The sequence below is a fragment of the Euprymna scolopes genome, chromosome 8 (genome assembly GCF_053919585.1).
Source record: "Euprymna scolopes isolate OS-2025 chromosome 8, ASM5391958v1, whole genome shotgun sequence".
In the NCBI taxonomy this organism is placed as follows: domain Eukaryota; kingdom Metazoa; phylum Mollusca; class Cephalopoda; order Sepiida; family Sepiolidae; genus Euprymna; species Euprymna scolopes.
Genome location: NC_136489.1, coordinates 60,320,216 through 60,392,304, shown reverse-complemented (window position 1 = coordinate 60,392,304; position 72,089 = coordinate 60,320,216).

Here is a 72,089-nt window from a genome sequence, read left to right as displayed (position 1 = left end):
GGGGAAAACGTTTATATTCAACATGTTGTATGATTGCTTTACCTCCAACAGTTCTCTAACATCCGCCATTATATATATATATATATATATATATATATATATATATATATATATATATATATATATATATATATATATATATATACTGACATTACTGCAATGCTAATAATTACAGGTAAATATATTTAACCTGCATGTACATCTTAAACAGAACAATTTCTCTTACGTTTCTCCTGTATCCGAGCTTGCTGGGGTTTTTAAGGGTAAAGGCATTAATCATAGATGAAGCTTTTATGATACCTCATTATAAACTACTTGCAAGAGACAGATGTTTACGCGATATAATGGGTATCAGTAATATATTTTGAGGAAAATGTGTCATACTTTAAGATGACTGCAGACAAGTTTTGACAGTGGTGCCACATGAATCGCCTGCGTCTATCATAGCCACTTGTTTTAAAATATGCATATTTTGGCATTATTTCCTTCAATTACAGCTAAAACAGAACACCAGAACTATCATAAAAAGAGAGGTTCTGTAGAAGGTTAGTACACTTTGGTAATGTACAACAACTAGCAGTCTTCGTGACGTTCCTGTAGATGACATATATGCTCCTGCTTATTCGGTATGCAATGGTTCCCTTATTTCAGAAATATTTGACTGGAGCTCCCAAGAAATGAAAACTGGAATCATCATGACTCTAAAACTTCAGAATGTTAAACAGTAAATGAAGATATTATACATACACTTCCATGGATCATAAATACATATTTAAGTACAAATTACATTTCTAATGATGATAATAATAAACTTCAACAATAATCTGTAGAGTTTGTAAATTCATTAACTCCATACGGAATCCAGCCCCATTTACCTATGGGAAAATATGAGTAATAGTGATTCTACTACGCATTTTATCTCTAAAGCAAAAACTGTGTAATTAAACTAGCTAGAAAATAAAGGAATTGCATGAAAATAGCTTCATTGCTATTTTTTATTAATTAATCTAATAGAGAGTCAGCAGTGAGAACTAAAAGACCTAATTTAAAGTCAATTGAGGCAAATATTCCGTGCTAATTTCACCGGATACAGTTTATATTACGATTATCATAATTATTGATGATCAATAAAGCACAAGGCCAAAATTATATTAGGTTAATTTATATCTTCAACAACCTGCGTGTTATCATGCTCAACTGTATGTGACATTTTCAAGAACTCGATCTAAACACAATGTGCAATTTACAGTAATGCAACTGCATAGGGCTGATAAGCAGGGCACAAAACGTGGTATAACATATACTTAGATTATTGTTTATGGAAAAATAATGAACATCTTTGGGATCTAGAAATGAAGCGGATGAAAATATAATTTTGGAAAAAAAATCAATAACTTTTGCTTGTCTCATGTTACAATTAATAATTCGATGGGAAACCCCGTTTACAGATTTTTTCATTTTTGTTAACAATTCTATTGGCATAAATGTGATAGGTACAATTTTTTTTTTACATTAGAAAGATTATTTTAAAAATCTGGATGTAAATATACTTTATAAGACTTACAGAATCGCTTCGTACACAATGATGTGAATATTATAACGGATCAAAATATTTCTATGGAAAATCCCTTTAGACAAATATTTCTAGTTTACATTATAAAAATAAGTTGTGAAGAATTAATTGTAAACTCATTCAACTTATTAAAAAGGTTTGCGACATTCAAAATCTTTGTTTAATTACGTTCTAAAAAGAGAGAGAGATTCATCCTGCAATCTAACCCTGTTAAATCAACTAACCACGCGGTGTCGCAGAAATAGCTGGATTAGGACCCAGGCGCGGAGCAAACCCTCTCAGGGCTGATGGACCCAGTAGATTTTCCCAGATAATTCATCTATGAGAAGGAAAATAAACTAAACCTATGGGGATGGAGACCTCTCCAGTCTTTGATGACAACCTGCCTAGAGCTGGTGACTCAAACAAATTACCGTTCTGCAAACCTAAACTGCTTAAAGAGTAGAGAGGCTCTGTCTATCGTCCGACCTCCATACTCCTTCTTTGCCTATTAGTCAGGCACAGAGATGCTATTACAATGATTCGACAAAAACACTCAGTGGTAGATCTTGTTTCTTGTATAGGGCAACGAACGCCGTTTTCCCCACTCCCGACACATCCCACTCCTCAAGACTGTACACTTAGTCGTGATTGAGTACCATATATGCCTGTGCAATTAGATTGGATTGATCTTCTTCTGATGGGTTGAGGGTACTGGATAGACATTTGCTGCCTGATTTGTCCGACTGGTAGTACAGGTGTCGTAACTCTTTGGTAGCGCTTAGAGCGGCTGCTCCATCAACAGTTGTATAATATTGGGATGTTTGTAGTGCAATGTCGCGCATAGAAAGGGGCCCTGCACTCACCTCCGATGGGTTTTCCGTAGGTCACAGTCCTAGTTGAAGAAAGGTCAGCTGATGGTCTAATTGTGTTGCATGTCTGATACACGGCATAACCTCTTGTTCAGCTCCCCCTTACCTAAACTAGAAACTCTTAAAAACATGATGACAGTACAATCCAAACACCAACTTAAACTAGGTTTAGGGACAAACAACTCCAACTACCTCCTCCCTTGAGGCTTGCATTCATGAACATCCGTGGGCTTAGAACTAATTTAGCTGAATTTGAAGCATTTCTCCTAACAAATATCCCGGGTATCCTAGCACTAAGTGAGGCTAACCTAACAAACCTCCACCCCCTCTAATTACTTTTAGATGCCTGGCTATCTCCCACTCTGCCGTAAGGACTCTGACAGACATATGCATGGACTTAGGGTTTACATTCGTAACACCCTCCCCTTGACTAGGGAAACACACCTAGAGTCGGACGATCCAGCCTTTATGTGCTTTAAACTAAACACACAACATAAAATTAGTTACTTTTATTTTCTCTACCGGTCTCCATCGACCCAGGACTGCACCATAATAAACACAGTCTCTGACAGCATAGACACACAGCTTTCCCTCGACGCTAGCACAAAAGTACATGTCTTTGGTGACTTTAATGTCCATCACCAAAAACTTGGATTCTCTACTTACACAGATGCATCGGGAAGAACAACACACAGCATCGCTATCTCTCACTCCCTATGATAAATGGTTACGTTTCCAACCCGTTTTCATGACCAGCAAAAACAACACGCATCATTTCTAGATCTGATCTGACCAAAGTTCCCGAGGATGTTATAACAAATGCTGACAGCCCACTTGGGAAAATTTGATCATGCAGTGATAATGGTCGAAATCGCCCTCAACTCTAGACCCAAAACTGAAGATACAGTGTTCCAACCAACGAGATATTATAAAAATGCTGAGAGGGAAGCGCTCAGAGATCTTATCAGAGATGCCTCATGGGGAAATATTTGTTCTTTTCCTGCTGAACAATGCGCAAATGAGACCACTGTGTGGTTCAAAACTACAATATAAGTACATGTTCCCATGCAGAAAATTTATAGCAAACCCCACTGAACCCAATGGTTAACTTCTACTTGCGCAACTGCCATTGCTTAAAGGCAGCATGAATACCGCAGATTTAACCGACATAAGTCCAGTTCAAACAGACAGAAGTATATAGAAGCCAGAAGTAACGTTAAGAAAGAAATCGCGACAGCAAAGAGAGAATTTATTGAAACCACTAAAAAACGCATCGAAGGACAAAAATTAGGCACTCGTGACTTATGGGAAATCTACAACAGTGTAGTAAATAATGGGCAATAAACAATTCCCCCACTAAGCAACAATCACGAGGTTGTTTGCTCAGCAACCAAAAAGGCTAATATGCTTGCCAGTCGGTTTGCCTCAAACTCCCCACTGAACAAGTCAAACCACTCCCTTCTTTACCTTCCTTTGCGGACGGACGGACGCTAGATCATCTTAAAATCACTCCTGCTAAGGTGCATGCTATCATAAAAAAACCTTTACACTTCAAAAGCCCGAGGACTCTATCTCATCCCAGCTGCGCTATTGAAAAAAATTGCTCAGCAGAAGTAGCTCCAGTTCTCTCCAAACTCTAAAACAAATGTCTTAATGAATCATGCTTTCCGGGCTGTTGGAAATCGTTTTTTGTTGTACCAGTATTCAAGAATTCTGGCAAAAAGAACTGACCCATCAAATTATCCCCCCCATTAGCCTCCTCCCACTTTTCGCCAAAATATTTGAGACCATAATTAACCATACTCTAGTCCGTCACCTTACAGATGCTAAACTTCTGACTGACAAAGAATATGGATATAGACCAGCCCATTCCACAGCTGACATCCTAACCCAAATCTCTGAACGTATATACCATTTACTGGACAAAGCGGGGGAGGGCAGAGCGGTAGCTCTAGATATAGCTAAGGCTTTTGACAGGATATGGCATGAGGGTTTCCTCAGAAAAATTAAAGTATACGGTATCACTGGTAAAAAACTTAACATGATTAAATCCTTCTTAGATAAGAATAAAATCAAGGTTGTCCTCGATGGTCGTATATCTAAAGTATATGATATAAATGCGGGAGCGCCTCAAGGGGCTATCCTTGGACATCTATTGTTCCTAATATTCATTAATGAACTCTCCGACAAAATTGACTCTGAGATGGGTATATATACTGATGACACAACACTCTATAGGAGGCACGACAGGAAAACAAATGGACACATATCTAAAGAAATGGCAAAAACACAATAAAAGGATTTCACATCTGTAGTGGAATGGGGACATAAATGGATGGTCACATTCAATGCTGCCAAGACTAAACTGGTTTCCCTCAATAATTTAAGGAAACCTGCTCTGCCATCAATAGCAATGGTCAGTGACTCTTTATCTGAGAGTACATCTTACAAACTGCTTGGCCAAACGTTCACAGGAAACATGAGTTGGAACAATTACATTGAGAACATTGCCATTGTCGCTGCGAAGAAGGTAGACTCTCCCTACCGTACTAGAAATCTACTGACACCCGGAAGTATCATTTACTTCTATATGTATGGAGTATTGCTGTCACATTTGGGCTGGTGTATCTGCTACTAGTCTATCGATTCTAGACAAGGTTCAGAAAAGAGTCGCCAATCTTATAGGCCCTGAACTGTCATCTAACTTTTTTTTTACACACTGATGACCCACTTCTCAAGGCCCGGAAGCCACTCAGGATAAGGGTTATTGCAAGTGCATTACGTTAGTGTGGAGATTTGATGAAGTGTTTACTTAAGGGGGCGGTTCATTAGGAATTTGTTTACATTGGACTTGAAGACATCCAAGTTGCAGTCCGGAGCGAAGCAGGCAGACGGAACAGAGTTCCAGAGGCGAGCAGTTCCAGAAAGAAGCTTTGTTCATGGAATCCGCGTTTTGACTTAGGAACATATATAGAGTGGGGGAATTTTTTCACAGTGGATTCGGCTAGACGGGTGTTTTTCGTGAAAGATTAGCGAGGGGGGACCAGAGATTGGAGTTCAGACGAGCACCTTCCATGGAAATAACGATAAAACAAAGATAGGCTCGCAACGTCTCTTCTGTGGGAGAGAGGTTGCAGGGTAGAGAAAAGGGCATCCCCACTAAGACACGAAGTCTATTTTGTACTCTGGCAAGGCAGGATAGGCTGTTTTTAGCAACTCCTGCCCAGATATGGCAACAGTATTCCATCCTTGGACGTACTTGGCTTTTATATAGATAGATAAGTGCATCAGTAGTGAGATATCTTCTGGAGAGATAGAAGGATCCCACCATCTTTCCAGCGACCTTGGCAACAGACTTGATGTACGTGTTCCATTTCAGATAAGGAGTAAAGATCAAACACAGAAGCTTGTCAAAACTCGAGGGCTCATCCAGACCAGAGCCATCCATCATAATTGATGCCAGCTGGAGATCAGAGCGTTGATGATGTAAGGGTAGGAGTTTGGTTTTCGATGCATTAAAGGTAACCAGCCACATCTTCCCCCACTGAACCACGCGCTCGAGATCAGAGGAGAGAGAATCCGAGAGAACTTTGTCATTTACAGCCTTTGATGTGTTGCCGTAGATGGTCGTGTTATCAGCATAGATGTCAACGAATGATTTAAGTATGTGTTTAGGGAGGTCATTGATGTAGATCAGGAAGAGTGTTGGGTCCAGGATTGACCCCTGAGGGACTCCAGCATTTATATTGCAGGCCTCCGATTTTTGTCCATCTGCCACTACTCTTATGAGCCTATCGGAGAGAAATGGTTTAATGATTGTGAAAACATTTCCAGTTATACCGTAGCTGGAAATCTTGTGAAGTAGACCCTTATGGCATACCTTGTCAAAGACCTTTGATATGTCAAGAGAAATTGCCCTAGAAAGGAAGCCTTTGTCAAGAGATTCACTAATCCTGTGAGATATAACCGTCAGCACATCTGCGGTTGATCTTGCAGAGCGGAAACCATTTTGTGTGTCACTAAGATGGTTATTCCTGCTTAGGTGGTTGACTATTTCTCTATTTAATATGGATTCCAGCAACTTACTCATAACACACACGATACCTGTAGGTCTGTACTGAGAGGAAGATGACTTATCACCTGAATTCTTTAATACAGGACAAACTGATGAGGTCTTCCAGGGAGTCGGAAAGCACTTCTCCTTAAGGCAGCGCTTAAATAGTTTCGTAAGTATGGGAGCAAGTTCTGGTTGAAGCTTTTTTAACACTATAATTGGGATGCCATCAGGGTCAGTTGCTTTACTAGAATCTAGGTTCTTTATTAGCTTGGCGACCTCATGCACGGATATGTGTATGTTACCTAGCTTGTTCTCTGTTATAGGAGGAAATATGGGGAGTTGATGGCCTTCGTGGCATAGTTTAGAATTAGTTGCAAAGTTCTTGGCAAATAGTTTGGCCTTGTCTGACGCCGACGAGATGGCCTTTTGTCCATTGATAATGGTTGGGATAGAACGCACACTTCTGTTCAGGATCCTATTTATTATTTGCCAAAACTGGTGGGATCCAAGCCGCTTAGATTTAACAGACTGCGCATATAGCTCTCTTGCATTTTTTATTACTCTTTTACAGTGGTTGCTGGCAGTCCTGAAAGCAGCTTTAGTCTCAGTGCATCTATTACGTTGGTAGCTATGGAAAAAGTGATTTCTGTGCTCGATAGCAGCAGCACATTCTGGGGAGAACCATGGCTGGTTGTGAGGTTTTTGTTGTTTTTTTTAGATTGTATGAATTGGTCTATGCCTACAAGTAACCATTCGGTCGGATCTGATACTATAGAGGGCAGTTCCTTTTTAAACATGGAGTGCAGATATGAATGTACGGAAGCTATCCCAGTCAGCCATAGAGTATCGGTATACAGTACGCTGGAGGGGTACGTCTGGGGGATTCTTACATTTCGTTTTTATCTTAACTGATACGACGGAGTGGTCGGAGGATCCTAGAGGAGAATGAACGGAACATGAGCATAGCTCAGGGGAAGTTGAGAGAAAAAAGGTCTAAGAGGCTTGCATATTGGCCGGGTGTATCGGGCACACGGGTGGGTTCGCGAACAATCTGAGTGAGGTCATAACCAATGGTAAAATCATGACAAAACCTCCCCTCATCATCTGTCTTATTTGAATGGGTCAGACATTCCCCGTTATGGACGTTGAAGTCACCACAGATGTGGATGTTAGCCGAGGGATGTGAAGACAGCATGGTGTCTATTTTCTCAGATATGCTCTTAAAGATAGTAACTCCGCTGTTGTGGGGCTGTAGAGGGAAAATATAAATGCAGTAGTGTTAGCAAGTGCAACCCTGAAGCACATATAGGGTAAATTAGGATCTTCTCTAGAGATATCCCTGCCACACGGGTAGCCATCCTTAATGTAGGAACATATTCCATGCCAATGGCGATCTTGGGTGTCTGACTGGGCTCTATCAATGGACTTCCAAAAATCAATCAGAGGGCATTCTCTATAGACTTTCGTAAAAAATATATCGATAGTAAATCTCAATTTACCCAATGTGTTTGCAAAGTAATCAATACATGTGTCATTAATTAGATTATTCATCTTTAATGTGCACGGCTTATATTTCGATCAGGCAATATATATATATATATATATATATATATATATAATGTGGGTGTATATATATATATTTATATATATATGTGTGTGTGTGTGAGTGTGTATGAGTGTGTGTGAGCGTGAGTGTGTGACTTTATACAGTCATCGGTCGATAGGTGTTTTATTCATTTTAATACACATTGTTATCAAATACATTATTTATTATAAAAAGCGCGGCTGTCTGTTATTGTTTTTCTGTGTTTGTGTGTTTGTATGTGTTGCTAAAATTCAAAAAATAGATATGATCTTTTACATTAATGATGACAAAATCGATTGGGTTTACTAAGTATCATTCAATTCTAAATTATTTTAACATTTGTGCATTCCTGAACACCATTGAATGCACTAAATACAAAAATGTGCGATGTCATGTTATAGGTTTGATAGGTTTGAGGATTGGTTCATAATACCAGTTTAGAGGTTTTGTCTGTTGCATTTAAAATGGTTGAAATATTTAAAAATATATTTTACTATTCGCTTTGTATAACTTAGTTGGCCTTTTTTTATATGCGGTGTGTCAATAAAACATTTTCTGATTTCGAATATTTTAGGCGGTTGGCATACACAGACGGTTACGTAAATTCCATATATATATATATATATATATATATATATATATATATTTATATATATATATATATATATATATATATATATATATATTGTTTAAATGGTGACTGCGTTATACATTTTTTCCCGAATTCGTAGCAGTGATACGATATGCGTGTTTTTTCTTTCTAACTTATAAAAAGTATTGTACCGTAAAAATAATAAAATGTTAAGACGTCACTTAGCAAGTGTAGTAACCATGCTTTCTTAACTATTAACATTTACGCATGTCGGAATCTTACTTTTATTTGGAACTATCAATTCTGCTCGCGTTTGCTCGGACCCTATGTACTGTTTATAGCTTTATGTGCATATGTATATATTAAAAAGTGTGAATATGTACAGTAATGCCTTTCTATATAATATTTGTAGAGCCCGCAGAGGTGGAATTTTTTGAAAAACTATTACCCCATTTTTGACCATTTAACTTTTATTATTTTGGGCTCACATTATATTAACATGCTGGACCCATATACAAGTAACCCACATCTAAAATTCAAGTGTTTAGACTCAAAATTAGAGGAGGAGTTTATTAGAGTTTGTAAAGGTCAGCTTTCTAAATCCTGACCTCTTGCCAGCCAATTTTTTTCCCCAAAACTGATTACAAAGCTTGCTGTATGTCTGAATACCCTTTATGCAAAATTTCAAATGTTTAGATCGAAAATTAGCTTAATATTTTGCTAGAGACCGCAAACGTAAAATCTCTTGGACGCCAAATCTTCAGCAAAAAACGATTCAAAACTTTGCCCTATGTCTGATTACACTTTATGTAAAATGTCAATCGTTTAGACCAAAAATTGAGTAATTTAGTAGAGGCTGCAGAGATAACATTTTTAAAAATTTGCCCCTATTTATAACCTTTTAACATTTATTGTGCTGAGCTCAAATACAATTATAAAGTTAGATCCATATCCATGGACCGTATATCTAAAATTTTAAGTGTTTAGACTCAAACTTTGCGGAGTAGTTTGGTTGAGTTCCCAAAGTTGTTGAACTTTGACTTATAAACAGCCATTAAAAAGATTTTCCCAATTTCAATATTGTATATGGAAAATTTTGAGTATGTAGACCAAAAATTGTCAGAGGTGTTTGCCAGGAAAATGTACAGAGACAGACATACAGACAGACATTTTCACTTTTATATATATATATATATATATATATATATATATATATATATATATATATATATAGATTGGACGCAATATGTAGTAATGATTGAAAAATATTAAAAAAAGAAGACTCGTCACCCACCACCGAGAATCCAAACCAAACCGTTCAACTCGCGATTTAGTTTTGCCTCTGTCGTCAATAAATGGGCTATGAAGACATTTATAATTCAAGGCTAAATATTAAAACATGAACCAATAGTTACTATATTATGCATTCGCAATGCTATATTAGACGGTCACCATGCAAATTTCTTTTTTGTTTTTAATTTTTACACGTTTGCAAAATCCAAATATAAAGTTTCGCATGGGTTCAAATACCTTATATATGAAGTTTTCTGTCTGTGAACCGAACGCTCTATGAGGAGTTTGGTAGGCAAACTTTTTTATACAAAAGTATATACGTATATATAAATAAATATGGACACAGTTTTGTGTTTACTGTGGACGTTTTATGCAACTATTATGCAAGTATAAATCATGTTTATGCATAGACCGCATTGGATGGGCTCATTCAGTATGGATTTCGAAACTGGCTGACAAACTGAAAAGCAGCCACTTCATGACAATCTACCTGCCATATCTAATACCATCAGAGGAAGACTCCGACGATTTTCCGGTCATTGTCTGAGGAGCAAGCATGAATTGGGGAGTGATGTATTGCTAGGGACTCTACGACACGGACGCGCAAGCAGAAGACGAACTAGATCCAAGTACATCCAACAAATAGCACACGACGCCAACTGTGAACCTGAAAATCTGAGGCAACTGATGGAAGACAGGACACTCTGGAGAGGAGGAGTCACATTGGTCCGGGCAAGGAGCCCGTCATGATGATGATGATGATGATGATGATGATAAATTATGCAGAATATCTGCATGAATATAATTACACGTAATAGTTAACGAAAGATGACCATCCATAAGAAAACCGAATAAACTAGTAGGGAATTAATAAAAATAAATGTTTAAAAATATGCAAATAGGCTAGATCTTTTGCAAGTGAATGCAATTCCACGACCAATATATAAGAAAGTTGTATTTTTTTAAATAAATAGAAAAGAGATTTGCCTTTTTTGTTTTGTTCTTGGCCTCTGGGCTGGGATTAAAGTGTATTATCTCTCCGGCAGATAATCACCGGTCGCATGGGTGGTGTGATTGTTTATACCTAAATGTTCATAATAGGAAGTTTCCCTGGACCTGTGGATGTATATGTTGTTAGGTGGGTGTTTGTAAATATACAGTCGCATCTGTGCATCTATGCCGGTTCATGGAGGCATTAAAGATGTATATATGTGTATATGTGTTTATGTATATATTTGTACATAGGCGTATGTTGGTTGGTGCATGTGTACGGATGTGCTTTTCTGTGTGTTTATGAATATAGGTGCTTGCGGGTATACGCATATACATATGCGTGTGTGTGTATATACGTGTACGTGCATGCGTGATCGGTTCCATAACGCGATCCAATGCATCTCTTGGTCTGTCATCCACCACCACAGCGGAACTTATCACGCAAGGGCTTGACAGATATACGGAAGTGTAGCTCTCAGTCAAGACTCTGTGCTGGCCTCCAGGCGAACGCCACTGGAAACTGAACTTCAGGCTAACAGTGCAGGGATCTATGGGAAGCTCAACACAGAAAGAAAAAAAACAGAAATTGTGACGCTCTGTTAAAGCAGTTTGAGAAAGTTGATAGCACTCATTCAATGAGCTGCCGACTCGTCTTGGGTAAGCCTTGCCAGTCTGCCGCACCCCATTGGAGGAGAGGGCTGAAATGGCAACTGACAAAACTCACTTCATCCTTAAACTATCTTGTCAGCAAATTCCTTACGAACCATGAAACGAAAACAGAAAATGAACTCATACTGCGGGGCGTCGCCCAGGATAATAAGGCTTACAATATACACAACTCCAAGTTTGCATCGTGGAACATACGAACGATGCTTCACAGGTCTGATTCGCCAAGACCAGAAGGAAGAAGTGCGATTATATCCTTCGAATTAGAAAAAATATGACATCGATATTGCTGCCCTGAGTGAAGTCAGGTTCAAAGACAGCGGTTCCATTAGAGACTTCGGCTACACCATTTATAGGAGTGGCAAGGCCTCTAATGAGAGGAGCGCGTTCGGTGTCGGACTTACCATCAAAAACGAGCTAGTGACGGAACTAATAAAAGTGCCCCATACGATAAATGGCAGGCTGATGACACTCAGGCTACCTTTATCAGAAGACCTTTGGTGTACCCTGATAGCTATATATGCTCCGACTATGATAAACTCTCAGAAAACTATTGATATATTCTACCATCATTTAGACAATACACTTGATTATACTCATGGGAGATTTTAACGCCAATGTAGGGCAGAATGATATCACCTGGCGCAGAGCAATGGGAAGTATGGTTGCGGGAAAGTCAACTAAACTGGGGAGCTCCTCCTTGCACTTTGCACTGAGCATGAGCTTTCATCGCCAACACCTTCTTTAAACACAAGCCTGTTCACAGGAACTCCTGGATAAACCCTAGAAGTAAACAATAGCACCTCATTGACTTCGTCATCACTCGTCAACCTGACCTCCCAGTTATCCTGGACACGAGAGCAATGAGGGGAGCAAACTGCCTTACTAACCATATTATGATCCGGACACTAGCGAGATTCAAACTGAGACGCAAAATAAAGATAAAGAACCACCACCCCTAAGAAGCTGGATGTCAACGGCTTGAAACCTCAAAATTTTAGAGAAGAGCTGGTGAATGCTCTCAATGAGAGACTTGCTGAACCAACTGGAGATTTAAACTCAGATTGGCTGTCCTTCAAAGAAACTGTATATGAAACATCCAAATAGTTCGTCGGGCTGGCCGGGAAACGCCATGAGGACTGGTTCGATGTGAACTGCGAAGAAATCAAGCAACTCATCAACCAAATAAACGCTGCAAGATGTTCAATGTTGTTCAGGAACACTAGATCCATCAAAGCCAAGTACGCTAAGGAAAACAGAAAGTTCCCGAGCAGATGTAGGGAACTTAAGAACAGTTGGTGGGTGGCTAAGGCTGCTGAACTACAGATTGTTGCTGATGTCAATGACATGAAGAGTTTCTACGGGAGTTTGAAAGAAGCCTGGGGCCCAAATGTGAGCCATCCCGATAAAGTACTTGCAAGCAACAATTCCACTCTCCACACTGACAAATACAGGCTTCTACAACGATGGAGTAATCATTTCAAAACATTGCTAAACGAGACGCTAGATATTGACGAACGAGCAATAACCAACCTGGAACAGTTCCTGGCACAGCACTGGATGGGCGGATGTCCTAACTCAGATAAAATCTGCAAAGCAGTGCTGATGTTACAGGATGGCAAATCAGCTGTGTCTGACGGCATATACCCTGAAATCATCAAGCGAGGAGAAGAAAAAACGACGTAGCACTCTCTGCACAATCATACAGAGTGTCTGGACGACTGCAACTGTCCCTCAAGATTTGAAATGCGCACAGCTAGTGACTATATTCAAAGAGGGAGATCGCAGGCTGTGCAGTAACTACAGGGGCATATTACTGCTCTGAATCCCTGGGAAACTGTTCGCTCGTGTTCTCCTGAACAGGCTTACAGCGCACGCCAAAACCTTGCTACCTGAGGCACAATGTGGATTCCGTGCAAACAGAGGCACAGCGGATATGATCTTCTCGCTCAAACAGATCCAGGAAAAGTGTGTAGCGCATAATATGTAGCTGGACATGATCTTTGTGAATTTTACGAAAGCTTTCGACACGGTGGATCGAAGCACTCTTTAGGAAGTCTTGCTGAAGCTTGGCTTTCATGCACAATTTACCACCCTTGTCAGAGCCCTTCATTCAGGCATGAAAGCCACAGTTAAGCTGAAGGGCGAGCTCTCCGATCCGTTCGACGTGCAGAATTGTGTCAGACAGGGATGCGTCCTCGCCGCAACCCTCTTCCCACTCTACCTGTCAGTTGTGCTTCGGCCTGCCTTTAGAAATTGTGATAAGGGTGTTTTTATACGATATATATATATATATATATATATATATATATATATATATATATATATATATATATATATATATATACGGGAGCAGACCTTTTCAATGCCAAAGCATAAAAATCCGCAAATAGAACAACAAAGATTCTTGTACGGGAGTTCATGTTTGCTGATGAGACCGCATTTGTAGCGCGTAGTCTCGAAGATGCTCAGGACATAATAACTCGCTTCTTCGGATTGAAGATTAACATTAAGAAAACCGAAATGATGTACCAACAATCCCCTGGATCACTAACAACAAGCCAGACAATTAAGATTCAAGACCAGGAGCTTTACAATGTCAGCAAATTCTAATACCTAGGGATCACGGGCATGAACAACAACAAAATGGACGAGGAGAGTTCTACAGGAATGGATAACGCCTCCATATCCTATGGAAAACTACACACGGAAGGTCTGGCAAAATAAATACCTAACTTTCAGAACTAAATGTCTGTACCTTGGTACTTAACGAACCAGACGTAACTTAGCATTTGCTCGGCTTTGTCCGGCGCATGACGTCGGCAGCCGGATAAAACCACGCGTTGCCCATAAAATAAAAACAACGCTACGAAATAACTGTAAAATGAAAGTGTAATGTAAAAACATCCAAAAATAAATAAAAAGCAAAAAAACTACCGTTCAATCATATTTTTTTATAAAAAGCAATAACTTGTTTTAATGAAACGTTTTTTTTTTTAATATTTATGTAAAAAATAAAGTTTAAAAAATCGTAAGAAAAAGAATCGAGACAAAACGTTTTTTTTCAACCCGGGATTTTTTTTTTTTTTTTTTTTGCCAGGAACAAGAATTTTTTTTTTTTAACCAGAATCCCCACGATTTTTTTTTTCTTTTTTTTTACGTATTTTCTCAGGATGTATTTCTTCAGACTTTTGGAGGGACTAAAACGACAAAGTGGACGGAGATAAGATAGCGAATGTGATAAGAAGCTTCTTACCAACCGCGTAGCGTTCGGCAATGAGGGTTAATATGGAGTCAGACGGCTGCCTACCAAACTTTTGTCTCCACATTACCTCTAAAAGATATGTGTCCAAAAGCTCCCGGTTGCTTCCGCATTCTCGTTCATTGCGCTGCTTTGCTTCTTTCCACGCTCTACGTGATTTGTCGTTACAAAATTTAGGCTGTGGTGGTGGTTCACCGTTAATGGTGATATCCCTCTCCCCCCTCACATTGCTGTAAGCCCTCCAACAGTCTGATACGACCGTGATCCCCGGCAGAATGTATTTTCTTATTAGTGGAAGGAGGGTTTCGGCATTCCTTTTTTGGTGCGTTAACCAAAAACCTTATTTTTCGGCGGGGTCGGCGTATCCACCGAAGACCTAAACCTGTATTAGACGTCTGCCGACGTTGGGTTTCCGGCGGTTGAAGAAGACAGACACGTCGATTTCGACCGTATAGCCTGGGCCTCCGATCTGTCGGGGATTCCTGAGAAAGTCATCCAGGCATATATCTCGCTGGAAATTCTTCCAGTCCAAAATTGTGTGGCGTGACCGGAACACAGATCCACGCTGGAGATTCATAATCGCCACCATCTCGAATGCCCATATCGAAATTCTCGTCGAGTTGAAACTAAGCGCGCTGTGTTTTGATTAGCTATGCCCATGTTTCGTCAGACAGCAGCAAAACCCGAGCTGTTGACGTCATGCGCCGGACAAAGCCGAGCAAATGCTGAGTTACGCCTGGTTCATTAAATGCGCAAGTACCCATTATTAGACTGTGCTCTTAACAAAAATTTTCTTGGAATGCTCACATCTCATTAAACATCCTACTGTACATTTTATATGTCGTACCTTTGAAGTTGTGCGGTAATAAATCTTATCACATGTACGTGCCATATTAAGCGATATAAGCTGTAAGCTTTACTCAAAACCGGCGTTTCCTTGGTTTATCAAAGGAGTTTAAGTATCGATTATCGAAGGACTTCTGATACAAACACCATATAAGAACACTGTCCAACACACTGCACATAAGATAAAGTTTTGATCACTTTCTTTAACTAAAAAATAATGACTCAGCAATTTAGGATTTCATAGGGAACGAACATACACACACGGATAAATGTCAAATTACATTATAGTATCAATCGACTATATTGAAGTTCTGATGAGAAAAAATCTACTATTGTTTTTTTTTTATGTGCATGACATTTCTAAGTGCTTTTTAACTGTGTTAGCTATATAATTTACTCGTTGAATGATTTTTTTAATATGTTTTAAAACTGTCATTGTCAGTCTAAGATGAAACATACTCTAATATATGTATGTAAAAGTATAAACGTATCAATAACTAAAGTTTAACTCAATTTAATACGTTTTACTGATATTCATCTATGAAATGGTAAATAGATAATTACAACTTTTGATTGTTTAATGTATGTTTTAAAGATTGGATGTTCAGTGCGAGCAACTTAATATAGCGAAAATCACTTATGCATATATAGTATTAATGTAGGATGCACAAAATTAAAAGTTGCATTGCCGCAGTTTTTTTTCTGATTTTCTCAACGTCACACATTGTATCATGGAACACAGCAGGGCACCGTTTCTTACGTATTAAACGGTTTTTTTTTTAATTTTTCTTGTTCAGTATAGAACTTTTTTTTAAAAATAACAGTCTATAAAGTATATTTGGAAAATGAATGAATTTTATTTTATTATTTAGTCATTTCCTATCATGAACCTTTCACTCTTTTTATAATTTAAGATTACTAATGCAATGTGTATTGAGAAAACCAACGCAAATCTTTCTTTCAGACCCTTCCGGAATCGGAGTTTCACTATAAAGACTGTGTGCTTAGTAATTTTTTAAGCCTACGATAAATTCACCAGCGTTGTTACTGCAACGTGGCTTATTTAGGAGAAGAATACAATATATATTTTTAAAAAATATTACAGAACACACACATTCACGCATTTATATATATATTTGTATAAATCACTAATAGTGTTGGTTTAATAAATATCTCTTTGAAACAAATATTACAAACCGTTGGACAATGCGATATTTAAACACGGCATATTTATGTATCTGTCTCACAGCTGTTTGTGTTTGCATAATGTATTAGAAGATCCATTAGTGCTATGGCTTGCAATAAGCCACAAAACCGAACAACGGAATAGAGTTTAAACAATGGATTACTGGAACAAGAACGTAAAAGTTTACAACTGAAAAGAGTAGTAAACGTCACCGAACAGGCGCGGGTCGCTCTGGTGTTTAATCCACACCTGGGATCAAAAGGTCTATGGTTTATATAATGGATAGAACAGACTAATTGGAGGGTGATTCCCCCACAACAACACCTCCCAAGCTGATTTTCGCGGTTGTAAAAATCAGTATTTCTTCCTTTTAGGGCAAACCACCAAGGAGTCTGCGCGCTTCCTCTTTCTGTCAGAGTGTCTCGGTTCTGACATCCGTTTTGGAGGGTCTATGTCAAAACCGCCATACACAGTTTCAATATCCTCACTGCAATCCTGCGGTGATTCTTCTTGATCCTCGTAAAAGCATTTCCTGATTTGGTTCAGGTGCTCTTATGCTTGAACTTTTGTCCCTGAATGATGTATGTAACATGGCCGATGGCTCGTAAGATCGTGCCCAGTTCCCAAAAAGAAACGTTATTTCGAAAATGTTTAAATACACGTAATCTCCACTGTTAAATCGTTTCGTTAGCATTATGGAGGTTTTGTTGTGTACTATGTATTTGGGTAGCAGTTTATCAAATACGGATTTTATTTTCCGTCCTAGCATAATTTTTGCTGGGGATCTCGCATCTGGTTTGTTCGGATTTCATGTGATTCTGTAAACCTGTAGAAATTGCTGTACGGCCTTTGCTGTCGGTGTACCGGACACCTTTTAATGCCCTTTTAAGCGTATCGATGAAGCGTTCGGCCTGGTCGTTACTTCTGGCGTGGTATCGAGGTGTCGTAATATGCGTGACTTGATACGTCTCGCAGAATTCTCTTAAATCTGTCGAGGTGAACTGTGTAGCGGTGTCGCTAATCAAACATCATACAGCCCTAAACCGAGCAAACAATTCCAAAGAAAAAAATTGTCGTTGTTGTCGTGGTCATTTTTTTTGCACCTCTGACCAGTTAGAGTAAGAGTCAACTACTAACAGGTAGTAAAAATCCCCGACAGGTCCCGCATAATCGATGTGGATCCTCGACCATGATTGTTCAGCCTTAGGCCAAGGCTTATATATTATCGGTGGTGCTTTTCCAGCCAAAGCACAGCCTGTGCATCTGTTCACAATGTCGGCAATATCTTGGTGCATAGCTGGCCAATAAACAAAACTTCTCATTAGCCTTTTCATTCTGTATATTCCTGGATGGACAATGTGAAAATCCCTGCGAATTCTTATTTGAGAGGTTTGGGGGATGACAACCCTTTCACCGTATAACAGTATTTCGTCGCAACCAGAAAAATGTCTGAACTGGTGTCACCCAGTGCTAATTTCTGCTTCGTGGTTGGAATGAAATTGTCATTTTAAGATTCTGACTTAATTTCCTTAAGGGTGACCGGCAGTTCGCGGATAATATTATTTATCATGGTGTTTACATCACTATTAATACGTAGTGCCGCGATTACTGACTTTTAAGAGGTTCCATTTTGGTAGGAATCAATGTCGATAGACCGGCTGCATGGGCTAGTTGTTTTGAGGGGAGAAATTGAATTGTAAAATTATAGTTCAGCAGAATAGTCCCCCATCTTAATAGTCCGTTCGCAGTGAATGTTGGAAGTCCTATTTTGATCCAAAAATTGATAATAACGGCTTATGGTCGGTTTGTAGAAAAATGTTTTTCGTACAAGAATCGGTGGAATTTTGAAACTACAAATATAATTCCTAGGCCCTCTTTCTCGATATGAGAATGATGCTTATCAGCTGGCAAGAGTGTCCGTGATGCGAAAGCAATAGGCTGTTTCGAGCCATCCGGCAGGCCCCGACGCCATATTGACTAGCGTCGCTAGCTACAAATATGTTCAACTGCGGGTTGAAATGCGCAGGGAATAGTTTCGAAGTCGGGATTCTCTTTATTTCTTGAAATGATATCTGCCAATCTTCTGTCCACTCCCAAGTCTTATCCTTTTCCAGCAATTCATTAAGTTGTGCGCAATTTGTGCATATTTGGGATGAACCCCTCGTAATAATTTGCCAAACTTAAAAAACTCTGTAATTGAGTTATGCTTACTGGATGCGGCATTTCTTTAATAGCGGCCGCCCTAGCTGGGCCTGGGCGTCTGCCATCTTTATTGATTAGTTGACCAAGGTATTTTATTGTTTGTTAAAATATCTCACAGTTATATGCTTTGATATTAAATCCATAATCTTGTATTCGACTTAATACTTGTCTGATATGTGTTTCATGTTCCTCCCTGCTTTTGCTCGCTATGATAATGTCATCAAGATATGCGATTGCGGTGTCCAAGCTGGACAACATAGTATCCATTACTTGCTGAAATATTGCGGGTGCCACCTTGATACCAAACGCGAGTCTTTCGTATCTGTACAAACCCCGATGAGTGTTAATACAGAGAAGGTCAACGGTTTTTTCGTTTACCGGATTCTGTAATTAAGCGTCGCTTAGGTCGATCTTAGAAAAAAACTTGCAGCCATGTAATTTCGTGAACACATCTTCTGGATATTGAATATCTTCTAAGGACCCGTTGAGTCCGGTTGCGAAGTCGGCGCCAACGCAGATTTCCCCGGACCTTTTCTTTACGTAAACTGCCAGAACAGCTCACTCACTATATTCAATTTTAGCCAGTACACCGATGCTTTCTAATATGTCTAGTTCCTGATTAATTATGTTCAGGGAAGCGAACGAGACATGACGTTTCTTTTTAAATACGGGCTGTGTGCCAGGTTTCAACTTAAAATCTGCGGCCATGTTTTGTACATCTCCCCAGGCGAGGAGTAAATACGTTTTTTAATTCTTTTTTAAAACAAGTTATAAGTTTCTCCGTGTCTGCTGGGCGGATATCTATTTTCTTGCAGAATATGAATATAGAAAAATCCCAGAGACGAAACTCCTCCATGCTGTAAGAACCGAACAGGTTTTTATTATCTTTTAACAAATACAATCTTAGTTTTATTGTTCTCCCCCGTAAAGTGCCGTTTGTAATTAATTCACCATCAAAATGAATTGTTGTACCATCAACATCCGTTAGTTTTTAACACGTGTTTAGAGTTATTATTGAACATCTGATCCACTGGCTAATTGGAATGTAATAGCCTTGCCGAAAATGTTTACCGTTATATTAATAACCTTGCCGAAAATGTTAAGCATTACATATAAGCATAGATTTTCATCTCCGGCGTCCTTAGTTCTGGTTTGGCTTACACGGATTCTATTCTGAGTTTTTCTACAGTGCGAACTTTTATGACCGATCTTATTGCTTAAATGGCATATTTTCGTTAAAAATGGACAATCCCTTGCCCAATGTATTCCACCACATCTGTAACAAGCGCTCGGTGCTTTTAGTTTTTTGGAGTTTTGGTGGTCAGTGCCATTTCGACGGTGTTTTTCTAAGTTCCTTTTTATATTCGCGATGCCTTCTTCGATATTTCTTGCATCTTTTTTTATAATTTCTATTTTTTGACAATCCTCAGTCAATTTTTGAATACTTAAGTTTAGTTCATTTTCTAATTTTATAAGGACTCTGCGCCTGATTTCCGCATCTTTTTCCGAGGATAACCCTTGCGCAAACATAAGACATTTAAAATAGTCAGCAGTTTGTTCAGACAACTTAAAGTCATCACAGTGTTTTTTCATTACAGCTGCGTAGGTGGCAAAATCGCCATTATCGTCTTTTACCACATTCAAGCATCTCCAAAAAAGAGACGTTTCCGGCGAGAAAAGTTCTGTTAACAAATTTATCGTCTCATTGAATGATAAATCTGCTGTTTTCCGAATCAAGATGTAATCCAAGAACTTATCATGCTCAGTCGTTTCTAATTTTTGTATTAGAAGTCTGGTTTTCTTTTGATTAGACCAGTTTCCGAAATCAATATTAAAAAAAGAATCTTAATGACGCCGAAAATGCGCTGCGAATGATTATTCCTCCTCCTCATATTTAAAACTGTCTATCGCGGCCCATATTGTATTCTGAGAAAATGCTGAATTGCTTTTCGCATTCGCATTATTTTTAACAATTTCTGCAATTTACTCCTCTGTTTGTAATCGACGTTCGGATTACTGTTTTTTAACTTCCTTTTGCTGTTCCTTGGTTCGTATTTGACATTCCGCAAACTGTTTTTGCAATTCCTTTTTCTGTTCCTCGAATCGCATTTGACGTTCAGTCCAGTGTTTTTTGGATTGTGACTGACGCTTATCGGCATCGAAATGGAACTTGGTCAAATGTATCAACGCTACTTTCAATTCGTCCATTTTGCTTTGTCAGCATTAGCAATTTCAAAACGTTCGCTGAATTTTACAAAACCGTTTTATTGTTTCTTATTTCTTCCTCCAGACAATAAAACGAACAGAAAAAAACATAAATATATAAAAAGGTGCATTGTCTAAAGAAAAAAATCAAGTATATATTTTTCTCCAGATAAAAAAAAATAACGGCCGATTTTAGCAGCGAAAACCACAAGTGGTGGCTTCTTTTTCCAAAGTATAAACATGTACCTGTCTAAGTCGATACGAAACTTTTTTCTTTTTGCAAAATTACCGCGCTATCTTTGAAAGTCGTGACGAACATTTTTTTTTCTTTTCAACCCTTTTTTTCCGTAATGATCTGCGTTTTTTTTAGTCACCGTGAAACTTTTAGTTGCAAGTTCTATGTTAGACACTTCCTTAGGCGTGATAACATTTGAGTCCGACGTCGTTACTATTTTTAGAATACTATTTCAATGCGAATATATTTTTTTAATGTCGTTACTGGTTTCGATTTTAGAATGCTCCTTGATTGCAATGCCGCCAGTGTTTAGTTTTTTGAAAACTTTTTTTTAAGGTGAGTACGTTCTCCTAATCCAATGGCGCCATTGTTACGGCTTTTAAGAAGCCACAAAGAAAACAGAACAACTAAATAAAGTTTAAACAATATATTACTGGAACAACAACGTAAAAAATGCTACAACTGAAAAGAGCAGTAAACGTCACCGAGCAGGCGAGGGTCGCTCTGGAGTTTAATCCAGATCTTGGATCAAAAGGTCTATGGTTTGTATAATTGATAGAACAGTCCATTTGGAGGTTGATTCCCCCACAACAATTAGTTATATTAAAATATACATATTTAATATTTCAAAATATTAACGAGCTAGCACAATACATTTGATTACCGAATACAAATGCAGAATTAAAATGAATATGATAAGATTTTAGATTGTTGATGGCCGGAATATCATGATTAATGCAGATAGAGATGGAATCTAAAATATTAAAAATAAATTAATATCAGTGTGTTAACTTATATTATAGATATAAAAAGGAGGTAGTAGTACACTTACTGATCCGCGATATTTTTTAAATCGTATGTCCAAGTTTAATTAAAGTTTTATGAAATATGTTTTTATTCAGTTGTATGGTTTAAGTATAGAATAGGTACAAAACACCATCCCCTCTCCAAGTTGAGAATAGCTTTTTAACATAATAACTTTATTATTTGAGCACGGACCAATAAGGGCACTAGTACGATAAAGGAATAAAAAAGCAAGCAGTTAATATACCAAAATAAACAAATGGCGACCAGACAGAAAGTAATAAAGACTAGATGCTGAATTCGTGAGGACAGGACGAATACTTTAACATCGCAAGTGTCAATGAGTGAGTCGTGAAAACAAATATACTTGTTTACCAAAAATGTAAGACAAGTAAGCGACAAGAAAGACGACAAAATAACAGATAAATAAGGGGACAAAGATGACGACAAGAAAATGTTTTAGTAGTAGAGGTCAAGAGAAAAAAAGAACTGTCGTAGTATTATTAAAAGTGAAAGAATAAAAATGAAGATTAGAAAAAAAAAGTAAAGTTGTAGAGAATATTGTATTCTGAGAAAAGATTTCCAACAAAATTATAAGGCAAATAGACAAATTAAAAAGGAAAATAGTTGAGAATATGTAGAATGCAAAAATAAAAATGAGAAAATGTACAAGTATATTTGAATGATAATCAGTTTTATCAACAGCGTCAGCGACACTATGGCCATGCCAATTATTATCACAATTACCAAACAAACGCCAGAGGCTATTCAACTCGACATCGACGAACCCCCACAATGATTAATCAGAAATTGCACGATCCATCGAGAATGTGTCTTTATTAAGAATCGCCTATGGGTTATTTAAACGAAGATAAAGTGTTCTCTTCCAGTTTGACGTCAAAGTAATTCATATTGTTTTAAATAATAATTTGCAATTGTTATCAATGTACAATCATAAATATTCCTTGAAAAATTCTTAAATCATAATTAAGAATCGGTTTCTCTAGAAATAGCATATATTGTGTTAAAATGCAATAAAACCTTTTAAGATATATTAAATAATTCTGAAGCTTAGGTTAATCGAACATTATTCTATTACTAAGTGTACTTACGACTAGTATTTTCACTAAATATTGTATTCAAACTTCGATATCACAGCAATATTTTTACTCCGACGAATTGTTTAGAATTTCTATTAATATTTACTGTTTAATCATCGTTAACGTTAATGTTACGCTCATGGCGTGTTCGTTATATTTCAAACTCACTCAGACCCCCACATCCTCTGGTACCGTCGCAAAGGAGCAAACAAATGACAATAATTATATCTGATTTGGCTGTGTTCCTGCTTTACCAAAAGTCATATGTTATTGTTGCTTTCCAAACAATGTATGCCTTCAGTTCATTTCTATTGTCCATTTTATTTTCTTGGAGATTAATAAAATGCTGCCGTCTTGACACCAGCTTAATGCCTAATATCGCCACTACAAGGCAGCATCTCTATCTCAATCAGGGGCGTTTCCTTTCTCCCTCAGCCTTGTGATGGCTATTACAACCCATTTCTCGCTTTAGATTTACCAATGCATCTTTAATTCTTTCCGACCACATAATATCTTTTTTAATATTCTTTTGACGCAAGCAGCAAACACGAGCTAATTAGCATATGCCTTCAAAAGCTTCTCATGCTATTATTTTACTCGCCAGCTATACTACGGCCACTGTTGTTATTTTCAAACGCCTTCCCACGATCTTTTTTACACATCTATTTTTCATACATAAAATTATCTAAATAATTTTATATTAAAGAAATATATTTTTTAAATCAGAAGTAAAGATACTTTCTTTAAGACATAGTTATATAATTATGGGGTTTAATTAATGGTTAACTCTTGGGAGAGAAGTAATTTTGCGCAACCTCCAAGATAAAAATGTTTAAGTCCTAACGATTCATTTAACAGTCATCATTCTATTCGGTGTGCTTTGTAAAAAATGGCGTTTATAAGAGGAAATAAACAATGAAAGGGTATGTAAATATTATATTATCTGAATATTTTTCTCGGGACATCATAATAGTTTATATTAGATATATATGTAACTATTGTGCCCAATGTGTCACAAACGTTGATATATTAGAGGAAGTTTTAATTAAATATATTTAATAAATATAATACGAATGTCCATGCACTTTATTTGATAATTTGCTACACATTCATAATAAGAACATACGCACAATTCTACTATTTTACTTATATTTACAATTACATCATTAAAACATTGTCGGTGATATGACAGTTGCTAAAGCTTAGCAGATAGTACTAAGATTGAGGGTTCTTATGTGGATTCTGTGCGGCATAAATATACTTAGGATGATATTTTAGCAAATTCCAAACTCGATAGACAAATAACGTCTTATTTTTATGAATATAACAATACATTGATCATATTTTTAGTGCAGAAGACGCAATATTCAAGTATCTCCGCAGCTGTCTTTAAATTACCTTCTACATATTTGGTCTGATGCATTTTTTTCTTAAAAATATATTTTAGATAAGGAAAAATGACAAACACTCCGGAACCAATAAATATGCCGAACTCATCGGCTGTTTTAAATAGATAACAAATATGGTTGATATAAATATTGGTAAATTTTACCATCAATTTACCACTCAATATCACTACAAACTTGACGTTATTTTTATAAGAATTTATACATTGTTCTGGATATGGGTGTGTGTTTTTATGCTAGCATATGGTAAACCGAACCTAGTGTTATCAGCAATTATACCTATCTCAGAAAGAACTGCTATCTGAACGTCGTTTAACATCACATCTTTATTAACACCCACATTTTATCCTGCAATTTCGATTTAACTTCTTCAATAACAAAGTGCATTTCACACACAAATTCCCTTTGATATAATAGTCGATCAATATGTAAACATGTACAGTTATTCCTCCAGAAAAAAAATCCACACTTGACATTTTTTTTCAAAAATTGCACTTTAAAATTAATTGAATGTAACAGTTTGATTAACATATATCCCTCATTTGATTTGTCCTTTATTCCCCTATAATCTTACGTAATTATATTTGACTTTTAATTGAAATATCCTAGTGTTCACTTCACTAAAATATAGCCTCACATCGAGTAGATAAAAAGAACCCCCAAAGCTTGAAACTAGCTTAAATATCCACCTTTTAGCATTCTTAATAGTAAAATATCAAGCTATTAGCATCTCTGGCCGTAATTGTTGTGTTTCTTAGGTTATACAACAATTTAGTTCATATACCTAAAGTCTCGCTTAGTGTTCATCAGCAGATCATTACTCCCTATATTTCTGTTTTATTCAATCAAGAAATCGGATGAAATTGAAATGTGATGGTAAAACGGTACAATGACTGTGCACAAGCACAACATCACAAGTAATGTTGGTAATGCCTGTTAATCATGTTATCCAAGACTTACTTCTTACAGAGAAGACAATGCTATGAAGACCCGAAGCCTCAAAAACTGATTTGGACCTCCCCCAATACTAAAAACAGTGTAATATTGTCAAAAGTACCCTCTTTTTACGATGGAAAACAGATTGAATAAATTGTATTTACCCACCCTATGCCAAAACGCGAACTAATGATTACTGTGAAGAACGAAAAGTAGCGCCTGGATCGCCAGGTGCAATGAAGATCCTGTTATTCATATTGGTTTAAAGTGATATTTAGTGACGAACGCAGCTAGGCAATGATGGTATTCAGTAGGTCCGTCGAAGGAAGGGCGGAGAATTTATTCCTAGGTTCATAGTTTCATCGCTTCAAGAGGTTGCAGGTAAATTTTGATGCGGGGTGTTATTAGTGCCAATCACCCAGGGGGTATGTGTTGACTTAGCATTTTCTACTCTTCTGCGGGCAAAAATTTGGATGATAATCTAATCTCCATGCAGCATAATGCTCACATTCACACAGCTGGCAACGTTAAGAGGTCCTTTGAAGAGTATGATAGTATGATTTGGATTTGCCTGCACAATCTCCAGACCAGAATCATATCGCAAACTAATGGCATTGCATCAAGTAAAAGCTATCCAATTATACAATTTTAAATCCGGTAGAATTTAGACAAAAAAATAAAGAGAAGTGGTTGCCCTTTTACCGGAGTATTGCTACAGACTAATTCAAGGTTAAAAATTTGCAGGATGTAAAACTTCAGAAGACCTATGCTATTAAATAGTAACTATTTCGATTGTATTCGTGCTGTATTTATGTTCGTGTAATGTTCTAAAGTTATTGAAGACTAGGATTATTCAGTTAAGAGTAAAATATGGGCAGGTATAATTATGGAGAAATAAAGGACGACTCAAATGAGGTCTATTTTGTTTTAACATTTACATTTAATTAAGCTTAAATTGTCGGTTTTTTTTTTAAAAATGACAAGTGCGGACTTTCCTTTTAGCTGCACTATATATGGGCGTACGTTTGATATTTAAAGTCTGACATTTATTTTATTACAATACACATGAATTGAATGTAAATACTCTCATTACTTTTCAAACAATGGAAACATATAGATGCATTTCCCAGATGTCTCAAACTAAAAGTATTACTTTTAAAAATATATTTACAGACATGTGTTGCGGTTTGTATTTATTCGTTTTTGTTTGAAGATGCATATACATTTTTATGAGTGTACTTATAAGTATATTTGTAAAGAAATCAAGATAACGATAGACTAATATATATATATACAGAGAGAGAGAGACAGACATACAGACAGAGAGAAACACAGAGAGAAACAGAGAGAGTGTATGTGTATGTGTGTGTGTGTAAAAAATCCTATAGGAGTGTGGGAAAATATCAGTAGAAGCTGAAGGACATCTCTCTTGCGAATATATTAGCAGCAGTATCCAGAGAAGCAAATATGCAAATTAGAAAGTGTACACGGACTCGCGTCAGAATGGAATAAGTAAAAATAATCCAAGTGAGAAGCAAATTCCGCGACAGAGGAAATGGGCGCGTAAAATCTAAATCGCGAAATGGCGGCTAAATCCAGATTGAGCTCGGAGAAGAAAAGTGGCCACCATGCAAGATGTTGCCCGTGATGGCGGCAAGAGACATTATCGAGAAAACGGTATTTTGGTAATCACAAGGCAGGTTAAATGAACTGTTAAAAAAACAAAATCACAAACAGCGATTGTTAGGAAAGTAACTGCAATAAACGACTTGTGCTAAAACAGAACAAAGGCCGTTTCTTCCTTAACGTTGGTCGTAGACGGTGCGGAGGTCTGATAAATGTTTAAAATGTTACGAACACCGTTCGAGCGAGACGTACACGTAACACACACACATACGCACACACATACACACTAATATATATATATATATATATATATATATATATATATATATATATATATATATATAAGGATTTGTCTGGTTTTATCTATTTTTGTTTGAACTGCACTTTTATTTAAGAGTTTCAGTTTTTAGGTTGAAAAATGTTGAACAAAACGAGTGTGTATAATACCAAACCTGCAATACAAATAGACCATTAACTGACTAGTTATACCGATGAGGTATTTTCGAAAAAGGGGCATAGCAAATAGGCCCACGTTAACTTGCCATAGGCGAAAGAGCACTACAACGATTCCGATATTATACAGTTGATGATAGGGCTATCGATGTATGCGTCGCAAAGGAGTAAGTGTTGTATGTAGTATCCGTTGAGACACATTAGCAAGAAAAATTGTCCATGCAGATGGTTAAAAGTTCCATTCCTCAGCAAAAAGGAGAAAAAGAAAAATTGAAATATAGGGTTCCCCCTCGCTTAAAGTGAAAAAGATCCTGTGACTAGAACGCATGAAGTCTGTATATTAGATTTCAAGGAAAATGTATGTATTGCATGTACTGGGAGTGCACGAACCAGCCTCCCAACGTTAATGTGCACAGAGCACTACCGATATAGAATTTTGTTTTAGCAATGAAAACATTATGGGATATCAAATGCTTTTTAATGCGAGATATTAAAGTTAAGCGGCGTGTGGAATAACGCGAAGCGATGCACACTAGTTATCGAAAAAAAAACGAATAGCAATTATAATCAGGGAAATTTCTATCCTCCAGACTCCAGAGTACATCACATACTTTTGTCAGTGAGTGATCAATAGGGGTGGTCCCTGTGAGAACTCCTCGTGATTGGATGAAATAATAATAATAATAATAATAATAATAATAACCTCATTAAGTTGCAATAATGTATAGAAAGAATAGGTTAAGAATGCAAATATATAGAAATTTCACGGAATAAGTAATATTATGGAACTATCCGTGGGAAAACAGTCGCTGATGCTAGTAGCGACGTCTATCTAGCATATAAAACATACATTTATTAGTTCTACTCTGATATTTAATATTGTTGGCTTTTCAATTTTCATTATTCGTTTTATTTCATGAAAATCGAAATTGATAACGAACTACGTTGCTTAAGGCATAAAATGGAAAACATTGTATTGTGTTACTAACTGGAACAAAACTGTGTCTTATTTACACTGAATATCTGCCGAGCAAAACATGCCATAGGCTGTACAGAGTCTAAGTGTTTGAGATTGAGAATCCTCGCACGGTAATCGCTCACTCCCTCTCTCTTTCTCTCTCTCTCTTTCTCTTTTTCTTTGGATACCTGATATAGACGGCTATGAGAGAACTGTATACGTTTATTGAGTAGCAAACCTTTTTAATGTCTCGTAACTTCCTTGATTTAAAAGTCGCCATGCCTTTGAGATTGAACATGGAATTTTACGCGATATTAGAATAAAACTAACGTTATTAATAGAATAAACGCTAAAAACTATGATAATAATAATAATAATAATAAAAAACTATTGTAAGACTCGTTCTGTTTAAAGTAGGCCCATATAGAATCGTGCTGTATCATTCAGGAAACTGATTAAGGTATAATATTATAAATAGCTTGTCCGTTTTGAAAATTAGTTTTCTTATGAGATGGACATAAAAGAAAAGCAGTCATCTTTGCCATAGCTGTGAGTAAATGATTGCTTGCTATATATATATATATATATATATATATATATATATATATATATATATACATATATATATATATATATATATATATATATATATATATATATATTCACAGTGTGGTATAAATATTGAAGTATGGGATAAGGGCATCTAAAATCCGATGAGTGTCTTCATTAAAATTATTACTAAAACATCAATATGTGCTGATTTTTTGTTATTACACCTCCGATTAAAATATTATTTCTGGTTTTAGCTAGTTGTGGGAGATCATCATACGTTTAATAATATGTAATGTCATTGATGAATTGTGAATTTAAAACTGTACACGATGTTAATCAAGCCCTCTGTCGTCAGACATGTAAGTATTAATTAAATGATTAATTGCATTCTCAATACCGCTTGCACTGATAATCAAGGCTTAAACATATGGGAAACATTCATCTAGAAGAACATGTTACTAAACATGGGATCTGATACCTGACGAGTCACTGAAGAAAAGCCCTATAAAATAATGGCGTCTATGCGAAAATTTCTAAGATTCCGGATTTCGGCTGAAATATATGCGAGATTAAAACGATAATACATAAGAAAAGCGGGGGTTCCTTCTGCAAAAAAAAAATATATATATATTAGCAATTACTGCAAAAGTAGTCAATAAAATTAAAATGATACAATGTTTATATTATCATTTAAAAAAATTATCAGCTGTTGAATTTTGTTTTTCATACTAAGCAAAATTATGTGCATTGTGGTGGTTTGCCCTCTGTAAAGAAATCTACTAATCTCTCCGCGCATTTCTTGGGGAGGGGGATCAGTTCTGTAAGTTTATCACAGTATACAGCATTTGTAAAAGCAAATATTGCGATATTTTAGGTTGGTTAAAAAACAATATCGTTTTCTCACATATGTTAATTTTATATATGATTAGCCTGAGAGACCGGCGTTGCCCAGGTGTTTGGGGATGTTTGTTGAGCGAAAAAAGTGGTAATAGGTAGACAGGCTCGAACCCGTACATGAAAGGAAGAAAAGAACTTGAAAAAAGTGCAGTCTTTGCCGTTGCGTTCATTGCCAAACCGGAAGTAGAGAAAGTTTTAATTAATGCTAGTCAACCGGAAGAGCAGATTACTTCCGAAAATATAGACGAAAAAAGCGACCACTTCTTGCAGAAAATTCCCAGTTGATGGTGAAGCAATTAATGTTTTTAGCCAATTTTTTCGATATTAGTCGGCCGAACGGTAGATCTTCTAAAGGATTTCGACTTTGACAAAATCCGTCGCCTCTTCGGAAGTTTTAGGCAGGCATACAAACATACATATTTACATACATACGTACATGCATACATTTAAAAACACAGGTGAGATTTATATTATAGATTTCTGAATAAAGTCATATATATGTATATATATATATATATATATATATATATATATATATATATATATATAGTCATGTTATATATCATTTTGAAGCGTGTTCTTGGCTCTATCGAATGCTGTTATTCGTTACCGTTTGTAATTTCTTTATTCATTTTTACAGGCTTTTCGACAGCTTGGACAAAATCCAAATCTACACGATTTTCTTTTTTCAGTTAAAACTAGGCTGACAAGCTGTTGAGGCAGCTCATAATATCAATAATGCGGTCTGCCCAGGAACAAATAATTAACGTGTGGTTCAACGGTCGTTCAAGAAATTTCGCAATTGTGAGGAGAACCTCCAAAATGAAAACGTTGACGGCTGTCCGATTGTGGTTGATAACGAAAATTTTAAAGCTCCAATTGAAGCCGCTGGTAGCAAAACCACACGAGACGTTGCTGTTGAACTCGAGACCAGCCACTCAACAGTCGTTCCTCGTTCAAAGCAAATAAGTAAGTAAAAAAGTTGAATAAATGTGTCCCGCATGAATTGAACCATAATTGAAAAAATCGGTGTATAGAGGCTACGCAACCAAAACGACCAATTCCTTCAGCGCATTTTGACGTGTTATAAGCGGATCTATGACAACCGGCAACGTTCGGAACAATGGCTGGATACAGGAGAATCTCCACAACACTTCCCTACATTGAAATCGCACCAAAACCTTTATGGAGAATGTTACGCAGTCTGCGGCCGGTCGCATCAATCACATTCGTTTAAATCCTTGCAAAACGATAGTAGCGGAGAAGTCCTGCCGACACTTTGACGAAATGCAGCAGAAGCTCCCATGTATCAGTCCAAGATTAATCAATATGAAGAGGCAATTCTTCCTCATGACTCACTCGCCCGCATGTTGCTAAACTGACTGCAGAAGCTGTACGAACTGAACTACGAGACTTTGTTTCATCTGCCATATTCACTGGATATCTCGAACACTGATTCTAACTTTTTCAATCACTTCGACAACTTCCTGTGCAAAAAATCCTTCAAAATCCGTGTTGATGTCGAATTGCCCTTTAATTATTTTATCACTTCCTAAAATCATGATTTCTATTCAAACGGGATAAAGAAACTTGATCCTCGTTGGCAAAAATTCGTCGGTTCATATGATTTTTTATAAGGGAAAATTGTTTGATGTGATGACAATCGTGTATTGAATTTGTCAGAATTCTTCGATGTGAAGTAGAGTATTGAAATGAGCAAAAATCTCGGTGGTCTTCTCTTCTGTTTCAATTTTTAAAGCCACTCTTGGAAGCATATTCAGTCGTTTTCACACCATCCTGTTTTTCTCAATAACGACATGGGGCATTCTCTGAATAGATTCATAAAATATTTTAATATATTCCCTTGTAACATTATAGGCAACACGCATTTACGCTAAGACCTCTTCGTTGGAACCAGTTCTGTAATAGTTGTATGCTAAGTGGAACCGATTAGCGCTAAGTGTATCAATCGATATTAACGTCTAGCTCCTCTAGAATGGGGAGATAATTGTGGTGCATAATTCTTTTTTTTACATGGTAGTCTGCACTTATGAAGGCCCGGAAGCCTCTCGGGGATAAGGGTTATTGCGTGTACAGTAATCAATGTGATAGTATCGTAGGAATCGTAAGTATTAGAGATTTGATAAAGTGTCTTACTTAAGGGTGCGGTTACTCAGGAATTTATTTATGTTGAACTTGAAGACATCCAAGTTGTAGTCAGGTTGGAAACAGGAAAACGGAGCAGAGTTCCACAGGCGTGCACTTCTAAGAAAGAAGCGTTGTTCATGGAGTCTACGTTTTGATTTAGGCACAGATAAAGAGTGGGGAAAAATTTTGGCAGTGGTTTCAGCTAGATAGTTGTTTACCTTGAAAGATTGGCGAGCTGAACCAGAGATTAAAGTTCAGACGATCACTTCCAGGGAAATAAAGATACAACAAAAACAGGCTCGAAACGTCTCTTCTGTTGGAGAGAGGTAGCAAGGAAACGAAAGGGGCATCCCCCACTAGGTCACGACGTTTATTTTGTATTCTGTCAAGGCAAGATAGGCTATTTTAGCAGCTCATGCAGCAGTACTCCATCCTTGGGCGTACCTGGTTTTTATATAGATAGAGAATTGCAGCAGAAGTGAGATATCTTCTGGAGTTGTAGAAGGATCTTATTCATCAGGTTATTCTCTATAGTATGTTTCTTTTTACTCTGTTAGTTCGTAGGTTACGCATTGAAAAAGCATATCCGATTTATGCACGTCAAACTACTTCAAAAAGCCGCTAGTCGCGAAATTTGGTTTTAAAAAGGCATATGTGTGATTCCTTGATTATAATATGAGATTGACTGCTCTTTGATAAAGTCTCGTTTTCTATCATCATAATAATAATAGTATATGATATTTTCGTAATGTTGTGAGCAAGGACTCCTATTCATTTCGACGTGTTGCAGTTTTTTACAGGTAAGAATTTTACAAAACGTTACGTATAAAACGAGGTACATCCCCCTGTAATAGGGTAAAAATGAAGAGTATTTTTTGGCTAAGTCTGTTTAACTAAATAGGTAAATTAACGTTTGTACTTTAAAATGTGAGTTTCTTTTTTATTTGTATTGAATTTTATGTCACAATATAACTTTCGGAATATTTACTAGAACGTTTTATTTATCTCATATGATTTAATGTTCTTTTTTACATGTATTAAGTATTTTTAAAATACAACTGACACTATTCTAATAAATTATTAATACACTTACATGTTCTCATAGTCGTGGCGTATGATTGGTGTTATAGTGCAAAATAATCTAATTATTTAAGCTATTCAGAAAAAAATAAGTTTTCTCAAGACATATTTATTAATCAAATATATTTCTCATTCCGCGGAATAACCACGGGCTCTTATAGCTTTGAGCATTATATAATCGCTATGATTTTAATGGAATCAGAATATTTCTTAAAGGAACTAAACAGTAGAATGTTCAATTTATTTTTATAGTTGTAGAATAATTATTGTAAGTCTTTAGCGTCTAGTACGCACTCTTGTTTAAATAGTGTGTTTTTTTTATTACATTTTCACCCCAAGCAAGGCACATTGCCACTTTGGTGTAGGGGGATACTATCAGAGGAAACATATACTGGGGTACTATGTAGGGATTTGGGCAGCAAGATGTTGGTTCACGTTGCACTTGAACTTATGCATGTCAGTACAGTTGGGGATGCAGTGACCTAGAATGGAATTCCAAAGTCTAGCAGTTCTGGGGAAGAAACTACTAGAGTAGAAAGATCTTTTACATCTAGGGATCTCTACAGTGTGGGGGTGGAATTTTGCAGCCTATCGGGTCTGTCGAGGGTGTTCACGTCGTGGGGGCACAAGTGCTTGCAGTTCATCAGAGCATTCACCATTAAATACTTGTAGAACAGGCAGAGGGATGCAACGTTTCGTCGATGGGACAGAGGCTGAAGCTTAGATGCCAGTTTAGGGCATATCAGATTTGCGACTCTCTTTTGAACCCTGTCAAGGAGCGAGAGTAGTATCAGATGCACCAGCCCAAATAAGACAGCAATACTCCTACATGGGCGAATGGTGGCCTTATAGAGGTACAGAATACTTTCAGGTGTTAGTAGTTTTTTAGCACGGTAAAGAGAGCCCACCTTCCTCGCAGCGACCCTGGCAATGCCCTCGATGTAATTGTTCCAACTCATGTTTCCTGCGAACGTTAGGCCAAGGAGCTTGAAAGACGTACTCTCAGATAAAGATTCGTTGGCCATTGCTATAGGTGGTAGAGAAGGTTTCTTGTAATTATTGAATGAAACCAGTTTAGTCTTGGCAGCATTGAATGTGACCATCCATTTTTGTCCCCATTCCACTACTGATTGGAGGTCATCCTCTAGTGTTTCTGCCATTTCTTTAGATATATATATATTCATTTGTTTTCCTGTCGTGCCTGCTATAAAGTGTGGTGTAATCAGCATATACGTATATTCATCTCAGAGGCAATTTTGTCGGTGAGGTCATTTATGAATATCAGAAACAGTAGAGGGGCAAGGATAAATCCCTGGGGCACTCCCGCATTTATATCATATTGTATAGATGTACGACCATCGAGGACAACCTCGATTTTTCTCTTATCTAAGAAGGATTTAATTATGTTAAGTATTCTACTAGTGATACCGTATGATCTAATCTTCCTGAGGAGACCCTCATGACGTACCCTGTCCAAAGCCTTAGATATATCTAGAGCTACCGCTCTGCCCTCTCCCGTTTGTCCAGTGAATGGTATATGCGTTCAGAGATTACAGTGAGGATGTCTGCTATGGAACGGGCTTGTCTAAATCCATATTGTTGGTCGGTCACAAGTTTAGCATCTGTAAGGTGCTGGACTAGAGCATGGTTAATTATGGTCTCAAATATTTTGGCAAAAAGTGGGAGGAGGGTAATAGGGCGATAATTTAATAGGTCAGTTCTTTCGCCAGAAGTCTTGAATACTGGTACCACAGTAAAGTTATAAAGCATTGCTCATCCCAATAAAAAGTTACATCCTTTCAAGAGATCGCTTACGAATTTTGTATCTAGGTGAGCTCCGTCACGCATCATTTCGTCATAAAGGTTTTCGTAAAGCGTCATGGGGTTTTAACGGCAGTATTTTTTATTTATAGAGTTGGGCAGTGATAAAAAGCTACCTTCCACCTTATAGTGAACAATCTACTTTTGGAGGTCGACAACATTTCTCTGTTATGGTGCTTAAAGAAATAATGTTGTTGCAGATAATAAAAAAATTGACTTTAATAATCGATAATTTGATCTGCAAGTGTTTACATCTTTATCTGTTTGATTTTCGCGTATTCCCCGATGCAATATACATGTTCTCTTTATGAAATTTGCACGGAAACTCTAATTTTCGTCTTCTCGACCCAAGGCAAAATGGTTGGTTTCTAATGATAATATAGGGAATAAAAAAATGTCAGCGAGTTGATTCATTTAAAAATCGATTCTAACAACAAACAATACGAGAGGCCCATACGGAAACTAGCAAATTTAATATAAATAGGTTAAGCATAGCAATTATCATTAGTATTAGCATGTTGTATTGTTATGCTATAATCTCAAAGACACATAGCAGAATATACTGGTCATATATCATGGAGAATTGATGCTCATGAAATTAACTAAGAACGCGTTTCAAGTTGCTTCGTCAAAGAAGGAATTTTAAAATTGTTTATGATACTGTTGATTGCTAAACTGCAAAATGATGAATTGAGTTTTTAAATCATATGTAATTTGACAATTCCTCATTATTTCGTTTAACAGTATTACACGTAAATTCCCGGTTATCGTTATTGTAATTTAGTACTACAATTGAAATATTTTACTGGTGTTACGTTGAGGATGGCGGAAATGATATTCATAATTTACGATTACGGATAAAAGTTCACTGTGTTAAACGGTTGTTTTTAAGGTTCCGAGAAATGCTGCCTAAATATCTTTACCAGACTAAAAATAAAAGATGATGATATTTTCGTCACACACGTTTTTTTTACAAAGGTGCCACCGCTTATCAAGGTCTGGAGGCAACTCTAAGATAAAGATCACTGAGTTTAGGGCGGTCGTAGACAAGGGGTTATCGTTGGTGGTGTCGTTGGGTAGAATTTGAATAAGTTAGTGAGATATCAGAAGATCTCTATTATTCGCTCTGTTGAGTTCAGTTTCAAAGCATGTGAGGGAACACATTTTCACAGAAGGGAATTTTTAGAAATGCAAGTTGGTCCATAGAATCTGCGTTCAGGTTTAGGTAAGGATGAAAAGAAGGTGAAATTGTTGCTATTAATTGTAGATAGGCGGGTGAAAGTTTGCATATACAGATTTGATACACATTTCTGTATTTTTCGGAATTGTTCCAAATGAGTTATAGTATATTTCTTGCGTTTAACTTCTTCAACCCATTAGTATTAGTAGCTCTATGGTAGTAATCATAGTCGTAGAATTGTAGTAATGTTACAAAACGTCTATTACTCGTTCAGTTTTTGAAATATGTATTAATATTTTGAACTTATATGTTGTAATTATTACTTCTTATTCATTCGAGATATTTACTTTAGTAGTAACCAATAATCGCCCACTGTCTAATACAAGCGGTTTTTTTTCGAAGAGTTAATGACAAAAAGATAATAGTGGAATTATTCTTAAGAATAATCATTCTAAATAACAATAATACTAACAACAACAGTGACATCAAGTACAATTAGGAAAAAAAACGCAACAAAAAGACATGAAATTAAAGAGAGAACAAATGTATAAGTACAACCAAGACATGTATAAGGATAGTAAAATTATATGACACACACAGACAAGTAAGGGAATACTATTATATATGTGCTAAATATTATTATTATTATTATTATTATTATTATTATTATTATTATTATTATTACAATATGTACTAAAATGAGAAGTAGTCTCACCGTTAAAGTAAATTAAGGGCCTAAAATAATTTACGTCTAAACAAATATGAAAATACTTATTATCCAATTATTTTATTTGTTTTACATTTAACTTGAAGGAATCGCAAATAATCCCCAAACTAACATATAATAACTAATTCAATAATTAATTTTCTTCAACCTAACAGTTTCAATATGGACGTTTTACCTATATACTAACTAACACTGGTTTTAAATTCATAAACATAATGATTTTAGGTACTTTAATTAATCAATCATTTACACTGTTGAATTATCGATCAATATTCAAAGCACAAAATATATTCGTTTCAATAGTATTTTAAGTTTTAAGAAGTGCACTATGTGTCAAATTATTAACGAGATAACATTTTTTACCAGTTGCAGAAAATTACAAGCAGTTTCGTATAAAAAACTTCAGATGTATTGGCAATGCTGAGCTGCCACGTACTGTGGAATTTTCGTAATGTTCCGCACAATGTAAACAACTTGCAATCGTAATTGCTGAATCCACGGTATTTGAAATGTGCCAAACTGTTAACAAAGAAGTTTGGTTCATCAATGAAATCGGTCGTAAATGTGGTTTAGGTAATTCTGAAAAAAAGAGTATTATTACAGAACAGGTAGTAAAAGTTTAAACTACTCCCGAAATATCTAAAATGATAGCAAGGCCCCATCAGACCTTGAAGAACTTTGTCAAGGACCCTACAAAGTTATGTAAGCGAGCTGATAAAGGTAAATCCAGATGTTTGTTCCGCTGTTGTCTACTCTGAATTACACGTGAGGTTTTTTAGAACCCTTGGCAGACAAGTCGAGAAGACTTTGATCAAGCCGGATTGAAGAATTTCTCAAAAAGCACTCGATGTCGCCTAATGAAAGAACTGACAAAGTATGTTAAACCTCCATTAAGGCAACATCGCATACAAAAACGATTGAAATGGATAGGGACAACATGAAAACGATTTTTCCAAGTTTTGTAATCGAATGCAGTGCGTGTGACTCTTAATGGCCCAGATGTATGGAACAAGGGATGAGTCGTAGATGGCCGACATCGTCATCCGCGTTTAAGCGCCAACAAGGTGGTAGTGGAACAAAGACTTGGACTGGGATTATCGGAAGTATTTAGTTGACCCATGGAGAGTCCGAGAAGGCGTAAAATGACGTCAAATGCTTACATAGCTTTTCTTAAGGAGCGCTTTCAACCATGGCTGAAGAAGCAAAAGTTGACTTCAGAGGAACCATTATTTTTATGCGGGATACTGCTACCTCGCATGCAGCAAACAGAAACAAGGAGTATTTTCAATAACTGGGGTTCTCTTGGATACGGAAGAAAGGGGTACTTGCAAATTCACCAGATTTAAACCCAATTGAGAACCTTTGGAGTATCATGAAGCAACGCCTCTATGCAAATATATGCCAATTTAAGAGCAAAGATGAGTTCCCGGATATTCTCCAAGAGGTATCACGAGGAATAACTGTGGACGAAATAACAAATTAGACTAATCCTGTGGACCAACGTCTTTTACAAGTCATTCATAAAAAAAGATCGCATATCCCCTACTAATTATATAAACATAGGAATTGCTATGTGATTACGGTTTTCTAAGCATTTGTTCTAGTTTATTTAATGTTTGAAAATTATTTTAAACAATACGTTATAGGTATATTGTGTTTTTCCCAACCTCGTTAATAACTTGAATCACTGAAATGAATAGGTCTTCATATCTTCTTACATAGTTTCGATAATACTGATTTAAATACTTTCTTTAAATATTTTGTGACTGGAGTAGCGCAATAGTAGTGTAAGCAGTTTCTCAACGTTTCGATAGATTTTTATTCACTCGTTCTGTACATATTTAAAAAAAATGTAAACTCGTTAATATTTTTATATGAAATGTGAGTATATATATATATATATGTATATATATATATATGAGTAAAATAAAGTACAAACGATGGTTGACGTTATGCTACAGAGAAGAAAAAAAACGCATTTCTAACTACGTTGTATTTCCCCTATATGTATGGGGACAGTTATTAAAAAGCATTCTTCCAAAAAACTCACACCCAACGCCGGCATATACGCTATCCCTTGTAATAACTGCCACTAGACATATATAGTAGAAACACAACCTTATTTGGGGATAGGCATGACTGAACATAAAGAACGGCAACCTCTTAAGTGAACTTTTTCTTTCACTGTGCTGAACATGGTAACTTGTTTAATTTGCACATGCAAAAATCATAGAATTCTTTGTAGATAGAGGTAAATGAAGACTCCTAGAATCAGCACTCATTTCAAATACTAGCACCATCACGCAGAGAAAATGATGCTAAAATTAAGACCTTACTATAGGAAATATAATAATCAAAGGACAAAATATGAATGCAGATCCTGGGTAGTTAATTTATATATCCTATCCGTTTCTCTTTATATAATATCAACAAAATAAATAAGGTATTAAATAACAAATAAATATAAATAAAAATACATTTCAAAAATATGTTCAGTAAATATGCATTTACATATGTATATAAATGACGTTTTGAATATATATATATATATATATATATATATATATACATATATATATATATATATAGACTAATCAAACCTTTCTACACGTGCATTTATGAATTCCCTCCGGAGTGCGAACGAACTTAAAGTTTTTTTCAATCACATGTGATCTGCAGCCTATTTCTTCAGCACTTTTCCAACGAAACCCTGAGGATTCCTCCGGAAATAGGGACGAAACGCAAATTACTATTTATTAATTTTCGGTATTTGCTTCTCGGTAGCATATATATTAGGGTAGGTCGATTTTGGTATTATGACTAGGTCTATGCAGAGAAAGTTGTTAAATAGCATTAAGAATAACAACTTCTTTTCTAAAACTCCATCGTTTTTTGCTAAAATGAATTTAAATATTGAAAAACTCAATAAGCTGCTTCTATGTCGCAGGGTGCCCGTGTTAAATCAAAGAATAAGCATGTCATAGTCATGCCGGTGTTGAAGAAAACATATGAAGGGAGTATAAACAATACGTTTTTTCTTTTGTTTGTAATATCTATTTTTTTTTAGAAAACTAATTGAGTGTCGATATGAAAAGATACCCTGCAAAATATTTCATTTGAAATGAATTAAACAACTAATAAACCGGGGCTTTATTTTATCCGGTTAATATTTCTGTCTACACTGCCAAGTAATCGGCTTCATTTTCGTGTTCACACGTGTGTTTACTTTGTTAATCAGAGCTTAACTCAAATATAGAAATTATTACATTTTGCATTTTATATCTTAGCAAACCTTTATTTCTTTTTTGATATTTACCAATTTTTCCAAATTTTAAATTTAATTCATAATTTCCTTTGTTTCATTTCTTACCATATCATAAAATATGTATTTTGCAGATATTTTTCTAACCATGAGTCGGAAACGAACTATTTCTACACAATTTGTGGACACACCTTTTCCATTACATAAAACAGTATCCCTACTTTCCGTCAGATTATTCAATATGGTTATTACATGGAGAATTCTCGTCCAAAGTTAAATAAATTTGCCCTTTCAAAATTAATGGCAAATGATGTTAAAGATATTTGGAAGGCAGTAAATTCCAGTTGCCCCTATTAACTGAAAAATGAATTGTACACCAATTGCAGGACACATGCTTTAAAAAAAAACTAAGCAAATAAATAGAAACGTGTTATCCGCATATGCCAAAAGTCTTCTGGTCAATTACAAATTGACAAATTATTTGATATTTCATCTTGTTCGTGTGACCTGCCAATTGCAAGTTGCCATGCCAAAAATATTAAATGCAAAAAATAAAATTGTCAGTCAAAGTATATTGTTTGTACCTGTCCTATAAAAAAAGGTTAGTTTTTTCTATTTTTTTAAATTTCTCTTGTTTGTTTGAAAAAATCTTTTTAATGAAAATCATAGACATCTTAAATTAAATGAATTTCCATACTTGTATTTTATGTAAACGAGTGCGAAAAGAAATTACAATTTTTTTACGTGAAATAGAATTTATTTCTAAGATTAGCGTAGATTAGAATAAACGTTTGTCGAATTTTCTAATTCAGGTTCCTGTGGAGGAGAGAGTATTTGAAGGACCAAAAAAATAAAATAGGACTCGAAGGCAATTTTCAATTGAGACCTGTTGATAAAGCTGCAGTCGCAAAATCTAAAAAGTTAACTGTGTTAGGAAAAAAGCAAATTTATTCACCCCCCGCCTATTGCTTCAACATACCATGACCAGAATATCATTCTGACATCAGAAAATAGTGATGGAACAGATGAAAGTTTTGAACCAGAGGAAGAATGTAAGAATATTTACAGCCTGATAAAAATTCCTCGTTATGCCATTGAACTCATCAGAGGTGATGTCTCATCAAACCTAGGTGCAAGTCTTGCAAATGCTTTCCTTTGGATCTGCAGGCTGCAAGCCTTCTAAAATCAAATATTGATTTAAGGAATTTTTTTTTCTTGATGAGTCCAAAATTGACAGAGAAAAAGAAAAATCAAAAAAAAATGCCTATCAAAAACATAATCAAAAAATTAGAAATCTTGTCTGCATTGGTGATGATGGGAAAAACGACAAAGACACTTTATGTTACATTGAAACTGTCGATGAAAAAGGAAACAAAAATCGAAGAAAAGCTAAAGGACAAGAGCATCACTTTTCATTTACGAAGGAGATGGGATGTGGAAGTAAAGGGGTGTATCTAAGACATAGAGTGATTCCTACTGTTAAAGCAACTAGTGCTGTTCTGACAGATGAAGTTCACAAACTTCTAGAAGAGTATGAGAGTGTCAATACTTTAAAGGCTGTCCTTTTAGACACCACAAGCACCAATACTTGTTTCCTCACTAGAAAACAAGCTTTATAGAAAAATACACACTATTGGTTGGTCTCTACACCAGAATGAGCTTCCTTTTAGGGCATTATTTCAATTCCTTGATGGAAGTGCACGAAGCCCAACATCATTTACGGGTCAACTCGGAAAATTATGTGCCAACAATTTCCATCATTTACCCCAAGTTGACATTTTACCAGTGAGGGCAGTTATTCTGAACAAACAGAAAATGATCCCACTGGTGATCAAAGACTATTTTAGAGTATGCTGTTGGTATTTCAATGGGAAAAGTAGACCCTCAGTATACAGTATGAAGGATCTGACCTTTAAATCAGGCACAATGGCTTACTCTGGTAATCCGATTAATGTGTTTGTTGACCTGTAAAATTTATCCATCTGAATTGACCAGAAAAATGCACCAGCTGATTAGTTTTATTGTAGATGTTTATACAGTTAGCTGGTTTGAAATCAAACTGGATAATAAAGTTCATAACCACCAAATGTATATGTTTAAAATGATTGGGCAAATAAAAAAGCAGCCTCCATAAATTCAGGAAATTGCTTTAAGTAATCTTCAGTTTAATGCGTTTGCCCTTTTGCAAGAGAATATTCTGTTCTCTTTGTTAAAATCAGATGAAATTGAAGTGAGAGAAGGAGCTATAAGAAGAAGTTTTACCATTAGGTAAGAAAACATTCATATAAAACTGATCCAATTGTTTATTTCGATTTATACATTCATTTTCAATTATTAAATTAAAAATAATAATTAAAATAAAAGGGTGTTCATTTGTTCAAGTTAATAACATTATTTGACTTCTCTTTTCTTTTTCAGTAGTGGGGACCAGTGAGAAAGCGTTTAAAAATATCAACAATAAATTTTGACGCTTTACATTTATCAAAGGAGAGGTTCAGAGCCAGCACTAACTGAAGAATTATCATATCATGAACTTTAGTAATTATTGATGAGCGGCAGAAAGCCAGAGTTACCTGATTTGCCTGCACATTCACAAAGTGTGGAAAGTGCTGAAAAATTTACATCAGAAGCCTGCCAGTCAGTCTATGGACTTGACGCAAGACATAAACATATTATTGCTAAGAGTTTATGCAATGAAATGAGGCCATTTTTTGCTTCAAAAGGATCCTATAGGGAGAATTTTTATATTATGGTAAAAAATAGCTTTTTTACTTGCCAATTGTTTTGGGTTTTTTATACAAGACTATATAACTGCCTAGAGATAGGCAAATACTTTCTTTTAGGTTTTATTAAGACTTTTTTTCCAAACAGAATAAAAACTTCTTTTTTTTATTGATAGTAAAAAGAATTGAACTTTGCAGTTATAAAACAATGTAAAATGCAGCATTTCTAGAATTTTGTAATTGCAGCCACCTCAGTATGGGGAGGGCAATTATAATTTTGCTTAATATTTAGCATATCAGTCATTATATCGTTTATTTAAATATATAAACCAACTTGATTTGATTGAAACTGCAAAATACTAAATAATTTCTCACAAATCTTTTACAGATAAGGATTTTTCCGTGTCTCAAAGTAGACGATCTTTAAAATCAAATTAACATCCGATGCCTGATGTGAGAAACCTAGTGTTTTTTTATATTTGTACTCCCCATATTTTTGTGCAACTTTCTCTGCTTCAACCTTTTACATTTTCCAAAAAAAGTTGAAAATCAAGCTACCCTAATATATATATATATATATATATATATATATATATATATATATATATATATATATATATATATATATATATACGTGTGTGGGTGTGTGTTGTGTATGTGTAAATGTTCCAGCGATAAAAGTGTTTAATGGGGAATTACATTCAAATAAATATATGTAATAGGTTTAAGAGCCACACAACGCAAAGATTTGAATAAACAAATGTGTATTTGTTTCAATCAATACAGTTACACGTAATTTACATGTATCAGGATTTTTTCTTTCCTCGCATGGTGTTATCAGTAAACGAAATAAAATGATTAAGTATACGTGTGCTGTTGTTCAACAGGTAAACATTCGTTAATTTAAGTCCTTGTATTGTGTTGTCAAACGTATAAGATATATATGTATCTAAATGTAATTTACCATTTAAGAATAGCTTTCAACCCAGAAACACTTGAATATTTCACGTCGCCCGTGCCTAGTGCATCATAGACTTTACTAATAATAGCTGTTCTGCAACAAACGCTTGATACTTTCTACTTTTACACAGTTTGTAAGTTCATTCTGCGACAGAAGCAAAAAAAAATATTATAAAGGCAAGTTAGATCAAAATATATTGTTTTACACAAATAGTTTAAATATTTGCGTTTCCATTACTGCCTGACAACACGTTATTGCACGTGTGCATTGCAAGTAATCCACTCATAACGTGTAGTAATATACGCATTTGTGTCATATTTTATACTTTATGTCACATAGATTCAACATTTTAAAACAGTAACAGGATAAATAGTACTTAATTTTCGAAAATGACTTTGATACTTTTGTCTTGAACCCCTAACAAAATATGAATAAACGCATGGAGCGTCGAGCATTATAGCCTGTAACTGGCAAGTAGAAATAACGGGGTGAATTTAAAACACAGTCGATTTTTCAATTGTCTATTAACATCAAATCACTATGTCGAAGACAGATGCTGTCGGACAAATAGACTAATGGCATACGTGTTTTTATCCCGACGCATAAAATATTCGTTTCTTTGCAGACCTGTGTGTTAAAACACGTATATGTTTAATGTGAGGTTTCACACAATTTATAAACGAATGGCAAGACATGAATCCGAGACATTAATTAAATTATGTCTGACAAGATTCTTAATCGTGATTAATGAATCATTGATTTTTTGTCATTTATTAAATGTTCATGTATTATGTATTTCCCGTATTGGTAAAAAGATATGAACGAAATATGAATCCCGTTTATATATCACTGAATTTAATCTTACAATATCAATTAGTAACGTATCCACTTGAGACGGCTCCGTTATAAATTCATTAAGTCTGTAAAATCACTTTCATTCAGCCAATTGTCATTTCATTTATTGTACTAAATCGGAATAATACACGAATAAATTATATATATATATATATATATATATATATATATATATATATATATATATATATATATACTAGCTGTACCTGCCACGCGTTGCTGTGGCTCAAATCGGCGCAATGGAAAAAGTTCCCAAATGAGAAAAAGCATGTTTCTAATAGGTTTAAATTTCCATTTTGCATAGGTATACAGTTTTTGTTGTTCCATTTTCTTAGCTGATATAGAGATTTTCCGGTTTGGTGACTCTTGAATATGTAACATAAATTGTCCATGTGAAAAAACAGTTAGTGTGTAACTGTAAGGCCCACAATTGTAAAGAGTGTTCCCTGTGCTTTGTTGATGGTTATTGCAAATGACAATAAAATTGGAAAGTGCAATTTGCTAAAGTGTAATGATGTATCCGGTGGAATCATAGGAATGCATGTAATGAAGATATATTCATCTGTGAAAGGTCCTGTTAAGATTGCTGTTTCTATGATATTGTTTTTTTTTTTTACTGCAAGCTATGTGCCATTGCAAAGCTTGGATTGGTTTATATTTGACAACATGATAATTAGTACACCTAATTTCAGTTACAATACATGTGGTGGCATCCCTGGCAAATATAACTGTTGGATAATTAACCACTTTATCTGCTTTCACAACAGTGTCGATGGATTTGTATTTGACTACCTCACTTGGAATTTTACATTTAATTATAGCGTTAAGTTCATGGGCATCTTTGTATTGACCTTCAAGAATAGCTCATTCACTCAGTCAAATGGAATTCTTATATTTTGAATATCTGCAAAAACCTTTTAAACTAACTATTCTTTTGATGAAATAAAATCACAGACATTACAGAAGTTAAAAGTCAAAGAATTTTGCCCTTAACTCTGAACCACTGGCACTTTTTCGTACCCAATTTCCCACAAGTGATGCAAAAGTTTTTGTGCGGATCGAACAGTCTGCAACTGTGCGTGCATATTTTGAGTTAAGTTTAATGTCTTCACATTGAACAAAAAAGTAGAGTATTTGAGGCAAGCATTTATTTCATCTGCTGGTGTTGATTGAAGAATAACAGGTAACATTTGTCTGAAATCTCCTGCAAGCAATATTACTGCATTCCTAAATGGTCTGACATTGCCACGCAAATCTTGCAAGGATCGACCAAGAGCCTCAAGTGATTTTTGCGTACCATAGTGCATTCATCCTAAGTAATAAGTTTGCATTTCTGCAATATTTTTCCCCATATTGGATGTTTTGGAGATGTCGAAGATGAGATTTTTGAAAAGTTGAATGTTTTAAAGTAGAATAAATAATTATTATACTTGGCAGCAAGGTCGCAGGTATTCCTCATGCAGCAAGGGCTAAGGCTATGTCATTTTGTTACCAAATGGCTGCCAAAATCAATTTAATTAGAAAGGTTTTACCAGTTACTTCTGGTGCTGTTCAAGGTAGCAGTAATTTCCAAATAACTTCTATTCTCACAGTCAGTAAATTAGGTGACTAAAATAGGATGTATCCATGTTTTGACAATGCCTTATTCACTGTAATTAATTTAGGAGACTAAAATAGGATGAGGGATTAGAGATGGACAGATAGAGAGGAAGATATATAGATAGAAAAAAGACAGTGAGAGGAAAATAGTAAAAGAGAAGGAGACAGAGAGATAAAGGGATTGATAGATAAACAGAAAGAGAGGTGGAGTGTTAGAAACAGAGAGGGATGAAACAGAGGAAAGGAGAGAGATAGAGGGAGTTAGAGAGAGAAAGGGGCTCAAAGAGAGATGGAGAGGGTGATATAGAGAGAAAGATAGATTGAGAGAGGGAAAGGGAGAGATGGATAGAGAGATATTGAGAGAGGGGGAGAGAAACAGAAGGTGAACTACACTTCACCGTTTTTTTCCTCGTTCAGTAGAGAAGAAATCTTTCGAGACTGAGGCAATTTTATGTTTTGTTATTATCCAGAGTACACCTTTTTTTTGGGGGGGGTGCTACATTTTCGTCGCATTAGAAACCGACCGGGTTATCTGTACTTTCACTTAACAAATTAATAAAAGAAAAACATATTGTAAAATTTGAATTTAACAGGAAAATACTATTTAAAAAAATAGCACTGTGACATAAGTGCATAAGTGTCACTTTAGGTACTCCTTGGGCGTTGAGTTCTATGGCGACCAGCATAATTATTTAATGGTCGCTCCCTTAGCCCCCCCCCTCCCACTCAAGGCTAATGCGTGCGCATGTAACATTTTTATTTACTGACGTTGGCTTAGTAACTAAATGATTTATTGATAATTTCGTAACCCTTAAACGCATGCCGGAAGATTTAAATTGGTTCATTATTGTTGTAATGAAAAAAAAAAGTTTCATTCAACACAAAACCAAAAACACATATTAATGATAAATGATTTATTATTCTATTCATTGAAATTTACTAATTATTAAATTAAAAATTTTTAAAAAAAGTTAATAAAAAAATAGTTGCTTATGTGCGCATAAACAACTTGTTTGTTTTTTTTAGATTAGGTACACCTTATAATTACCCCCTCCCCAACCTCCTCATATTAAGAACAGCTTCCGGAATAAACACCACTTTTGCAAAATTTAACTGATATTTGTTGTCAGCATACCCACCCGAAAATACTATTTAAAAAAAAGGAGGGGTTCAGTGCCCGTGGCAGAGAAGTAGATTTATTTATCAATAAAAGTTGCGGAGAAGTAAATTTATTTATCAATAAAAGTCGTCATTTAAAAAAGAAAATTGTGGAGGTGGACCTAAATGTTTTGTTTTCGCACTATTCAACAATTTGTTCATCTGCGCATGTAAATTAAAAAAAATTTGTAAAAGTGAGAAGTTATTAGTAAATGATTCAGTTTTTTTTTAAATTTATTTATTTTTTTACATTAGATCCACCTCCACAAATGTTAAGAACGGCTTTCAGAATAAACACCCTCAACCTCTCCATGTTAACAACGGATTTCGGAACAAACATCATTGGGGGGGGGATATTTAAAAAAAAATCGATAAAAGTCGTCATTTAAAAAGAAATTTAAAATCAAGTGTTTGTAAAAAGTGAGAAATTATTAATAAATGTTTAGTAACATTTTTCGGTGCTAATGCAGAGCGTGATCTGCGCTATTTTTCAAATCGTGTTTTTTTGTTTTTTTAATCAATTGCAAGGTTAAAGTACAGAATAGGTACAAAACACCCTCCCCCATGTTAAGAATGGCTTTTTAAATAATAACGTTATTATTTCAGCATGGATCACTCTCTGCATGAGTACCCATTTTTCTTTTAATATTCATAAAAAGTAAAACTTTTTTCAAAATAGATAAATAAATAAATAAATGTTTGTAAATGTGACAGATAATCGTTTAGTTACGGCAACGTCAGTTAATAAAATATGTTACGCGCGGGGTGAGGTAGGAGACTAAGGGAGCGACTATTATTTTTTTCTACTGGTCGCCATGGAACTCAACGCCCAAGGAGTACCAAAATTTATTTTTTGTCAAATAAATAAATTTCAAGCAATTTTCGCAATAAATAATAGATAGCAACTTCGTTAATTTTACGACTCGCTCCAGCATATTATAAACACCCTAATTTCCCCATGTTAAGAACGGTTTTCGAGTTTTATGGAAGGGCGTTTTTTTTTGTTTTTTTAACATGGGGGGGTTAGGGTGTTTATAATACGTTGAGGCATGTCGTAAAAATGAAACAGTTTAGAAAAAGTTAAAACAAACTTTTTTATGTAAACAATGCCGTGAAAATAAACTAAACAATTAAAACGTAATGTTTCATGAGTGAAGCCTTAACATAAATAAAATTTAAAAAACATAAGTACATAAATGAATTTAAAGTTTTAAAATATGGGATCATTATTATTTTGTGTGTGTGTGTGTGTGTGTGTGTGTGTGTGTGTGTGTGTGTGTGTGTGTGTGTGTGTTAATGCAGAGAGTGATCCGCGCTATTTTTTTAAAATCGTTTTCCACGTTTAAAATTGTATGATATGTTTTTATTCAATTGTAAGGTTAAAGTACAGAATAGGTACAAAACACCCTCCCTTCCCCATGTTAAGAATGGCTTTTTAAATAATAACATTATTTCAGCACGGATCACTCTCTGCATGAGTAAGTTTTTTTGTTTGTTTGTTTTTTTTTACTTATTGAGTTAACAGAAAATGAAATCTTTCGTCAATTCGTGGCTGTGAAATGAATCGAACCGGAAGTTCAGTTTTATCAACAGAACAGATTCGCAGTAAAAAATATATTTATTTTATTTAATATTTTAATTTTAATAAATCGCGAGGTAAATTTATTTCAATAACATAAAAACATACCTCGACTCTAAAGATGGGTTGTCTGAAAATTTCAAATAAATTGGTAACTTAGAAATAGGGTTTTATTTGTTTAGAACGAACCAACTTTACATTTTTATATATATAGATTTATGGGTTATAAACCGTTACAAAACAGTGTTGCCGTTGGTCTCAGATGAAAAAGAGAAGAGAACCAATATATTGGCGCCTCGCTCGTACGATATAGAGCTTATCGTAGGGTTTGTCTGAGAAAGGAGTTGGTGATGTTAGTCCAGCATAGCCGACTTTCCGTTGAACGTCTTCTTGGATAAAAACTCACGCTCCCGTAATTAATGATCGTCCTTAGCACGAATGTACATAAATAGCACGATAGTTTTTTAGAATGAGTCTTTAATCGAGAAATTGGTTGACGTTTTCCCCACGAAGTTCATATATATATATATATATATATATATATATATATATATATATATATATATATATATATATATATATATATATATATATATAAGTTAAAGGAGATTAGAACAATAGTCTTAAGAGCAGAGTGTATTTTAATGCAATAGTAAAATTACTAGTTTAATTAAAATACAGGAAAGAGAAAGTGCTCGTTGTAATTTAGATATATAATAAGCTCGATTGGTAAATATCCTAGAGTTAATGTAATATTTAGTAATGTGATTGATAATTTAAAAATCAATTAAAATTAAATTAAAAAATCCGTTTCATTAGAAGGAAAAACAACAAAATCAATTACGATCGTTTCGGAAAACAGTGTTTTTATTCTGGTAGACATCAAGTTACGGACAATAATTATTACATATAGTTTTTTAACAAACAAGGTTTCCTCATCAGCAAATATTGGGAAGGGTTTTTATTAAATGTAAAATACACCATAAATAAACCTAGCATTAAAAGTAAGGCAGGTGTATCTTTTAATTTTTCGTCTTTTGAAACCAGGAACTATGGTTAAAGTACTCATCTAGATGCTTGCTATAGCTTTTCATATATAGTAAGTTATAAAATGTATAATGCCGATTAAGCTACACTGAACTTCTTGATCTTATTGAAAAAAAACCTTCCCGCAACCAACCCCTTACACAACATTTTCAATAAAAATACCTTCAAGTTATCCTACAGTGGTTGCGAAAACTTAGAGATGATAATTAAAGGACATAATAACTAAATATTAAATAAAAACAATGTAAACAACAACAAAGTAAACAATAAAAAGTAGAAACCATGACAAAAATAAAACTAACACTAGCTGAAAAAATAGTAATAATAATAATAATAATAATAATAATGATAATAATAATAATAATAATGAACCAACCTCCGGACAAGAACAACCATACTATGAATAAAAATACTAATAACGAACAAGATAAATGCAACTGTAGACACCGCACACTTTGCGCACTTCAAAATAAATGTCTAACCAAAAGTGTAGTTTACCAGACCACAATATTTGCGAAAGAAAACCCGAATAAACAGAAATCTTACGTAGGTATGACTTCCTTAGATTTCAAAACTCGATACTATGACCACAAAAGTACGTTCAACAATAAAAAAACACCGTATGAAAACAACACTATCGAATAAATACTGGGAACTCAAGGAAAGCGGACATTCGCCGGTAGTCGAATGGAAAATAATAAAACAATCTACAACGTGTAGGCACATAGACGACCCATGTAGATTATGTCTTCATGAAAAATTTGCTATCTTGTACTTTAAAGAACCCCAACAACTATTAAACTGTAAAAGAGAAATAGCAAACAACTGTGTGCACAAGATAAATTTGCTCTAGGATAGCGATACAAACTAGTTTTAAAACTAACGAAAACAACAGAAAATAAACAAATAAATAAATTAAATAAACATGAATATACATAAACGATCACACACATATGTATGTATATATATATATTCATATATATGTGCATATACATGTGTGTACACACACACATATATACATATATATATATATATATATATATATATATATATATATAAACTAACATAAAAAACACTAACCTAGATTTAAAACATATCAAGAAGCTAAATATCCAGGCTAAATAGAGCACATACAAAGGAGCATGTCAACCAGAGGTCAAACAGTCATTTGTCCTATAAATGCATTCTCATTGGCTGATAGAGACGGGTCGGTGGATACTAGAAAGCTGATTGGGTAATTAAAATATCAATGGAAGATGAGCATATAAAACTACAAAAAAACACAGAATTCGCGCATAAGCCTGAAGAATGCTAGAGTGGATGAAACGCGGAATATTCAGTGTAGCTTAATCGTCATATAAATTTTATAACTTACTAACTACCTCTACCTACGTGTTGAGCACTTTTTAAGTAAAAACTTAAAGTTTACGCATAAATCTATACTTTCGTATATTAATTTTATGTGAGTAATTTAGGGAATTATATATATATATATATATATATATGTATATATACACGCATACATATGTACATGCATACATATCTATATACATATATATATATTATATATTTAAACTAACAACTATATATATATTAACTAATAGATATATATATATATATATATATATATATATTAGACATTAAGGGGAAACTATAGATAGATATATAAATACCCGTTCATATACACCTTTCACGTTAAAGCTAGAACCCAGAATTAGATAGAATCGAGCAATTGCATCGACAACATTGTCCGTTGCCGATGCAATTGCTCGGGTATTTATATATCTATCTATCTATCCATCTATCTATCTAGCTATCTATCTATCTATATGTATATATATATATATATTTAGATACATATATATATATATATATATATATATATATATATATATATGTATAGTTAAAATGTGCGGTTTTACATTCTATAGTGTCTCTTAATATTACTTTTATTCAAACGAACATTAGCAATATTTAATGGCCCCAAAATTTGAAAGTAATATAGAAGAAGCTTCTTAGCAGAGAGAGGGCGGAGTATATCTTAAGAGTATCTTTAATTAGTGTTCTGTTAAACAAATCTCAAGTGTGGATTTACTATCAGGTTGATAAGAGTGTTCTTGAAGTTTTATACTTGTCAAGTCAAATTAATATATCCTGCCTCATTCAAGAATGTATTAATGAAAATCGGCATCACCAGAATTAATATATTTTTGCCAACGCAAAACGAGGACATTTATGCCCGTTGTGTAAGAATATTAGTTTCTGGTGAGGATCAAGTCGCTGAAGGCGATTTTGATCTCGCTTGGGTCTTTGAGACATTTCTCACACAGAAAGTTGGAGAGATGCTTCAAAAGATGGTAGACAGTAGGTGAGATTTTGGAGAATATAGCTGGTGAGGCAGAGTATCGTATCAACATCTGTTTAACTTCTACAGGATCTGTTTAGCAATTATCCGTTGGGCATTGTCGTGGAGGAGAATTGGTCCCTTTCTGATGAATAATGCTGTATGTTATTGGCAAAGTTGCTAATTTATTTCATCCATTTGTTGACAGTACTTCTTCGTCGTAATGATTTCGCCTTCGTTCAAAAAACTGTAATGCATGAGACAGGACCCAACCCACCGACACTAGTGTTGACTTTTTAGTGAGACTTTGGCTTCGGGAAGTATCGGGGAGTTTCGTCGGTGTATAACCACTGAGATGAGCGTCGCTGGTTGTCGTAAAAAAAAACACTCTTCATGGCAATGCACAATCTCGTCAAGAAACGAGTCGTCTTTATTGCGTAAAAGACGTCAGATGAAGGAGTCATATTTTGGATATCGTCCAATTCGTGAGGCACCCATATATCAAGTTACATTGTTTCCCCCATCTTAAATGGATGGAAATAGTAATATAAGTTGTATCGAATGCAGAGGCAAGTGCTCAAACAGCTTGGTTTCGACTATGGTCCTTCATTGATTGCTGTCAACATCGGATGTCTAAACACTACGCTCATTACTTTCAAGTTTTTCGTCGCCACCGGGAACATTTATCACTTATTATTGTGCTGCGCATTCGTAGTGGATCCTGGACCAAATTATTTGTTGATATCGCACGTTATAAAGCGTTGTCTTAGAAGCAGATTTTCTGAACTCATATTTATTGAAATAAAAAATTGTGAGAATTTTCTTTTTGCAATCTCGTGCTCTAACTTTCTGAAAAGCTGGATAATTATTTTCAGACGAGTGTACTATGAATGCTTACAGAGAGCGAACAACTTTGAAATGAAATATAAAATAGAGATATGATAACGAAAACTTATTTGAAAATACATCATTTTAAACCAAAATCAAACACATTGAAAGAGTTTTTTTACAATCTAATAAATTGTATATTTAATACATTTTAATACATTTTTAATGACAGGTCGTTCTGTCCTCGGCGGTATTCCATAGCCATCCTATTAACTATGCCTCTTTTTTATTCAGCATATTTGTCTTATACTCTATTCATTTTTTTGCGTCGTATATGTAATTCCGAACCGTATTAGTCTTAGATGAGATACTTTTACTATTAATTAAAGTTTGCTCTTTCCAGTAAAATTTGTATTTGTTGAGATCTCCAATTGATTGTTAAAGAGGATTAACTAGATGTATGAAGTGCGAATTTTATTGTATAAAGGAAATAGCCTTAATATAGCATTCATTTTTGGCTGAGGAAGTACTACAACGTAGAAGAAACAATCTTTTTTAGCTTTAATTTTTTATCCTAATATAAAAATGAAATTACGTTCCCTTATTCCTTGATAATGTAATTTAAATATCTTCAACTTTCTTCATTTCATTTGTTAACGTTTTGTATTATGCTACCGTGTGTCTCTGTCATAAACCCTGACATTGATTATTTATAAAGACAACAACTGACATAGCACTTCACAAATATGTTATATGACTAATGAATAATAGTATAAAAACATTTCTTATTATCCTTATTTTTCTTTAATTTGTAGGCTTTTTTCTCAAATTACTTAATTTGAAGATCATCCCTTCTTGATTTCGCTCATTTTACTACGCATATATTTTTCATAGGATTCACCGCTTTCAAGCATATCGACACTTAGATCTAACGGGACTACTATTTAGGGGCATACTGTTGGTTTAAGGAATAAACATTTAAATTTCTGCATATCAGTACACACGAGGAAGCCGGTAGCGGGAAGAGAATGCCAAATCTCGTACGACACATATCGAAAATGTGGCTATAGACATTTATTTCTTCACTCTCAACTGGATGCTTTTCTCCAGGAAGTGGTAGCAAAAATCGTTCCTTTGCGACAAGGTAGCTATATACGCATGTGAAAACCTGCGCAAAAACGTTGTCACTTGAATTCTTTAAATATTATAAAAATCGATCCACATTCGCCATCGTTATCTTAGCACCATGGTCAAAGTGATAGCACCGTGTCTTAAGATTGCAGGTTAGATCCGAGGTATACGATTTTTTTTTCGATTTTTACACTTTTAATATTGAAACAGGGTAATTTATGCCATGTTTTTCGTTTTTCGCTGTGTGTTTTTTCTTCTATTTGGTTTTGCTTTTTTTTTTTAATATTTTAACAAGGTTACTAAGTGTATTCTTTAGTTTACCCCCACCTCTACACACACACACCTTTCCTTCAATCCCTCGGGCAAATCAGCAACCTCGCTAGTTAGTATATAAAGGGCGTCAGCTCTTACTTCCTCCGCCTTATACAATACATGATATCTGCGTCCAGAGATTACTGTGAAAATATCTTTAGTAGAATGACATTATATATACTGTTAGACAAGGAAAATGTCAGCTTTTGCGATAGGGGGAATAGTGCGTTATTAATTACGAGCCTGGGTGTCCGGTTTTGCCCGGGTGTTTGGGGGTGATTTTGAGCAAAAAAATAAAAATGGTAGTTGGCAGACAGGAAATAAGATTTTACGTCTTAGCTGATGTCTAACTGACGGGGCCGAACGTCAAAAGCGTTGAATTTACGGAAGTCAATCCAACGGTGACGATGACTTGCTAAAATTTTGGAGAAAAAATCCACCCCTCTTGGTATACAACAACCGAGTTTAGGGTAAAGTAATTAATGGTTTGGACAAGTTTTTGATATTTGTCGTCCCGGTCGTCAGGCTTCAAACTAATTCCAATGTTTATAGGATCCGTTGCTTCTGTCAAAAGTGTTTCATTGTGAGACATACAAACATACATACATACATTTAAAAAGACAGGTGATATTTATATTATAGAAGGTTTCAAAGATTTTAGGTGAAAAGTGGGGATAGGGGTATAAAGAGAGATAAGTTAGAGGATCAGTCCGTCAACCATTGGTACGATAGCAGCCATATTCCAGCTAATAATAAGCAAAATTCAGCAAGCCATTTATTGTAGAGGTTAGAAAGTACGTGGTTAGCAAAGCTGCTCATTTATTTAATAGTACAGAAGTGATAAAATCAGGCCCACTCACGTTGGAGATAACTTTTTGATGATACTGTGGGCATGAGAAGGGTGAGTTTCCATCATCTAGTTTGGCTGCAGTCAGTATAGAGGAATTTGGGAGATAGTATTTATTTTCTCTAAAGTGGAGTTGGAGGCGAATTACGGGCAACAATTTCTGCCTCTTCGGTTGTCGTGCATGCGAGTAACTAGTTAATGGATAGTGAGAGAATTTTTGATTGCCTTTATTTATTATATTATATAAACTTTCCAGAAATCACAAAGTTTTATCTTTTAACATTCTATGCGTTCCTTAGGTATTTTAACAATCCTTCTTATGGCTGTGGCTGTTGCGGTTTTACAATGATTTCTGGCATTCATAAATGTTTGCATATTCGTATACGAAATATGGTGTACTAACTGCGAGAATGAATGCTCTCTTTATGCAATGGAAACAGCCCAATCTATTGTAAACGATGAGGGCAAGTGAGGCTTGCAATAATAGTTCAGAGTTGGAACATGTGGTTAAATGCCCGCTTTGCACCATTCGTTTGTATAATGAAGACACTGTTAAGAAGGAAGAGAGAAGATATTGGTCTATGGGACATATATTGTGTGTTATGGTATGCCGTCTAAGTCAGTCCTTTTGTAGTCGTTTGGAACAATAGCTCGTCTGGAACCTTGTTGTTGATATATGAGTGCGGTGCCCATTGATACCACTAGTCGGTCTGCATTTCCAAGCAGATAGTAAGCATTTTTAACACTATCCTCTAGTACTTTGGTGAGAAACTTGTCTAGAAGCGATACCTCCTAGTATTCACGATCTGGGAGGTGCGTTGGGAACATAATTACCTCTATGAGGTAATTATCTATAGAGATCTGATATGCAGAGTTTCCAGCTGCATCTGTGCAACTTGAAAAACTAAGCCAATTTTTATGGCTGATATTAAAGTCACCAACTTATATTTGGGTGTCACTATCTGAGGAGAGTGCTACGTATACTAGCTGAGGTATGATCGAGTAAGTTGCAGTCCTTACTTGAGAGAGAACGTTATCGAAAATATAATTAACTAAGGCGGTAAGGACAGGTTAGTCGACGGTACATAAAAGTCTGGTCATCCGATTCAAAAGTTGCTTTCCAGTTAAAGAATGGTACTACGATTATAGATTCCAAGCCCGTTCATATATATATATATATATATATATATATATATATATATATATATATATATATATATATATATATATATATATATATATATATGTGTGTGTGTGTGGGTGTGTGGGTGTGTATATATATATATATATATATATATATATATATAATCGTTAAGGCATAGAAGAAGGTATCCTGTAAGGTTGACATTTTTGTAGATTGTTGAAGAGTAAAGATATCGCTCACTTAATGCTAATAAATCCGGGTAGTTTACTAATAGGTAATACTCTACATAATCTGGATTACTTCTAAGCTCACTGAAATTTTGAACGCGAGCCTCAATGGAGGGGGTGAATTGAGTTAGTTTAGGTGGTTGTCTGATTTAATCCTGATATTTTTCCTGGTTATCAATTCACTACGTTTTTGTTTAATTTTAAGTTGAGGGGAGAATGCAGGGCAACGTGGAGTAATTCTCGCGCCAAGCTACACACACCATAGTGCATTTAAAAATACATAGCATCGTAAACAGACACTAAAAATTACAGAATAGTCCCCTTCCCTGCTCGACATTGTACTAATACTACCCCGTTATTATACAACCGATGACTAATCGGCTGCTCTAAGTATAACCAAAGAGTTAGGGAATCTGCACTGTTAGTCGGAAACCTCAGCTAGAGAAGTGTCAGTCATTACTATAGCACTATTTCACTTATTTCAAATAGTGTGCCCGATATTTCTGGTAAGGCTATATTACCATCTATTTATTATTTTACCTATTTTTCTTTTACATTTTTATTCCCTTTTCTATTTTCTAGCATAGTTTCCAATAACGTAGATTATCCTGTGTCTGCTCAGATTATAATAGCGCCCTTTTATTGTATGATCCTTTTCTATCTTTTCCTGTTAAGTCAAGCTATTTTCTATTATATTTGCACGATTTCCGGCATACACGTTTGGTACATCGTTGGGCAATCAAATTGTTTCTATGGCATCATCTCTGATCATTGGAAATTTATCATTAAAGCAATTCCGAAATATCTCCCCCGCACATCAAAGGATAAAACACAATTCTGACAATTCTTTACTAGTTCTTTTATATACACTTATTAGTAATCAGTTTTATTGTCCGATATTTGCTTTCTAAAACCCTTTATATTAAATTACTTTCAAGGAATGGCTATAGACCGAAATTAATCACACCCGAACATAACGGGAATACTGGTAATCTGTAATTTCGATTTATTCAAGTTTGATCAAACGAAAACACTATGTTGTTAACAATGTTTTATCCTGCTGTGTTCGTATTCAGTGCGAGCATCAGAAGTATTCAAGATATCTTTTCAATCAATCTATAACAAACCCTCTTCGTTAATATATGTAAATTTCATAGGATTTCCACATGGGTAGATATAGTGAATATACACATTTCTAGAATCATTAGAAGCGTTCAAAAAGTATTAAGACATACTATACCAACGAAATATATTACATATATCTATACTTGCAAAGAAAATACACATATGAGTAAGGCATGAAGATAAATATTTAATTATAATGATATAAACACAAATATTATTTTTTTACATAATTACTTAACCGTTGCATTATTTACATCACAATAAGAGAGATATTTCATGAATTTTTATGTTATTTTGCTTTATAATGAGCGGAAGTAGCTCACCCCGAGGACAATAAAATAATACAAAACATAATTACAAATATTAGAATTTACAAAACGTTTTATAAAATAGGTGTTGACTAACATTTACAATAAAACTTTAAAAAAGAGCATGTATTTACTTTCTATTATGTAAATTTTATAGAAAATATTGTAATAAGTAAGAGTTGTTCTATTGATTTCTCACGCCTGTATACATAATGCTAATCATATATCCGTACTAAAACAACCAAACGAGGTAGATAAACAATCTACAAGATATAGTATCTAAGAGAGTTTTATGCAATAAAACTTGATTTGTTCCAAATAGTTTAAATTATTGATACATAGTTTATTATTGTATTAGCAAATGTACATATTTTTAAACAGTCTGTATAAATTTCTCCTTCGCTTATAATATATCAATTTATATTATTACAACTGTATAGAAAGTATACTATAACATAGAATTTATTAAATAAATACATTCTTAGAAGAATGCATCGGATATATATGATATTGAGTGCCTAGAAGTCGGAAAATTATTAGTTATAATGGATGAAAGTAAAGAAAAAGAACCACAAATGAAGGAATAGATCCTGGCACTATTAGAAATATAACAATAAATAGTGTATCATGTACACAGCAGAATATTTATTCATTAGAAAATTATTAATGTAGGAAATAACTAATTGTGCTTGTGATTTATTTTGCAGACTATCAAATATTATGCATTTCGAATCATCGCGTTATGTCATCCTTTAATTTCACATAAACGTTTTAGGGTATTTTTTTACAAGGTGGTCACCACTTATCAAGGTCCGGAAGCCACTCAGGAATAAGGGTTATTGTAAGTACGTAAGTGTGGGTATTTTAGTGTGTCTACTTAAGCGGGCGGTTCATCAGGAATTTGTTTACGTTGGACTTGAAGACATCCAAGTTGTAGTCAGGAGGAAAAGGTATAAGACTTTGGAAGCGTTGTGCACACTTGTACTATTATCTATCAAGGTATTTATTATTTAGAGTGTAGAAATTCGTGGAAAAAGGCGAAATACATAACAGGAGAGTGACAATTGAAAAAACATTATAATGTTAGAATATGGTGTTACTCATTGTACATTTCTGTAAATGTTCTGATATTTCATCACGGAAAACATTAAATATAAAATAAGTATATTATTAATCAATTTAATGTAGTATAGAATTAAGACTAGTCAGACCTCGTGAGATTTTGCTTTAGATAAATGTGTGGGTCGAAATCTGTTTTTGGATAAGAGCATAAGGAAATACTACGATTATATCTATGGTAACCGACTATCGACTGAAACACCAGTCTAGTAATACCTTACTTTGGATCTCGCAACCTACACGGTATATTTTAATTTTATTCTCGTTCAAAAATAATCTAATATATATGGTTGATAAACAACAGAAAAAATAGTGGCCACAAATCTCAGCGTTCGATAAACTTCAAGACAGTTTACACTTTTCAGATTAAGGAGTCGAAGTGTTTTTATCCTCTACCTATATGATATAAACTATTGAGGGAATCGCTTTTATGAGGTGGAAGCATAGCTCGATTTGGACTTGAGTGCCCGACTCGGGGTGTCTCACTAACGACGAGGCAGATTTGACCTGGCTGGTAATCCGAAATACTCTCGTCTAAGTCAGTAAGAATCTTCACTCGGCTTGCTTGGCAGGTTCGCCTATTTGTAAAAGGCCTGGTGACGAAGACGAGACCTTAAATGGCGCCTTCTGGTGTTGTCGCCTAATTGTGCCGCTTAGTGACTTTGATGCAGAGCTCACGATTCGCATCCTTAACTTATTGTCTTTTCATCTGGAACCCATCATGGTTGTAGCAACTGCGCCCCAGAGACTAATGGGTTTCAAAGACAAATACGTATGACTTTGCTAGCAGTGATATGTGATGTGATATGGGGGGGCATTGCTCCTGTCGAGCTTGTTCGAATCTTATGTTTTTATTTAAAGTTTCGAATAAGCGCCGAGTTGGTTTCACTCTCTTCGTAAGATTTTGCTGAAAAGTAGATATCTGTTGCACATGTCTGTCGCGTAAGTGATGCAAGACTTGAATGTTGTTTCAACGTGTTTTAGTTTAGTTTAGATTCAAAAATTAAACGACAGCCATGTGTCGTTTCTCAATGTCAATTATTTAATTTAGCTTATATTCATTTTTAGACACTTTAATTTCATAACTTAGCCAGTGTGTGAGAGGTATGACGACGCTCCATTTACCCCGATCCTATCTCGGTGACAAGTCATGCGATTTGCAAGAGATGCGGGTTTCCTTGCGATGTTTTCGTAATTAGTGTTAGTAATAAAGCGATTGGACCGACATCATCTTTTTCGAAAACGGTGGGGGTCTTTATACTGACACTATTATTGTATAAAATTGAGTTTAATTGTTATTAAAGAAGGATGTATATTCTAATGGATGTATAGTATAATTTATGCATCGTGGTAAGAGAAGATTAAAAAAATATCTAGCAAAGTAAATTAAGCAGAGGGTGAGTCTGACTTGATATAATATTTCTGTCTGAGAGCATGTAATTTTACGCTCTCTTTAACGGTTCCCTTGCCCCATTGGCACACCCTTCATTAGGAAGAAAGAATATATTGGTCCATGAGCATATCTGCTGTGTCCTCTGATGGTTTCTTTCTTAGCCCTTTTGTGATACTTTTTCGTTTGTCAAATAGCTTCTCACGTTGGGGATGCATTTAAGAGTGATATCCAGTTACAGCACCATGTGGCTGCGTTTCTGAGGAACATTTGTGCACTGTGATGAAACTGCATCTGAACGCGGTGCCTGCTAGTTTTCATGATCTGGGAGGCGGGTCAGCAACATCACTGTCAGTGTTAGTGAATTGACTGTATAGAATATATATATATATATATATATATATATATATATATATATATATATATATACAGTTTTCAGTTGCATCTCTGCAACCTAAAAAACCAAGCCAATTTTATAGTGGGCATTAAAGTTACCAAGCACATGCATTGATGCGTTAATATTTAGGGAGTGTGTTGCATCTATATAAACAGAGATATGATCAGTTATGGTTAGAGTTCTGACTTACGGGAGAAGGCTAGAGTAATTACAAGTAACTTACATAATGATGAAAGCCTAGTCGAATAAACATAAAAATCTGGACCTACATTTCAAGACGTTGGTCTCTAGTTCAGATGAGGGTGCTACGAATATCGAAGCCCATACATATATCTATCCGAGCCATTAAGCAGGGATAGATGCCTCCTGTTATGATAAAAGGAGTTAAAGGATAGTGGGGTGTATTTGATTTGTTTCACCTAATGTTAAGATATCAGGCGAGTTTACTAAGATATAAGACACTACATCATATATATTACTTCTATTCCAAGGATACTTGTAAATGCGAACTTCAAGGAAGAGGGCGAATTGGTTTTATTTAGGTAATTGTATGGTATAATCGTGATTTAGTGTGTGGTAATTTCATTGCGTTTATGTTAAATTTCAAGTTTGAAAAAGTGTGTTCGGCCAGTAGGCCAAATTTGACACCGGGTATACACACAAAAAATCAACCATGTAACCGTGTCCTGCTTAGAAAGTTTAAGCCTCGTGAGAACTCACCAAAGATTGCAGCAATCTCTTGTTTCCATGCGCGACCTTGTACTACAATGATCGATATTATATAACTGGTTATATAGCAGCCGGTCTTAGTGCTAACAAAGAGTTCAGCCTCCGATATTTCCAGTTAAAACAGTAGCAAGAAAAACTATCAATAAGATATTCTCGACCTCTCTGAAAAATAAAAAGGGCTAGAGTATCTGATTTAGCGCAAGTTAAATGCATAAAACCCTAATTTGCTCAGTTTGTCATAGAAAGAAAGGAATTTGGGATAAGTTAACAGCTTCCAATGCTTATTTTGTAAGCAAGTAAAGCACAGTGTGACTCTGGTGAATCTCTGGTATTGTACTTCTGCCCCCGGATCATAGATAAAAAAAGAAGTTTGAAAGCCGGCGATAGGCACCCCTTATCTATTCCTTAAACAATTTTGGTTTACAAACCGAAGAATTTGTTCGAGTAAGCAGCTCTATGGAGGTGGTAGAACAGGACTGAAGAGGGCTCGCCCCCAGTCTTAATATTAGAGTTTTCCTGGGAAAGCTGTCCCTTTGTACTTCGGTTATTGCAGTAGATCCACTTTCGTCTCAGGCCACCAAAGTATCTAGACTATTTTGCTGCTGTCATGACAATGGATTTTGTTCTGATCTTCTCTGAGAACCCTTGGGACAATCTTCGCAAAAATTCTTCCGTATCTTCCGTTCCTCGCAAATAATTTCGTGTGCAGTTAACACACCTACCTGATGATGTGCTATTATTGTCATTTTTCGACAATCGATGGTCATTATCGATGAAATTCTTTATTAAGCTAATCAATTATTGTCTTATGAGTTCCTTACTCCTCCCACACCTATTTTCCTCCCTTATTTCCTGCCTCTCTCTTTATTGCCACTTAAAAACTAAGCTCCATTCACGCAAGATGCTCTAACGAAGTCTGAATTATTTCATACGTTTCTGTGGGACTTTTTAAGTTAAAAAATATACATATATATATATATATATATATATATATATATATATATATATATATGATCATAATATATAAAAGAGACATCTAAGTGCAGGAATGTATCCCTTTTCACCTGGGTATTTTTCAGCAGTTAAACAGATACGAAAATGGCATTGCCGAGAGGATATATTATAGAAGAGAAAGCAACGTTTTTAAATTCATGTAAATTATGAAAGTTCCTATGTGAGTAGATTTTTAATATATATTAGTATTTGAAATATATGCAAACAAACGACACATTCACATGTGTACACACAGGCCCACGTGTGTATATATATATATATATATATATATATATATATATATATATATATATACATATATATATATATATTCATGCATAAACATATAAAACTACAAATGAACGAATGTAGATTAAACTGGTATCCAAATTATTTACATAAATTATTGTTTTTGAGCGGTGTGGAGAAATATGATAGACACTTCCTTTATCTTATTGTATTGGTTGAATGGGGAATAAAAGCAAATAAATTCAACAATGAATTGTTTATTTTAAATTGGTTTAATAGGATTTCCGTTTCCAATTCCAAGTGATGGCCACGCTACATAAAGACGAGATAAAGTTCGGGTTGTTATTTGTATTTATGACTCTCTTGGTTTCAGAAAATTATTAGTCAATATTTCGTAGGATTGGCCAGTGCATTTTTTATTACAATAAAACAAGGGATGATGTACATACAATATTTAAGTCTAGTTTTTGTTTGGAATTTAGATTTCCGTATTATATTCATGATTGCTGATGCGGTCTGTTTTGATACTTAATCCCTATTTTGTTAACTTTTCTGTGGATTAGGTTTTTCTTTACGTTACTTGGTAAAACTAAATTTCCGTAAAGGTCCTGTCTTTATTGCGTTAGAGTAAATTAAGAATAAAGAAAGCTTTTCTTTTTTTAAAAAAAATGACACATAAACATTATTCTATAGGTTTATTGTGTGTTCGCTATTACCAAATTCCCCGTTTAGATGTCCGCTGACATATATTATTAGATCTCCCAGATAAAGTTCGATTATAATCTGTGTTTTTACTCTATCAAATTGTACTCTACTGGGTAAACTGAAAGCTATAACACAGTGTTTGATTTTGAGAAGTTCTATATTAGAATAAGTTTAGTTTACAGATAGATAATTTTTCCGTGGAGTAGCAATGTTTCGTCAATTAGACCTTTTGATACTTCAGATGGAGTGCTGGTATTTTACTGTAAAACCTCGGCAATACATAAGATGGGCGGAACGCTGAGTTTTTAGGTTGCCCTTTTCCATTTTCAAACAATATTAACAAATATTTTATCTGATATATATATATATATATATATATATATATATATATATATATATATATATATATATATATATATATATATATATATATATATATAATGTCTATGCAATACAAAAATGAGTATATAATTTTGACATGTATCCATTGCATTATTTGTATTCTAAGTATTGGTTAAGGATTAAGATTTGGGTTTGGAGGAACATTAACGCTTACTCTAGAAGTTCTAGGTAACTTACTGCTAAATATATGTGGATCATATCCAAAGTAACTTCGTAACGTTTAATTTTAATTTCAAGAAAATATGGATTTTAAAGTTTGGGAGAATTGATAGTTAAACATATTGTTTAAAATGACAAAATTCGAGGAGTCTCAACATTAAGGGAGACTTATGTTATGTTATCATTGTTCATGATATGTTTTCTTTTTTATTCTTTCTTTTTCTATTACTCTTAGAATTACTATCAATATCGATATGGTCACTCATATAGTAGAAAGAGAATAGTAATTACGGATGTTTCTTCTGTCAAGTGCTGTCATTTGCTTTATTGATGATTAAACATTTACAAGTAACAGTTTCGTATATATCGCTTGAACTTGTCAGCGTTTATCTATATCATAAATTAGAATCTCACGTTTCAATTGTGCTATAGTAGTTTCGTATTGTCATGTGATTTATTTGGATTGTTAGGAAAGTAATCCAATTAGTATATTGTGCCGAACTTCGATTCACTGATATCGTCTAAATAAAAATGTCGCAATAAACAAACTTTTTTCTCTGGTATCGAAATTACACACAAAATGTCTTTCAACCAGTCTCGTTAACGCAGGAAAGCGATACAATCTACATGTTTATATGCTATCATTTGTTGAAAGGAAATCGGTCCGCTCAAACATCATTAACTGTGACAGAGTGTGTGGTTTTATCTTCCGTCTTTTTCACCGTTGTTAAACCTTAGTATAATTTCCGCACGTTTTAAATGCATTTAGAATATTCTCTGCTATCAGCGGACGACTGTCATTGCATATGGAGCTTCAGTGTTTTGTTCATACTTAATCTTTTTTATCAACGGAAGGGACAGCGTGGTAATCATAGTTAATTGATGGAGAAAATTACGTTAAATATCTTACATTCAAACGATATCAAGCAACAGGAAAATGTACGTTTGGAATTTGAGCACATGAAAAAATATTTGTATTACAGTGATCTGTTAAACCAACGCGTTTGGATTGTCAGGTTTTGATTACATAAATAATGGAAAATATATACGTAATGTAAATGCTTATTTCAAGTGTCAATCACAGAATCATAAAAAAGAAAAATATATATACATATATATATGCACACACAACCCCCACACACAGGCATATACACACACACACACACACATATATATATATATATTTATATATATATAGAGAGAGAGAGAGATAGAGAGAGAGTGAGAGAGAGAGAGAAAGAGAGGGATAAAGAATGGAAAATAAAATGAACATAGTTTGAATCAGTTAAGTAAAGGTTCTGATTGGGACAAGAGGACGAAGTTAATTTTTTTTAGTATTTATTACAAAAAGGGAAAAGAATAAATAGGGATATGATTTACTTGTGCAAAGGTAGTAAAGCTGTATTAATGCACAAAACGAGTATGCATATGTTTCTAAAACCTATATCTTATAAACTTATGTATATAGATTTATCACCTATATTGTGTTCAATGTATTATTAGGATGGCGGATGTACATGAAATTATCAACAAATGAACATATAAACAAATATAACACGTCTATCTTAAAACATATGTATAAAGGGTTTTAAAATAGACAGTTTCCAAACGGTTTAAATACTATTTTACATACAATTATTGAACTATATGTATAAAGAGCATTTCAATAGACAGTTTGCAAACGGGCTAAATACTATTTTACGTATAATTATTTAGCAGTAAGAGGAATAAACATATTTGTGTGCTTGGTACAAATGAAAGGGAGAATAACTTTCTGTCGAGTTTTTTTTTTTTAATCATAGCTGTTTATTTTATCGGGAATTTTTCTAATAAGATATAATTTATTCCAAGCTAATAACTCCAGTGTGAAATGGTCCCTGTCTTTTTTTGTGAATATATACAAATGTTTCTTATAAGTTACAGGGGTGTGCATCATCTCAATTTTATTGTTTAATGCATATTATTGTTTTGCTCATTAAATGTTTACGTCTGTATTATACAAATATTTAACATGTATTAGCTTGCTTTTATTGGCTTAAAGTATTTGCCCATTTAGCATTTTAGTATAAATTTTGATATTGTTTAAAATCTTTAACTTTTTTCTTTAACATTTTGCTTTTATAAAAAATGTTAAATCATCCAATAACATTGAACAAACAAAATATTTAATCATTAAAATAAATTGTACAAACTATTAATCATTAATTAACATTGAACTGTCTCATTTGCCATTTCTTCTAATCAGCCGTTGTCCGGGAGACACAAATTCCAATATTCAGGCATAACCATTTGTCAAGCACGTTCGTAGATTTTACTATACCGCTTTGCCTTTTTTTTGCTGACCATCCTCAGTCTATACACAAGACTCAGGTCCATGGTATCATAAAAAAAACATAGACACCACTTAAGCCTGTGGACCGGATCTCATCCCAACTGTGCTATTAAAAACATGGCCGCTGCGGTTGATCCTGTTCTCTCCGCACATTTCAATAAATGCCTAAACGAATCTTGATTTCCTCACTGCTGGAAAACCGCTTCTGGGCTACAATTTAGAATTCTGATGAAAGAACCGACTCATTAAATTATCGCCCCATTAGCCTTCTCCTTTTCGCCAAAATATCGGAGTCCTTAATTAATCAAGCTGAAGTTCATCGCCTTACCGCTGCTAAACTCCTGGCCGACAAACAATATAGATTTAAACAAGTACGTTCAACAGCAGACATTCTAACTGTAATCACGAAACGTGTCTACCGTTCACTAGACAAAACAAGGGTAGATCGAGCGGTAGCACTCGATATATCTTAGGCTTTTGACAGGGTGTGGCACGATGGTATTCTAAGGAAAATTACTGGAAGAATCCATAATGAAATTAAACCCTTATTAAATAAGAAAAAAGTCCATGTTGTCCTCGACGGTTGTACCTCTAAACAATATGATATAAATACGAAAGTGGTTCAGGGCTCTATCCTTGGCCCTTTATTATTCCTGATATTCATAAATGCTCTCCCTGATAAATTTGTTTCGGGATGCGAATATTTGCTGATGACACAAGTCATTATAGCAGATGTGAGAGGGGAAACAAATGAACACATATCTTACAAAATGGCCGAAAAACTAGAGGATGATCTTAAATCTGTAGTGGAATGGGGACAAAATAAATGGTCGCATTCGATGTTGCAAAGAATTAGCTTGTTTTCTTCAATAGCTACAAGAAATCTTCTCTACAGCATTAGCTACGAACACATGACCTGAAAGTATTTCCTTTAAACTCCTCGGCCTAACGTTTACATGGAACATGAACTGGAATAGATGTATTGTAAGCATTGCAAAGGCTGCTGCGAAGAAGGTGGGCTCTCTCTACTGTGCAAAATAACTACTTACACCTGAAAATATATCATTCTCTCCGTCGACACATGCGTACAATTACATGTATTTGGTGATTTTAATGTCACCCACAAAAACTGGCTGTTATTCTCTACTTACACAGATAGCTTCAACACAACACATAGCATCGCTATATCTCACTCTCTATAACAAATGGTTACGTTTCCACAACGTTTCCATGACCAGCAAGAACAAAACGCATCACATCTAGATCTGTTTCTGACCACAGTTTCCTAGGATTGTATAACAAATGCTGACAGCCCACTCGAGAACGCTGATCATGCAGTGATAATGGTCGAAATCGCCCTAAACTCTAGGGCCAAAACTTAAGAGTCAGTGCTCAAAACAATGAGATATTATAAAAAGGTTGACATCCTCACTGTAATCTATGCGCGTATATACCATTCACTGGACTAAGCGGGGGAGGGCAGAGCTGTAGCTCTAGATATATGTTAGGCGTTTGACAGGGTATGGCATGACGGTCTCCTCGGAAAATTAGATTATACGTTATCGCTGGTAGAATACTTAACATAATTAAATCCTTCTTGGATAAGAGAAAAATCAAGGTTGTCGTCGACGGTCATACATCTAAACAATATGATGTAAATGCGGAGTGCTTCAGGGGTATGTCCCTGGACCTCTATTGTTCTTAATATTCATTAACGAACTTCCCGACAAAATTACCTCCGAGATGGGTATATATGCTGATGACACCACACTCCATAACAGGCATTAGATGAAAACAAATGAACACACATCTAAAGAAATGACAAAAACAATAGAGGATAACCTCCAATCTGTAGTGGGATGGGGACAAAGAAGGATAGTCACATTCAATGCTGCCAAGACTAAACTAGTTTCCTTCAATAATTACAAGAAACCTTCTCTGCCGCTAATAGCAATGGCTAGTATCTCTTTATGTGAGAATACATCTTTCAAACTCCTCGGCCTAACGTTCACAGGAAATATGAGTTGGAACAATTACGTTGAAATCATTGCCAGGGCCGCTGCTAAGAAGGTAGGCACTCTCTACCGTGCTAGAAAACTACTAATACCCGAAAGTATCCTGCACCTCTATAAGGCCACCATTCGCCTATTTATGGAGTATTACTGTCACATTTGGGCTGGTTAATCTGATACTAGTCTCTTGTTCCTGGACAAGGTTCAAAAGCGATTCGCCAATCTGATAGGACTTGAACTGGCATCTAAGCTTCAGCCTATGCCCCATCGACGAAATGTTGCATCCCTCTGCCTGTTCTACAAGTGTTTTAATAATGAATGCTCTTGTGTCCCCACGACGTAGACGCCGTCGACAAACCCAACAGGCAGCTAAATCCCACCTCACACAGTAGAGATCCCTAGATGTAAAAGATCTTTCTACTCTAGTAGTTTCTACCTCAGAACCGCTAGACTCTGGAATTCCATTCCAGGTCCCTTCTTCCCCAACTGTACTGACATGCAGAAGTTCAAGTGTAACGTGAACCGACATCTTGCTGCCCAAATCCATAGTACCCCGGTAGTTATTGCCCCTGATAGTAGTCCCCTACACCAAAGTGGCAATATGCGTTGTTTGGGGTGAAAATGTCATAAAAATACCTCTATAAGGCCATGTATTGCGAACTGTTGTCACATTTCGGTTGGTGCATCTATTAACTATATCTCACTTCTGGACAGGTTTTAAAAGAGGGTCGCCAACCTGATAGGGCCTGAACTGTTATCTAGGCTTCAACCTCTGCCCCATCAACAAAATGTTGCGTCCTCCCGTCTGCTCTACATGTACTTTGATGGTGATTGCTCTGACAAACTACAAACACGTGTCTCCCCTCGTCCGAAATACCCCAGACAGACCCGACAAGCAGCTACATCCCACCCCTTCACAGTAGAGATCACTAGGTGTAAGAAAGCCTTCTACTCCAATAGTTTCTTCCCCAGGACTGCTAGACTTTGGACTCACTTCAGGGATTCTGCTTTCCCAACTGTACTGACATGCAGAAGTTCAAATGTAATGTGAACAGACATATTGCTTCTTATCTCTCTTCATAATACCCCTGCAAGTTATGTTTCCTATAGTAGCCCCCTAGTTAAGTGACACTGTGCATTGTTTAGGGTGAAAAATGAATGGAATAAAGATAAACAATCATTTGAGTTATTCCTACAAGTCCCCCAAGCATTAGAAAAGTTTCAGTCCGAATGCTATTATTGTTCATTAAATTAAATTATATTATTAAGACCTAGGTTCTGTTAGGGCCTTATGATATTTTCACTAGGTGAAAGCCCATAATAACGCGAGGTACTTATCCTCTTATACTGAAAATATCCAGAGCATTAGTAAAGGCGTGTTTCTTGCCCTTCACCTTATTGGAGATATTATTTTTTAAGTGAACTGTTAAAAAATTAAAACAAGAGGTCCCCAGAGCCTTATTTAAATCATCACCAGAATCTTAGAAGATATCCAGTGCGCCAGTAAAATAATTTAAAATAATAATTTTTATTTTAATGAAAATATTCGAAGATTGCATATGATTTTTACTTAGGAAATTTTCTTTCCGGCGCGGATACGTTTTGTTTGGAGAAAGAAAGTGTTCTTAAATAATAACTTTTTTCTTATTTCAATAAAAACAAAATTGACCTTTTATCACTTTGCATTTGATGTGAGCAGTGTATACTGAACTACATTATCAATTTCTGTTTTACAAACTTTAAAGTCATTATATACGAGATTTGCCCTTGTCGAATTAATTTGTTTTAGACGGTAAAATAACTCAAGTTATAAGTTGTCAACATTTTAACATATGGTGATTAACAAGAGCAAGTAAACAGAACGTTTACTATTTACACATGGCTTCATATTCATATTACCAGGTAAAATCGATTAATCTTACAATTCTGATATCCATCTATTGTAGGCTCAGATGCTAAAGAAAAGTCTAAAATGAGTCTGCTTTGATTTCGAATCTTTGCTGATATCACCCCAGTCATATATTAAAAACTTTATGTAACAGGAATATATATTTGGTATAATATAATAATCAATATAGTATTTTCATTATAATCAAAAATAAAATAGCTACATGGCATACCATATTATACTCTACCATAGTTTACTGCCGGGCATCTATTATATATTGAATAAAATATCCATCGATAGTGAGTTGACTCTATTTATATAAAAAAATGTGAAACTGCAAAAATAAAAATAGTATATTTAATCATTTTTTGTTTAATTCACGAAACTACTTGATGATTATATTTCATTGTTAGTAGTTCATTCCATCAAGAATAAGACATAACCTGTGCTTATCATGAAGATTACAAACACGTGACTTATTTTTACTTAAAACTTAATCTATTCGATTATTTTAAGCGATTTTTGTGCTACGACATTTTTTTTTACTCCTGCTTCAGATATATATATTTCTATGCGGAATAAATTCTGTACGTGTATATGTTACATATTTAAAAATTAAACATCGTGAACATTTTATGTGGTTTACTATTACGTTATTTTTCGAGCTGTCACGGTAAGCTTTTTTTTTTGTATGTGTAGAATTCAACGCAATATGTTTATGTCTAATTGAAAAAAACAAAAAGAAATTCGAGAATATCCGTGATTTTGTATTGTTCGGCTTTTATTGTCCGTAACAAATGTATTATAATGTGCGGCAATGTCACCTCGACAACAGTGTCGCGGTAAGATAGTGAGAGGAGCAGTAGGATGTTGCAGGACTGGTTAAATCACGCGGAGATAACAGCAGAGCGTAAGAGTGGAGTGGAAGAGAAATTACGGCATGAACAGCAGGAGAAGGAGAGCAGACGACAATACATCCTCACTAGCCGGTGACAACCCGGTAAAAATTGTTATGTGAAATTGAAAGTAC